The 72089-nt window shown below is 35.5% G+C and overlaps 1 protein-coding gene across 1 annotated transcript; it reads right to left on the reverse strand.

Annotated features, from left to right (window-relative positions):
• Nucleotides 1–15337: 15337 nt before the first annotated feature.
• LOC149575920 (proteasome subunit beta type-2-B-like) lies at nt 15338–41355 on the reverse strand. The gene is made up of 4 exons (XM_089815967.1): nt 41103–41355; nt 40862–40985; nt 15933–16050; nt 15338–15766 (listed from the first exon to the last, which is right to left on the reverse strand). Exons 1-4 carry the CDS (start codon nt 41258–41260, stop codon nt 15519–15521), a joined length of 648 nt encoding a protein of 215 aa, XP_089672093.1. The 5' UTR covers nt 41261–41355; the 3' UTR covers nt 15338–15518.
• Nucleotides 41356–72089: the final 30734 nt, after the last annotated feature.

Consider the following 72089-nt stretch of genomic DNA (forward strand, 5'->3'; position numbering starts at 1 on the left):
AATGTTAACTTTGATAACTTAGTCAGTATCAATAACATGAAAAGAGTCAGAGGTTTTCCTAAACTGAAAAAATTTGATAATGTGATTTGCAAACAATGTTAATTAAGCAAGATGACAAAATCTAGTTTTAAAAGTAAGACTCACTCCTCTAAAGAAATTTTGGAATTAGTTCATATTGATTTGTGTGGGTTAGTTGATGTGCAAAGCTACAAATGTGACAAGTACATTATCCTATTTGTTGATGATTATTCTAGGATGATGACAGTTATGTTTCTATAAAAAAAAAATGATGCTTTTCAAATATTTAAGTGGTACTTAGCAAGAGTTGAAAAGGAGACTAACAAAAGCTTAAATGTCTAAGATCTGACAAAAGTGGAGAATTTACATCAAATGAGTTTGAGATATTCTATAATGATAGAGGAATCAAAAGACATAATTTTGCACGTAGGACCCCTCCACAAAATGGGATTGTTGAAAAGAGAAATAGATTTGTAATGGACTATGCTAGAACACTAATGATAGAGAAGAATGTTGCTTTAAAATACTAGAGAGAAGTTGTAAGTACAATTGTCTATACCTTGAACAAAGTACAAGTCAAGAAAGGTACACATTCAACACCTTTTGAACTATGGTAAGGATACTCACCCAAAATATTTTAAACTATTTGCAAGCAAGTGCTACATTCTTAAGGACAACAGGAATGGTACATTTGATGCCAAAAGTGAAGAACGTATATTCTTTAGCTATTCCACAAGAAGTAAAGCTTATAACTGTTTAAATACTAACACTAACAAAGTTGTGAAAAGTGCAAATGTGAAGTTCGATGAATATACAGAGGTACATGAAGTTGAACCAATGAAAGAATCTGAAGAGTACAAATCTTTTGTATACTTTTATGAAGGTATGTCTATTGATGAAGGTGATGTAAACCAAGTTGTAAATCAACAAGAAGTATCAATGATTTTCAAGTCACCTACAATGGATGTCGAGATACATTCAGGAGCCGAGTTACATTCAGAAGTCAAGTTGCAAATAGAAGCTGAGGTACATTCTAATTTTGAGGTAAGTGTACATGAAAGGAATGCCAATTTACCTGATAGATAAGTACATAGCGATTCTAAAGTTGACAAACCCATTGAAGAAAGAAGAGCATAACCAAGATTGTCAAAGTATGTCAGAAGACATCACCTTGCTAAACAAATTATTAAAGACAAAGAAGCTAAACCAATGAAAATGAATAGGTCAAAAAATTATACATGTATGTTGAGCATGCATGAGCCTAAGTCAGTGATAGATGCATTAGAGAATGAAGATTGGAGTAAAGCCATGAAAGAAGAGATTGAGAAGAACAAAACATGGACTCTAGTACCCAGGCCAAAGGACAAGAATGTGATTGGAACCAAGTGGGTGTACAGAAACAAGCTAGATGAGAATGGTGAAGTCATAAGGAATAAGGTGTGATTAGTTTATAAGGGGTATGCACAAGAAGAATGAATTGACTATAGAGAAACATTTGCCCCAATTGCAAAATTGGAAGGAGTAAGAACTTTGCTTGCTTACTCTGCATACAAAGGTTTCAAAGATTATCAGATGGATGTGAAGTCAACATTTCTGAATGCTATACTAGAAAAAAAGGTTTACATAGACCAACTTGAAGGATTTGTTGATCCAAACAACAAGAACATGGTATGTAGACTACATAAAATTTTATTTAGTTTAAAGCAAGCCCCAAGAGCATAGTATGAAAAGCTTCACAATTATCTTATGAATATTAGTTTTGAGAAGACTGATGATAACAGCAATCTGTACTTGAAGGAGGTAAAGATATTTTACTAGCTAAAATTTTTGTTGATGATATCATATTTGAAGGTCAAAATGGATTTGATGACAGGCCACACCACCCATACCAACTCACAACCAAAAATGCAACAATATGGAGATAGAGAGAGATGACAAAATGCTTCATAAAAATTCCATCAATACTTGAAATTTATTAGAAGAGATTACATACAAAGAGCTTCTACTTGAAGAGCTTCACTTGAAGAGCGTCTATTTCTCCAACTTCCATTAGAAGAGCTTCCATTTCTCGAACTTCCTTACAAGAGATTACATACAAAGAGCTTTACTACAAGAGCTTACACTTGAAGAGCTTCTATTTCTCCAACTTAATTACAAATGATAATAAGCCTTGCTTAAATAGGCACTTCTAACCCAAGACATTACAAACACAACCAATGTGGGATAAAAGGTAAATACAACTACTTTTAAATAAATATTAAATTTCCACCCAAATACAACTAAGCACCCAATAAATATTAAATACATGATTTAAGGATCTTTCCACAAACTTCTAAGATGCCACCTACACACCTCGATTAATGGAATGACAACTATTTTTATTATTTTCTATTTATGCCACCCATGCACCTTGAAAATAGAAATTCCTCTTTTCTCCTTTTTTTCTATTTTTTATTAATTTCCTTCCATTTTCGTCACTTTCTCTCTCCTCCACAATTTTTTTTTTTTTTTCCTTTTTTTTTTTCTCTTTCTTTTTTTTTTTCTAATAATTTAATTTTCCCATGCAAGATGCTCCTGCATCAGACTCCCTTGGTAGATAGAAAAGTGTGTCCCACACTTTGATGTCAAAAGAAAGATATAGAACCATCTTCATCTTCACCACAAGCTTCCACCTCAACAGGGACAAGAAAATCAACATGCAAATCTTTCACATTTTTTTTGCTGATGCATGATGCTCCTGCATCCAACTCCCATGGTAGGAAAAATTTTGTGAATATGGATTCACAAAATGAAGTAGCCACTATTGACATTTTTTTTCCTCTTCCTCCAACACATAGCTGGAACAAGTATCCGATGCCGATATATTTCCTTCTTTCTTCTTTTCCAACAACTGGCTGGAACAAGTGTTTGCTGCTGAAAATACTCCTTCGCAATGAACTCTATCCAAGTATAACTCTCATCCTCATCCAATTTTGTTGAATTAATCACACCTGTAATAAACCCAGCAACACCATATCAATCTTCCTTTGCATACCACACATGACTAACAAGATCCTCATGCAAACCATCATCAATATCTTTTAAACTCATATCAAAGACAATATCCCATGATTCATAAGAATTTACCTGTTTGACATCTTCATCTTCGCTTGCCTCTTTCATGTCGTCAACAATGCACGTAACTACTCCACTTGCTTGATCTCCAACTAAGGCACTATACTCTTCCTCCATTGTTTTAGTGATGCAGGAGCATCCAGAGGTATAAGGGCAATCCTGTGTCACCCAAAAAAATGTACTTAGACTTAGTTTCTGTTTCATGTCTTTACATTTTTGGATACCCATTTGGCTCAAATAAAGGTTCCAACTCTCATAGTTCAACTATCAGTGCATTTGAAAATCTCGAAAAAATAGGAGCATGCAATTTGGCCATCATTTTGGTGACCTAGAAGGTGTGACTTGTCCAGATGAATGTAATTGAGAGTTAGAGCATTCTAGAAAAAGAATCAGGTCAAAAGGCCCCACGGTTTGAAAGTTATTGCAGTTTTTCGAGTTTTGGAGACCTCCTAAGAATGCTTCAAAGTCAGGTTTGGGGCATTAAATGACCTCGAAAAGGGTCGACAAATGGGGGACGAGCGAGGCTTGTCCATAGGGCTATAAAGCGCTTCGAGAGCTTTCTGAAAATGTAAACGATTCGTCAATCGAAGCTACGGTTCAAAAGTTATGCCTCCCGGAAGTTCGGCTACCGTTTCTGGATTCTTCTAGATTTGCACCGACTTCTAACGTGGCTTCTGGAACCTTCTATTTTGTCGGTGGATGCCTACTAGCACTTTCTAGAATGTACTCCTAGTCCTTAACCCTCCGGGGTCTATTTAAGGAGATTTTTGGCATTGTAAAAGGCAATTCGGATTGGAGCTTGAGAGGAGGTGCTAAAAGGAGAAATATTCTCCAGATTTATGCTGTTGTAAGCCCGTAGGGCATGTTTTGAAGTTTATTTTCTCTGCACTGTTTGTACTAGCTTATTTTCTCAGTTAATATAATTCCCCCTTTCTATTGTGTCTATTCTGTTGTTGGGTTGTGTCCCCATCATTTAGTCTTCCAATCACCTTCATCTACTTTTGGCATACAAATCTAGTTATCTTCATGCTCTTCCTCTTCTCTTTCATCTTCTTCAACTTTTGGTTCGCAAATAATTTTCTCTTCATCCGCTTGCTCTTCCACTAGATCATCTTCCTTTTCCACATCCAAGGAATTATCAACATCCCTTTTCTGGTGATGCGCTCTTTGTTTCTGCAACTCAGCTTCTAATTCATTCACTTGCTTCTGCAAATCAACTATCAATGATTATTGATTTCTTGCTCTAAATTTCTCAAGTCGAGGAATCCTCAGAATCCATCCAATCACAAAAGTCATCTTCTTCTTTCTCTTCTCCATAATCAAGTCTTCAGAAGACAAATCTCGTCCAAAACAAGAACCTCGTGCAAACTGCCTCATAGTCGACGATCTGTCTACACAATCAAGAACTTCTTGATAAACTTCACCCAACTCAAGGTCCTGGTGCAAACTACCTCACGTTCGGCGATCTGTCTGCACACTCAGGAACTCCTGCTCTGATACCACTGATGACGGGCCACCCCACCCGTACCAACTCACAACCAAAAATGCAACAATATGGAGATAAAGAGAGATGACAAAATGCTTCATAAAAATTCCATTAATACTTGAAATTTATTAGAAGAGATTACATACAAAGAGCTTCTACTTGAAGAGCTTCTACTTGAAGAGCTTCACTTGAAGAGCTTCTATTTCTCCAACTTTCATTAGAAGAGCTTCCATTTCTCGAACTTCCTTACAAGAGATTACATACAAAGAGCTTTATTACAAGAGCTTACACTTGAAGAGCTTCTATTTCTCCAACTTGATTACAAATGATAATAAGCCTTGCTTAAATAGGCACTTCTAACCCAAGACATTACAAACACAACCAATGTGGGATAAAAGGTAAATACAACTACTTTTAAATAAATATTAAATTTCCACCCAAATACAACTAAGCACCCAACAAATATTAAATACATGATTTAAGGATCTTTCCACAAACTTCTAAGATGCCACCTACACACCTCGATTAATGGAATGACAACTATTTTTATTATTTTCTATTTATGCCACCCATGCACCTTGAAAAGAGCATCTCATTGTGAGTTGGTACGGGTGGTGTGCCCATCATCAGTGGTATCAGAGCATACCTTTGTTAGTGGTAGCAAAGCATGCCCTACATCAGGATTATCTAAGACATTTGCAAATGAAATGAAGAAAGAATTTGAAATGTCTAATGTTTGGAAAGATCAAGTTCTTTGTTGGTTTGCAAGTATATCAAATGAAATATGGTATTTACATCACTCAGTCTAAGTATGTAAAGGAAATATTGCAAACTTTTAGTATGGAGGATTCAAAACTAGTTAAGACTCCTATGGTGACCGGACATAAACTTTCAAAAACTGATGATTCTACTGAAGTGAATCAAACATTGTATAGGTCTATTATTAGCAAGTTACAATATGTAGTACATAGCAGACTTAACATTGCATTAGATGTTGGGATTGTTGCAAGATTTTTTGTAAACCCTAAGGTGAATCATTTGATGTTTGTTAAGAGAATTATGAGATATCTGAAAGGAACAAAAGATTATGGTCTATACTACAAGGAAAATGATAATTTTTTGTTAAGAGCCAATACAGATGTTGATTGGGCTGGAAACACTGATGAGAAAAAGAGTACAAGCGGTGAAGCATTTTTCTTAGGAAAGAGATTTGTCACTTGGACTAGCAAGAAACAAAATTGTATATCTCAATCTACTCGTGAAGCTGAATATGTGGTTGTTGTAGTAAATTGTACAAATGTGGTATGGATCAAACAGCTACTCAAAAGCATGAAGGAAGAAATTACTAAACCTGTGGTACTTTATTATGATAATACAAGTATTATAAACATATCTAAGAACCATGTGATGCACACAAAGACAAAGCACATTGCAATCAAGTATTAATACTTGAGAGAGTTGGTTCAAGAAAAATAAGTGAGAATGGAATGTGTGAATACAAAAGAACAAATAGCTGATATATTCACAAAAGTTTTACCTAAAAATGCACATGGATATCTTAGAGGTAAACTAGGCGTGATACCCCTATCCAAAGCTACTTAAGAAGCATGAGCATCAATGGAACTGAATGTTGTATCTTACAACTTGATGTATTGCATTTTACTTTAAGAGCTGCCTAAAGTATTGACAAAGTTGAATTAGAAGATTTATAGTCACATGCAAGGTGACAGAGGGAAAACCTGAATTGATTATATCTGCATGAAAAGATGACAAGTCTTTGGCATTGTTGTTAAAGAGGGAGAAAAGTATCTAAAGAGGGAGATATAAGAAAGAAATTTTGGGAGATATAAGTCAGAGAGAGAGAGAGAGAGAGAGAGAGAGAGAGAGAGAGATACATTGAAGGAGATTGACAAAGCTTACATTACTCTATACAAAGGAAGGACATATACTAATAGAGGGAGAAATTTCAAAGATATTAATTTTCTTTTTGGTATTGTTGTTGGTATTGATTTGTCATCAATGCCAAAGAGGGAGGTTGTTGAAAAGAGATTGTTTGAAGTGTAAAACTTGTAATGGAACAATCATTATTTAGTCAATGATGTCAAACCTGCTACTTGCTGGTGAGACAATTATTTTTTGGTATGAATGTTATATTTGGTTGAATGAAGAGGATTTGAAAAGAGGAGATAACAAGAGAACCTAGAGAAAGGTTGAGTTATTTGGTGTATAAAATGAGCACTAAGACCAAGTAAGACATTAATATTATAGTGCATTGTTTATCTACTTAAAGTCTATAATGAAAAATTACTCAAGCAAAGACTAAAAGAAGATCAAGTAAAGAAAAGTGGTTGCCAAGCCTTGCTGAGCAAACAGTGCAAGCCAAACATAAAATAGTAGAAGTCGAGTGAAAATCAAGTGTCGAGAAAAGAAGACAAACAGTGGAAGCCAAGTGTAAGTTAGCATATGTCGAGTAAAGTTGATAGAACAGTATAGATGTCAAGTGATAACAAACAGTGTTAAATCGAAGATTTAAGGAATCTAAGGTGACTTATTTGATTTCTTGAATTATGTGAAGTGTGTTAGAGATAACTATGATGAGCTAGTGGCACAAAATTCAAGGTAAACCAATTTGAGGCAAACTCAAGGAAGATTGTAGAGGATGTTTCTAGAGGAACTAAAATGGAAAAGTGGGTAGATTCATTGAATCTTACCTAACCTCAAAATGGACAATTGTGGTTAAGCAGCAATAGATCTAAATTCTCTATTTATAGAGATAGTTGGCCAAAAGAAAAGGTTGTCATGTGCGAGAACCTAAGGAAGACAAGAAGTCTAGGATGTTGCTTCATCTAGTGGTCGAACAGAAGAGACTACAGTTGGCATACAAAGCAAGAAGGCTTAAAGGGATGAATGCTTAAAGGGTGAACAAACTATTAGAGCTGAGGAGTATGAATACCAAGAAGAATGGAGGACTAAATCAGAGATCTATAATCTACAAGTGAGTTGTAAGTTTTTATCAGATCAAGTCATGTTGTTGCTTTCTAACAACTATGCCAGTGTAGATAAAATCCTTTGGATTAAGGTTGACCTAATAGTCATTTGTAAATCCTTTAACCAGGTAGCATTCTAATGGAATATTCTAAAGTCCTCTAACAAGACTCACTCCTAACAGGGGGATTGAAATCCTTTAATCAGATCACATTTGATAGTGTGTATTGTAACATTTAACAGAGTTGACCTTTCACAGGGTGTCACTTCAGAAAAGTGAAATTGGGTAGCATACTAGTGGTTTTTCCCAAATTGGATTTCCACGTAAAACTTGTGTCAAATTGTGTGAATGTGCTTATGGTATTCCATGTCATGTTTACATTTTTGCAAAGTTATTTTTACCTAGGACAATAACCTACTAAGTTATGATCTAATGGATGCATGCATGTTATGGTTTTATGGATATGAATTTGTTAAGCACTGAAAAGTCATATTTGTACATATAGACCTTGGATAACCAAAATATGCCATCATCACTTTTTGCATCAAGTTTTCCTTTCCTTGCATCTTTTAGTATATAATACTTACTTCCAAAAACTTTGAAATAATTCACATTAGGTGCATAGTCATACCAAAGTTCAAAAGGTGTTTTGTTTGTGTCTTTCTTCACTTGCACTCAGTTTAGAATATAGACTACAGTACTTACAGCTTCTCTCCAATACTTCTATGAAACATTCTTCTCTATCATCAATGTCCTTTCACAAACCATGATTGATCTATTCCTTCTTTCAACTATCCCATTCTATGGCGGGGTCCTTAGTGCACTCATTTGTCTCTTGATTCCTTATTCATTGCAGAATATGTTGAACTCATATAGTATGAATTCACCTCCTCTATCTGATCTCAAGGACTTCAAACTCTTTCTTATTTCTTTCTCAACTCTAGCTAAATACCACTTAAACATTTGAAATGCATCAATTTTTATTTTTTTTTAAATCACAGTTGTCATTCTAGAAAAGTTGTCAAGAAATAGAATGAAATATTTGTCACCATAATAGCTTTGCACTCCAATAGGAACATATAAGTCAATATGAACTAATTCCAAAATATCATCAAAATAATAGGTCTTACTCTTGAAACTAGACTTTGTCATTTTTCCCACTTGACATTATTTGCACATCACATCACCTTATTAGGTTTGCTCAATCTTGGTAATCCTCTTACTCTTTTCATCTTACTAATATTTACCACATTATCAAAGTTCACATGACATAACCTCTTATGTCATAACCATATATCTTCCAATTGTGCAAATAGACAAGTATCTTCAAATAGGTCTAGATAGAAGAAGTTACCTCTTGGTTGATCACCACTTCCAATTAGTTCATTAGTAGCATAATAGATCTTTGCCTTCCTGTTTTAAAATTCAACTTGGTAACCTGAGCTAATCAATTGTGTCACACTAAACAAATTATATTTTAAACCATCAACCCAATATGCATTGTCACATTTGATCTTATCATTCAATATAGCTGATCCTTTACCTTTCACATAACATGGTGCATCATTTCCAAACTTAACACTACTTCCATTATAATGTTCTAACTTTTCAAACTTATTTGTATCACATGATGTGAACAACCACTATCAATTATCCATCTGTCATTTTTGTTCACATGTGAAATCATTGCAATTTTCTCATCTTCATCAAATTCATCTTTCAGTACAACATAAACAACTTCTTCATCATTTTCATCAATGTCACTATCAGAACCATCTTTAGCAATATAATAAAATTTGTTTACTTTTGTCTTTGTAGCCTTTGTTACCTCGGTTGTCTTTGCTTTCTCTTCTTCCTCTGCATTTGTTGTCATTCCTTTCTTCCTTCTAATCTTTGTCAGGACATCCTGCAGCAATATGACCAACATTGTTACATGTAAAACATATGATAGGGAGTTTACCTTTGTATTTGTTTTTTTCCTCGTAGTAGCCTTCTTACCAGTAATGCATCAAGATCATCATCTAATTCACTATCACTATCCACTTGTCTTTTTTCCTTATTTCTCTTAGATCCATCAAGTGTTAGTTGAGACTTGAAAGCACATTCAATACTAGCAGGGGAATAATTATCAAAATTTGACAACTCAAATGCAACGAATCTACCAATTAGACTATCCAAGATCAAATCATTAATAGGGGTACATCTCAATTCTTGAATTACATATACTCCAGCTGCATAGATACAAAGTAAAGTCCTCAACACCTTGTTTATCACAATCTCATCAGATATGATGCCTCCAGCTCCTCTAATAGCATTCACAACATCCTTGATTTGTCCATAATATTGAGCAACAGTTTCACCTTCTTTCATTCCCGTATCATCAAATTTGTCTCTCAAGCTTTCAACTTTTGCTCTTTAACACATTTTAGTCTCCACCATGAATTTGTGCCAACTTGTTCCACATTTGCTTTGTAGTAGTACATTCCTTTACATCATCAAATTCAGCATAACTCAGAGAACATGCTAGATCTATCATCATTTGATTGTGCTCTTGCTTCTCCTTCATTTGTTCAACAGTCATGGGTCTAGGAACTTCAATGTATACGTTCTCCATGTAGTACAATGCAGAATCTCCAACTCTAGAAAGATATAGTTTCATCAGTTGTTGCCATGTTGGGAAGTTCTCCTTGATCAACTTAGGTACCTCTCTCTTCTAAATCTCGATCTTTAGCTCAAGTCCTTCAAACTTTTCGTACAATCACCAAAAGCTCTTATACCAATTGTTAGAATATTTAGAATAACTAAGAGGAGGTGAATCGGTTATCCTCAGGTCCAGATGTACCAATTCAACTTTCACGAACTCCAAACAACTTAAACAATATCATTAAACCACTCGGTCCATATAGCAACTCATCAGCAACTTAACATTATATGCATTACTTAACTCTATGTTTAGTATATGCCGACTAACATTAAAATAAATAATGGTAAATAACATGCATTAAACATATAACAATCACACACAGAACACCGATATTTAACGTATAAACCCAATTTGGAAAAACCCACCAAGTAAAGTACTACCACTTTTCGCTCTTCTAAAGTGAGCTCAGTTAAAAGTCAAACATGTTAAAAGTTACAAAATGCATAGTTAAATGTGACCTTGTTATAGGATTTAATCAACCATGTTAAGAGTGGTCTTGTTAGAGGACTTCGCATCATTCCATTAGAATGTCACCTTAACTAAAAGATTTACAAAATGACTATTAGGTCAAACCTTGATTAAAGGATTTTGACTATCAATATGGTTAGAAAGTAATAGCAAGTTTGATCTGTAAAACACAACTCACTTTGCAAATTCAAATATCCATTCGACTCATATGTTGGTTCATTGATTGGACTTCATTAACATCTCTATCATTGATCTGCTTGGCGACCCTTCAAGCAATCACACTTCACCAATCTCTTCACTTCTTTGCTACTCTGTTCTTCACAAGTTCTCCTTCAAATCGCCAATCAACAATTAATGAACCCTAAAAAACATCTCTTATGCCTCCTTGAATAAGAAGTTTTGATCTTTTGTTGCTTAAACATCACCGTAGATCTTAGAGTTAGGTTAGATTAATTAAATCTATCCATCTTTTTGTCCTCCTACTTCTTTCTTGGTACTTCCAAAAACTTCTCCTTAAATCCTTGCATTTAATCGCATAACAAACTCAATTCGTGCATTAAATACGCCAACTCATCAATCCTTATGATCCACTTGTTTTGACTAATCCAAATATTCAACTGTGTTGGCCTCCAACTCGACTCTTTCACAAACTATAACTTATGCTGACATTCGGTCATCACTATGTAGCTCGGTCACTAATGTTTTGTCTTGCTCGGCTTCCATAGACTTGCTCGGTCATCACTACGCTCGATCGTACTATACTCTACTTCTTAAACTTACTTGACCATAACTATCACTCAACTAATATTGTTTGTTTGGATAACTTTAAAGTTCCTTAATCTTCTATTTCAGATCCTTCATTGACCAACCACATTTTACTCTTTGCTTGTGTTTAACTCAACACTTCTAAACTTCATAAGATGATTATACAATACATCATCTTATCAAAGACTAATTGATCAAGTGCCCATTGTAATTCCATCATACTTATTCCTCATCATTGAACAACTTCACTAGTTCATCCAGTCATCTCTCTTTTCAAATCCTCTTCATCAATCAACTGATATGGCAATCTACACTATTAGTAAATGTCTCTCCAATAAGTTTGACATCAATGACAACATAACAATTGTTCCAATTATGCTTTCCAACATGTTTATGCTTATGTTGACATGGGTCGACGAACTGGCACAATTATCTACAATCATAATCTAACAAACATTATAGACAAAACAATTTTTTTCTATTCCATGAGTTTCCTTTTGAAGAGTTGTAAAGAGAGAAGTGTGAAAAGGGAAGCATAGAAATACCACAAAGCAGTGGTAATGGTTTTTTTTATTATGGGTAGTTTTCTTGCAATGTAAACATTTGTTATATTCTCTTGGAATTGCCTACGCAAAAATATTAGTCTCCAATGCTTTAGAGCTCTAGACTAGATTTATAAGAAAACTTCTAGACTAATTATTAAAATAATCAAGGCCATCCTTGGTTATAATATATGCATAAGAAGATATGATGGGAGCACCAATGGAGGATGGTAATAAGGAAGAAGAGTTTGAGTGGTGCGAAATTTTAAATTTCAAAGATATTATGGGAACAACAATGGAGGATAGTAATAAGGAACAAGGGTTTGAGTGTTGCGAAATTTTAAATTTCAAGTGGGACTTTTGAAACAATCCACCGAGTAAATGTCCAATGAGCGGGGAGAACTCGGAAGCCCTTAAGGTAAGGCATCGTCTACGATGCAACTTATATGCACATTTATTCAAAGAAAATATATGAGACTTCCACTTGCTACAAGTGCATATAAGTTGTCTCGCAGCCACTTGCCTAAGATCCAATTTAGGAGAATTTGAATTAAATGCACTCATATGGTTTTACAAAAGCCAATGTGGCCAAGGGATGAAACATTTACATAGTATTACCAGGGATTTGCAATGATTAGTAGGCCTGATTATAAAATACTTTTCCGAAACAATGAATTTGGTTTTTCTATTAGAGTAGTTTTCAGTGTGTACATTAATTTAACTTTTCTATCATAATTGCTTGGGGGATATAAATTGTTTTTTTCTGAATGCATTGATGACTAGAGCATTAGCTGGTGAGTGGCATGAGGCATCCACAGCCCAAATTGGGTATAATGCTTTGATTCTTTCACAGCAAGATAACCACTCCACTAAGCGCAGTTGAATAAGGCATTTGTTTTAAAAGAAAGTTCTATAAACAATCTCAAATCAAGTAAACATTCTTGAAGTTCCACTGTGGATCAAACCTTTAAACAAATACACTGAACTAATTAGTGACTTACTTTCTTCAGCTTTCAACAAATACACTGAACTAATAAGCGACTTACTTTCTTCAGCTTTCAACAAATACACTGAACTAATAAGTGACTTACTTTCTTCAGCTTTATGTTAATTGATGGAGATAAGGCCTTTGCAGAGGAAATCATTTGAGGGCTTTATCTCCTCTTCTGAAGGTGTGTCTTCATTATTTGTGTGTGTGTTTGTTCCATCAAAGAATTCACTGGATTTAAATGAGACTCTTCTGGTATGTGACATTGATTTGCATTTGCAGGTCACCAGAAAAAAGAATCCATTATTAAATATTGTACCCTCCATTTCAATTGTTATCTACCTGCAACTTCGTGCAAAGATGACAAATCCGAGAGACGTAAACTCCTTGCATTGAGAGCTGAGCACCTCTTTAATCGTCTGTTCTCCTGTATTGAGAACTGAGCATGTCTCTGCCTCAACCAATCAGACTCTTTCAAAAATAATCAAATAACAATCTAATGTTAAAATTTGGTCAGTATGCTGTTTCAAAAATTTAATCATTAGATTAGTGTTTAGCAAGAGATAGCATGAACAATTTGGTTGGTAGAAAATGATAGGATTAATCACTGGTTAATGCTCACCCTCAGCAAATGTTCCATGGCAAACTTTTCCCATGTCACTGATTTTGAAAAATAATCCAATGATGCTTGAACTTCTTTTCGAAGAATGATTGAGGATTTGAGAAGAAAATCAGTTTTGTGGTTTGCTTCACATTCCAAGGCTGCAATCAAGTATTCTAGACACCACTTGCCTCTTCCCTGTACCATGGTTCCTTGTCCTCCCAATTATTAGATGATGGATTACAACTATGCTCTGCTCTTGCTCTCTGCATTGTACATTGTAGGAATCACTTGATTATGGATCAAGAATCCCAATGAGAAATTGAGTGCCTTGTGCTCCGAAAACTTTTACAAGGGATAGAGATGCTAATTATGCTTCAATATGCCTGACCCCATTATCCATAGTATGGGGAACTCAACCACCAGCCTCTGTCCCCATTACTCATACCTCCCATTATCCTGATCTGATATTTTCTTGAATGGAATGAAATCAATAGATACAAAAAGGGTGGGAACCAAACATCAAAATAGAGTGGTTGGGGCAAATGCGTGTGTGTGTGTGTTTGTGTGTGTGTGTGTGTGTGTGTGTGTGTGTGTGTGTGTCAGAGAAAGAGAGAGAGAGAGAATCAAATACAAGGGGCTTCTCAACATTTCCAATATAATAATTGTTCTCCCCATAGTGCTAAATAGCCAATAACCAAACTAGTGATAGGTTAGTATGCTATAGTACCATAACCTATGGAGTTTTATAAATACCCACTACAAAGAGGAAAAATTTATTAAAAAATACTCGCAACTCAAAAATTACTTCTGATTGTAAGAATTAAACAAATAGTTAAATATGACAGTTTGTACACCTATGTGGTGTCACGTACAACTAAACAAAGTGATGCAGCCAGGCCAAAGGGCCTAAAACTATAAGCTTTTTTTGACATATGGGGAACTCAACCACCAGCCTCTGTCCCCATTTCTCATACCTCCCATTATCCTGGTCTGATATTTTTCCCAAGGGAATTAAATCAATAGCTACAAAAAGGGTGAGAACCAGATATTAAAATAGAGTGGTTGGGGGGATGTGTGTGTGTGTGTGTGTGTGTGTGTGAGAGAGAGAGAGAGAGAGAGAGAGAATACAAGGGGTTTCTCAACATTTCCAATATAATAATTTGTTGTCTTCCCACAGTAAATAGCCAATAACCAAACTAGTGATAGGTCAGTATGCTATAGTACCATAACTTATGGAATTATATCATAAATCACTACAAAGGAAGAAAAAATCATAAGAAAATACTCACAACTCAAAAAATTACTTCTGATTGTAAGAACTAAACAAATAGTTAACTATAACAGTTCGTGAACCTATGTGGTGTCCCGTACAACTAAACAAAGTGATGCAGCCAGGCCAAAGGACCCTGTGAGGTTTTCTTGACAATGGAAGTGCAATTTAATAAATAAATGCACTACATTGAAACAAAAATTTGAACAGGCAAACAAAACTAGCAAAATAATTAACATGAATATCCACAACAAAGGACAGTATGAGCAATATGATTAGTTATCAATACTAAAATAAGGAGCAGCTGAGGAAGGAAAAAGCTGTTCCCTCAGCATGCTTTGACAACAGAATATCCAAAAAAGCGCTTCAAAAATGCAGTGAATTCACTGTAATAAAGAAAACCAGTTCAAGAATTTTCATATAATTTCAGTTGACTATAAGTTGAAAATTAATCACATTACTAATTAGATTATCTTGCAGTTACATCCATTGCAAATTTCCCTAATTTGACCAAAGATACTATAAAATAATTCTAGATAACTACTTGTGCTTTGGTCAGAAAACAATCCTTCTCTAGCTATGAACTTCTACAGGTGATGATAATTCTCCTACAGGTGGGGCAGCTACATCCCCAATAGTTTTGCGCCAGCTGTGCTCTCTTGCACCATCCTTGTCAACAATCTTGATGACAAAATTTGGAGGTGCAATAACCAATCTGGACTTGATTTCTGAGATGCATTTCTCAACCAATTCTAGGGAATCCTCCAGTGACATGCCTTTGTGATAATATTTATCCATCATTGAAAGTATAAAGTAAGCTCCTGTACACAATGCCAAATAAGAGCACATTTATATTACCTTCAATATAGAAGCTTATCATACAAGGAGTTACAAGTTCATGCAATGAATGCAACTCTTATACAGTAGGAAGTGAACAGAAGCCAACCAAACTCATAGAGCATAAGTAAAAAATTTCCAGGAACTTACCATATCCAAATGCTGCTTTCTCAACCTTGTGAAGGGTTGCAATGTAGTCAATGAAGTACAGTGAAGGGCCAATATCCTTGTCAAATCCAGCCAAAAGTAAATTCACAGAATATGGGTTCTGCATGCAAGCAACTGTCATCAATGAGAGCCTGCCACTCGAAAACAATTGTTAAGATGCTTTTAGAATATAATACACCTTAGCCTCTACAAACAATGCTCTATAGAACTTTGTATTATACTCTTATACGTTTCTCAATGCCAATTATTTTGCCTCCCATTTAAGTTCTTAATTTGGTTTCTAACAGAAATATAATGAAATTCACTGCTTAACAAGAACATCAACATGTGTCCGGCTTCTGCCCCAGTCTACTAGAGACCTAACAGTTTTCTGCAGACTGTAGATTTTCTTGTAATAAAGTAGGTTAAATTTTGAGGTCACCCCCAACCAAAAATCGTAGTTACCATAAAAGAAAACAAACATTAGGAAACAGAACAATTTAGAGAAGACAGAGTGAACCTATAAAATCTTGTATAGGCATAAACCATTAATATCATATTGAGAACCCAGATATGGACCTTAAAGTTCATGTAGTCCTAATTACTAAAAACAACATTCAACCTTCTAAATTTGATACATAGATCTAACAGCAAAGTTGCTGGGCCACAATTGTTTCTAAAAGGTATGTTAACCATTGTTTGCTTTGAAAATTCACTTGCAGGAAAATGCTAAAATGTCCAGCAGATAAAACCATTAACAATGAATTGTAAAAAGCTAATCAATATTTTTTATGCTATACTTAAGTCCATTAATGGATCTATAATGATTACACACCCCATTTTCTGATTTCTCTACACTCACTTATTGGCTATTATTTCCTCATAATGAAAAGTTGCACATATTTCTCATACCTTAAGGTTTTGTTGCTTGTATCTATTTCAAATCTAAGTTGCCAAATCGTCAGATTCACCCAACGATTCTAGGTACAGCTTGGAAGCCCTATAGAATCAAACACGGTTTGAATGTAACAGCAGTTGTTTATTGTTAATTAAAATACTCACTAGCATCCTTAACTTATCAAACATATGCATCAAATAAAAGTGTTAGCAGTTAGGATCCATAATGATATCAATCTAAATGAGGTCACCAAATAAAATAACATCAGCGAGTTACTTCATTATTGCAAATCAATCAATTAGTTAAGACAGCGATTGAGGGATCTGTTGTGATGCTATTAAATATCGCCCCATTGCAAATAGGATAGTGTGTAGGTGTCTTAATTTTAGTCTCTGGCCTTTTGCCTGGGGAAAGTGTCAAGTTTTGGGGTTTTCCATCACATTCTGAAATGTCACCAAGTCAATATTTCAATCGTCTTGACCAGGAAGGGGGAATAGATCACCCTTACAATGCTACAGAAATGTACATGTTCAGGTTGGTGCCAACATGGTTGGAAGGATATTCTGATGCTGCAGATGTGTTCAGACAGGTTAAAAGCAAGGTTGTAAGGGGAGGGGGGTACTTGGGTAAATAAATTTGTTTTAATATAATTTAATATTTATAGAAAATCTTAAAATATGAGTTGCATATGGTTTTTCAAAACAAGAACAATAAAGTTTGCAGATGTAATGTATTGTTTTCAGTTTCAGATTTGCAATATGTTTGTAATAATAATATATGCTAAATGTTTAGACTCGTAACAAAGAGATAGACTTTAAACATGAACAAGAAGATCATAAATCATATAACAATGACATATTGCAAAAGATAAACTTCTGGCTTGAACAACAATAAACTGTTGATCAGTATTGTATCAATGTTCCAAACTGATTATGTATTGAATTAAGCTTGATAAACAAGAAGCTGATACACAAACAAAAAACAAAAACAAAAATCAGAAAACTTAATCAGGGTCCTTAGCTATGATGCTGGCACTGAGTACCCAGTACTTCGGTACATGTACATGGTATTTGGATACTATGTGGGTACACATCCCTGGTGTGTGGGTATGTGTACACATGCAACATAGGTTAATAGAGAAGAAAGCAACTTTCTGGGTTGATTTTGAACTAATTTCTAATTTTCGAAAGTTTTTTTCTTGCTTTTTTCTATTTTTAGAAAGTATCATTTTTTAGCCGGGAAGGGTAAATATTGGATTTTTCTATTTTTAGAAGTGCCAGTATCAAAGGTCAAGTTCCTCGAGGATGTAGAAAAGGTCCCAATTGAAGTCATGAATTCCAGCTTAAGGTATCCCAAGTCTCAAGTTTTCAAATGTAATTACGTCTTAGGCAAGTCATGAATTCCAACTTAAGGTATCCCAAGTCTCAGGATTTCAAATGTAAATAGTCTTAGGGTTTTGAAGTCAATCATGTCAAAATGCAAATAAAAAAAGTTGTTGGGACATCTAGGAAATCGTCTCGAACACTAAGTAGTTGCAAGCTAATGTTGAAAATCAATTTTGTCCCTATTAGGTTCAGATTACCATTCAAAGCTAAGAATCAAAATTACCAATGGAGAGTCACATCAAATTTGGGATTAAAGTTGGGAATAAAAAAATTACTACAAGGTTTCATTTTTGACAAAGGCTCATAAATCAACTTACCTATCAGGAGTTGCATCAAAAGTATGGATATGTAATGCCCCCATTTTAGCTCACCTCGAGTTGCAGTGAGGAATAGCCTATCAATGATCCTCGTAGGTTAATCAGTTAAATAGAGGATCTCAGTTGGAATGTGCAGGATTGCTCTTAATTTGAGTCAGATTGGCACACTTACTGTTTATAGTAACTTACTATTTCGGGAAAGCCAGGGATACTATTCTTAGCAATGCACCTAAACAGGGTAGTAACATGGAGATGTGAGGACACCGACAGAGCTTTCATATTGAGACTTACTATTTATAGTAAGTCAATTATGACCGGTTGCTCTTTGTAGCAGGGCACCTTGGCATCATGTTCAGGTGAAGGGTACCTGAATTTTGAATGAATCAATGTGGGATTTAATAAGCTATTTATTTGGTTTATAATCATTAATTAAGTTTCACTTAATTAATGATTAAATTAAAAGTTTATATTATACAGTTTGGCAAGTGCATTCAATGATTAAATTATAAGTTTAAATATAAGAGCCAATGGTTGGAGGGAAATATAATCAAACTTTGCAACAGAAGCGCATATGTTAAGTCATACGAGGTGTAATCTTCAAGCTTCAAGATTGATTTAGATTTGGAGAATTATAAATGCCTTCAAAGGAGGAAACTGAACCATCTGATTATGCATTTTTGAATTTGTGATTTGTGTGTTGAAAGAGCAAAGCAAAGGGTTTCAGAATTAGTGAGCTTGAGAATTCTCAGAGCATTGGCACTTGGAATTGGTTCATTTTAACCTGTGAATTGTGCCAGTGATGGCCTCAATCCAGAGGTCATGATAGAGTCTAAGGGAGGTCGAAATACAAGGAAGATTCGGCATTTTTACCACGGAATTGATGCAGAGCTTTTGGGTGGTGTTTATTAGCAGGTTGCAGCATTAAATTAGAGGCTGTGTCAAATTTTTACTGGCTGCCATGACATATTTGTGAGACGACATCATCCATGAAAGCTTGCATTTGAATATAGGCAGCCACTTCTTTTATTAGAGGGCCAGCACTCTCCAATTACAGCCAGCGATAATAAATTGGGAGCCAGTGATACATAAGGGATGGAACATTTGACATAAGGGTGCTATCTATCATTGGAATCAGGGAGGTCTTTTTGGAAACGTTAACCTCAGAGTGCGGCGATCTCTACAAGAAGATTACAACAGTTATTTATTTTCACTTTCAGTCTTCCAGGCTCCATAGTTATTTTCAATAAGGGATGGAACATTTGACATAAGGGTGCTATCTATCCTTGGAATCAGGGGAGTCTTTTTGGAAACATTAATCTCTAAGTGTGGCAATCTCTACAAGAAGATTACAACAGTTATTCATTTTCACTTTCAGTCTCCCAGGCTCCATAGTTATTTTTAATAAAAGTCGATACATAAATTAGCTTGTAAAATATCTGCATTTAATTTGGCAAATAAAGTTAGTGTGCTTGTTTGTGCAATTTCTTTCCATTTCATTCATTGCGATTTCTTCATTTCAAAAATACAAATAAATTGAATATTCTGAAAAACACAAAAATTGCAAAATTGGAAAACAAAAACATTTTAGCAGCTTAAGACAGTTAGAACCACAGAGGGTTCTTGCAGGATAAATGCGGGGATAAAAGTAGGGACAAATTTCTCTCTGTGCAGAATGAATTTTCATCATTGAGAATTGAATCGTTATAACTTGCAAATCAAGAAAATTGCAAACTTTTCTTGCAAATCACATAAAGAGAAATCAGAAGCTTTTTTTAAAAACATGAGCTAAACCCATTAATAAAGGATTCACAAGTCTATAAAGATGAAAGGAAATAAAGCATCCAACTCAAAAATTCAATTCTCTTCAAGACTGAGCAAATTACAAACGACAGACCAGCAAGTTTAAGGGAAATTCATAATTCCAAATCACACAAGGAGGAAGGATAAGAGGCTGATCAAATATCTAAAATAAAGGACACGATCGCTGAATATATTTGATTTGCCATGCGAATTCCTGAGTTTTGGGGATAAAATCCACGTCTGAAATATAATCAGGACTCACTGAAATTTTTAGAAAAAAATCAGGTTTCTAGATCTTATTTTCCAAACTTCATCAAGTGATTGTATTTTCCAGAATTGAGCCTCATTTGATTTCAAATTCCAATTTTAGAATATAGAAATGTCTGATATTCATTAATATAATCACAACTCGAGCAATTTTGGAATAGATTATTCTCCCTTGGCATTTTTAATTACCCTCCAAAGTCACAAATTTGAGTTTAAAATAGGGTCATGTTGGGATCAAAATCTGCAATAGCAGCAAGAAACAAATAAAGAACGTACTCGAAGGTTTCTTTCCAAAGTACCAGATGTCATCAAAACGGAAGGAAGTTCAAAACACAAACTCTAAGCAATTCAATATAGCCAAGACCAAGCAAAGGAGATTACGGAGTTCAGAATCAAATGCCATATTCTTTGGCCGTAAGCATGATGAAGAATAAAATATACCAAGCAGCAAGTTTCCCACCGGCAATTTACTGCAACAAGTTGATGGTCGAATGTGCGAGAAACTATGATCCACAATCAAGGACGATAAAGACACCTAAAGGAGTAATACTTGTATTCCTCAAAGAATAAGCAGTACGAGAAACATTTGGGATTTCTTATCATCAAGGAATGTTTACTCAAACTAAGGAGATATCTCAAGCAATGTTTGCGAAGAAGCTGGATACGTGCATCACTCTCATCAATGATGGATGGGTCATTGAAGCAAGGAAACATCATTCCAAGCCATCAAAGAGGCTCATATGTACAGATTTTAAGGATGGGTGTAGCGATATGATATTTCTATTGAATCAAATTCATGTGAATGCCTCAAGGTGAACTGTTTGAAACATGGATTTTTTACATCATAGAGGAGATTGCAGACGGGTCGATAATCATAAACTGGGCGAAGATGAAAAGTGACAATTTGGAAATACAGTTGAGGAAATTGGAAAGGACAAAGACATCTTATATGAGTTACTATATGGTATACATGTTGGCTAGGAATATAAAGTATAAGGTGTTGATATGCAAAAGAGCAATAGGAAATCAAGAGGTCAACTCAAGGTATATGATTGTAATCCCCAATTGCAACCGCGTGAGAAAAGAGACTATAGAAGTGTAAAATAGCATTCTCAATGTATCTCGCTCGTTTACTACAAGGAGGGTTGAACAAAAGACTATTAAAGGAAGTTATGGCATTGATAGGAAAGTACAGGTCATGGTTTATCCAATTCCGAACCTTCACATATAAAGGATTCAAGAATGCAAATATCATCCTTTTAATCTTCCAAGGTATCCTACTGATGAATTGGTATTACTGGAGGTAGTGAGACAATTTTTTGAGTTAGACTCCATCCAGAAGGAAAAGCATAGACCTGGTGTAAACTTCCCTATCAAAAACAGCCAATACAGAATTGCAATTCTATCAACTTGAAACATACAAATCTAGAACACAATTTGATACTTTTCATAAGATCCCCGTAGCTGAAGGAAAAAGATGCAAGCAAGAAAAGGGTACAAACATATAATTGATCTAGAGGACTATTGGGCAAAACTTATAGATGAATTTGGAGTTGGAAGATGCGGTCAAGGATGTTCCCGGACTTCATGAGAAAGTGCGATCTCTTTTTAATCTCCAATCAACTAAAAGACAATAGAAAATGAATACATCCTCAAAATGAGCAAGAGAAAGATAACCCTATTCCGGCACCGATTTGGTCATAGCCTAAAATAACTAATTCAAACATTTTGAAGAAAAAAGAGATTGATTATTCAAGAGAATGGTTGGACCAGCAGATTAACAAGCTGAGGAAGCAAAGTGTTCCTTTAACATATGAATAATATGGAGGATGATGAATCTTCTTTCGAAGACGATGAAATGATAAAAAGCAATGAAGTGAATAGTGATGGGGAAGTGCAGGTTTCTAGGAAAAGAAAGGACATGGTTAGAGGTACACTGAGCAAGGGATACTAACGGTAAGGAGGTTGCTAGTAAGAAATCAAGGATTACTTAAGAAACAAAAGTCTTAATAGTACGCATTCCACAGTGAGCACCTCATCTATTAAGGAAATAGATATGCATGATACGTCAAATGCAGATAAAGAATTTAGACAAGTATCTAAAACAGAACTTCTACCTCAAGTAGCCCATGATGAACATGCATCAACACAATCAGTACAGTATAAGGACCAGGACCGAAATTTGGCATCTCCAGCCGCACATCAAAGTGGAACATCAATTGTAAGACAGGATTTGAGGGAATCCAATGTCCCCATCGCTGATGAGGAAGTAGATAAAGCTTAGTTGCGGAACGTAAAATGAATCCAATTAGGGCACATGAATCGGAACTACAGATTCGGGATTTTTTTTTTCCCAATTATGATTTGTGGAGCTTTCATGCACATGTGTGTCTGTGTATATGCATTATATATACTAAAAAATAAGAGATATATACATAATTCTAAAACTAAATCATTTCATAGTATGAATCTATGACTCTAGCCTAGATCTATGAATCTAGTATACTTGATAATTGATCTATTTTCACGATTATAAAGAAATCAACACATTCACATTCACAATTTTATGTTTTTGTGCCTTGTATTGCCACGGATCCATACTGAATCCTCGGACTGTGGCCACTGGCAGAGTCAAGGATCCAAGTCCGAATCTGGATCCGGTCTGTCTAGGACGAATCCGGCAACTAAGAGATGAAGAGATCATTTCAGCCTTAAGGGGTATTAATGATGATGGTCAGCTTGACAATGGATTGGAACTATCCACAATTTCCGATTGGATAAAAAGCAGCATTGAAATAAATCAGTCAAGGAAGTCTGACCAATTAAGCACTTAGATGATTTGCTAGCACAGATTGGTAAAGCTGAAGAGCAAAAGAAGGCTAAGAAATTCTCCCAAATCACTGGAGACGGTTCATGATCACATATCCTGCAAATACCAGTTCCAATGGTTGGCAAGTCTAGAGAGGAAATTTCAAATTACTCCAATGGAATATGAAGTCACGACACTTTATCTTCTGTCATCAACGAAGAAGCAGGAACTTCAAGAACTTAATGATACTGCAAAGGCAATTGAAGCAAGTATAGATGGAGCTAAAGAGGACAGGCTAGAATCAGAAAACATGAGTTTGAAGGCGTGACAATGAACCATGTCCCACTAATTCCCATTCCTTAGGAATCATTTGATAGTTATGAAGCAATGAAGAGAACAAATGAGGAAGAAAAGTGATGTATTGCAGGTATTTCAGTGCAAGCAGGAAAGTTTTACGAGAATTTGTCCAGATATACGTCAAAAATGTTTCTTACAAGCAGAATACAGAGTTTAGAGGAAATGTGATAAAATTTCTAGACAATTCAAGACAACTCATCGCCTTAAAGCAGTGAAAAGAGTTTCTATACCAACTTCGATCCAAGATGGGGTGATTGAAGGAGACATATACAAATTCAATTGTTCGTGTTCTTTAGTAATGATGAAATCAGCATTTAACCAAAGAAGGATTGCTTGGAGATGGAAGGATCAATCAAGGAAATACAATTAAAGATCCTGATGTCAATTGAGAAACTATGGGACCAAAAGGCTGCTACTGCAGGTGGTTTTAATTTAGAAGAGCTGAGGGAGAAGTTATAAGTTACTTAATTTCAAACACTAGAGTTTGTCAAGACAAATCAATTGGATGATTTTCTTTCCCTCGTGCTCTTCATGGGCAATCTCAAAATAGAGGAAGTTGATTGGGAAAACATTTTTGATCCATCTGCAGAAGGTTTGGATGTGATAGAACTTCAGCATGATGTCTTGGCAAGTGTCGCAGTGGAGTAGCTCAAGTTGGTGATGACCAAACTCATTAAATATGCCATCAAAATAAGAGACAAGGGAAACCAGATTCTAGACAATAGTCTGTTAGATGGTTGGGTGTCTACTAATTTTTTCTTTGGTCATTGCTCATCATAATAAAAAGAATATTCTGTTTTTTGCATTATGTTTAGCAAAATCTAACTTTAAAATAATCTAGCCCACTGATTTCAATTCAATCTGGACCGTTGTTTGTAATTTGACTCCTATATAAGCCCTTCTCTTTTCATTTTACAAGAGATTTTTGGAGAAATTGTTGCAACGATACCGCTTAAGAAACAAACAAAATTCAACAAGATGCCACTTAAAATTTATAGTTTGAATTTGAAACTTTGAAGTTGAATTCTACTTTGTCTAATGATGTATCATAATCTATATGTGACAAGTCTTCTTATTGGCAAGGCATGATAGATGTCATAACCATTCGTGGTGCGAGGTTTAAAGCCCCAACTGATGTTAAGTAGCCCCCCCTTGTTAAAAATGGTTGAGGCTATGAAAGTTGAGCTAAAGGACCATCGATAGTCTTGGAGCCAAAAGGGTTGCACCATCGTGATAAATAGCTAGATGGATAAGAGGAATAAAACACTCCTAAATTTTCTTGTTTCTTGCGGAGGTGATTGATCATTCTACTTTCTTAAATGCATTGAATAACATAAATTTTGATTTGTTGATTGATCCATGATAACTGATTATTATTTTGCTCTATTTTCAGGATTCACCATGCTCTTGAAGTCTATTGATGCTTCCTCAAATGTGATAAACACCACATACTTATGTGAGGCTATTGAGGAAGTCATACAAGAGGTGGGGGAAGAAAATGTGGTGCAGGTGGTGACAAACAATGCAGCAAGTTATGTTGTTGCAAATAAACTATTGATGGAGCGGCACTTAAAAAAAATTTGCTCTCCATGTGTGGTGCATTGCCTTAGACTCATGTTGGAGGATATTTGTAAAGCTTGAATGGGTGAAATCGTGTGTTGATAAGGCCAAGAATATCTGCAAGTTTATCTACAATCATGCATTGGTCCTTGGCATTATGAAGCAATATATGGGGCAAAAGGAGTTGGCTTGTCCTAGCATCATGAAGTTTGCCTCAAATTTCCTCAAGATGACATCAAAGGAAGCTTTGAGGTGCATTGTTGTTGGTGAGGATTGGACTTCCTCATCCTATGCTACGACCACTGGAGGGATAGATGTGGCAAATTGCATTTTGATGAGCCAGGGTTTTAGACCCCTTGTGAAGAAATCGTGCGACTAAATTTCTTACAATTTACTTATTAGTGATTTAGCTTTAACTTATATGCATATTTTGTTTCATTTGCAATATGCAATTTTGCTTATTATTTATTTAATTTGTGACTTAACTGCATTTGTTTAACATTATGTGTAGATCACAAAACCCCTCATAGTTCTCCTAGGAGTTGTTGATGGGGAGAAGCCCTCTACGAGCTATATTTATGAGGGCATGGATAGTGCCAAGGAGGCCATTAGATCCATATATGCAGGAGTTGAGTATAAGTATGGCCCCATTTAAGAGATCATTGATAAGAGATGGCAAAACTAGCTTCACAGGCCCATCCATGCAACAACTTATTACCTCAATCTGGCATTTCATTACCGTGTTAACTCAAGTCTGATGAGGAGCTTCTTAGTGGCCTATATAAAATGGTACAAAAGATATGCAGTGATGGCACAACCTCAACTACAACGGTTGAGCTGAATAAATATAATAATGAAGGGGTGAATTTTTCAAGCAAGATGTCCATAGACACTCAAACAGAATTATAGCTAGGTAGAAATATATTCTTAAGTTTATGGCTTATAAGTTATGCGTTTTTAGTTTTTATTTTGTCATTTAGCCTTAAAGTTGTAAATGAGACAAAAATAATAATTCCTTACTTCAGATAGATGGTGGCAAATGCCTGCGCCCTCAACCCCAAACCTTCAAAAAATTGCTATCCATATTTTGAGTCAGCTAAGCAATGCTTTTAGATGTGAGTGCGATTGGTTCGTATTCAAGCACATCCACTCAAATAAGCATAATAGATTGTCTATGGAGAGGTTGAACGATCTTTTCCTTGTTCATTACAACTTTTGTCTTAGGACTAGACAGATTTTGGAAATTGACTCCAGTCTGATCAGTCTAGTGGAGATCAATCTAGAATCTAAGTGGTTCATGAGTCTTTTGATCTCATCTTTACTAAGAAGGACCATGAGTCAGTTGAGAAGACTAACATAAAGGCTAAGGTTGTGGCTATGGTAGAGGAGGATAGAGCACGATCCGGCACACACACACGCACAACTGATGTTGATCATTGTGGTACCTCACAAGTGGAGACTACGGCTTCTCAGTCATCCAAGACCTACCTTAGACGCCTTTGTAAGAGGTAGACAAACTACTTTGAGGCTGCAGTCCGAGCTAAGGATGAGCTAGAGCCTATGCCATAGACTTGTTTTTGTTTACAGTTACACATGTTTGGGAACACTTGATGTAATAAATTTCATGAATTTTATATACATTCGACATCATTTATAATTCTATATATCTATGTTTTATGTTTCCTTCAGGAACAATTTACATTTGTACGTATGTGATGGATGTATGTTTATTGTTTATATATGTGATCAAATTAGCTTCTATTTGATGATGTTATAATGCCTTTTTAAGTTTCATTCAATAATGGATGCATGAAACAAGTTTTAAATCATTAAATATCTTCAAATTTCAATGGTTTTTTTCATTTTGCTGAGTCATGAGTTGATTCAACCTTGTCGAGTCTGAGCCAAGTCCAAGTATGGGAACTATGGTAAAATCAAAAATATATAAACATACATATATATTGTTTGTGATCATATATATAAATGTATATTCATAACTTCTTCATCATCTATTTGAAGTTGGAATATGCATAACCTACCCCTTAGTCTCTTGCTATAGCCCCTTTTGAGGACAGATAGGATGTAGGGAATAGCTAGAGTAATCCCACATAAGGTGGAAGAATCATAAGATAGTCTAAGGCGTGTATTTATAAAACCCTAACAGTATAGTCCCAGACAAGTATGAATGTGATATGGAAACCTTGAGGGATTCCAGTTGTAGATTGTAATCCAAGCGCCTTTGACAAGTACTTGTCCTCCTTAGGGTTGAGTTTGGAGAAGAGTAAGACTCAAGGAACAAAATTAGAAGACCAACCAAATTCTCCTTCAAGGCAATCAAAATATGAGCAACAATAATGGGGATACTACGGGGATAATAACTCCAACTATTCTACAAGTAATAATGGCTCTTCTTGGGAACCAAACCCTAGGCACACTACACCTCCTTACCTACCTGGGGAGGAATATATGGAATAAGAAACAAACACTCACCTATGAATAATATTGATGACATTGTAGACACATACTCTAGAATTGACCCCAAACGAGGGATAGCTCTTTCAAAGATTATCGTGATGTCAAAATAAGGGTTGACTCTAGTAACGAAAGAAAGGGCCAACCAAATAAAGTCTTAAAGGAAAGAGTGAGTGAAAAAACCATTCCTGCCTATTAGAGTAAATTATTATTTTCTCTCTTGCTTAAGTTTACTTAGGCAATTTACTAATTTATTTTAGCTTTAGTAGTATCATTGTCAATTATATATGGAAGAAGAAGAAAACACTCCACCTATGAATAATATTGATGAGATTGTAGACACATACTCTAGAATTGACCCCAAATGAGGGATACCTCTTTCAAAGATTACCATGATGCCAACATAAGGGTTGGCTCTAGTAATGAAAGAAAGGGACAACCGAATAAAGTCAAAGAGTGAGGAAAAAAACCATTCCTGCGTGTTAGAGTAAACTATTATTTACTCTCCTGCTGAAGTTTACTTAGGCAATGTACTAATTTATTTTAGCTTTAGTAGTTCCATTGTCGATTATATATTGACTCATTACCCCTTATAAGCAAGGCTATTGTACATTTTAAAGTATCTCGATAAATTCATTTTTTTGATGATTTATTTGTCTCTTGTGAAAGGTTGATTGCTAAGCGTGCTCTTGGGAGGTTAATAACTCCTATACTACCTTAGATGGCTAGGGAAATTTGTTAATGTTTTCCTCAGAAATAAAGATAAACAGCAATAACCAAGATGAACAAGACACAAAGAGACACAACAATTTATCCTAGAAAACCCCTCCAACTTGAGGGGGAAAACCCAGCCACACCAAAAAAGTTCTCTTTTATTAAATAAAAAAGTTCAAGTACAATGCTTTCGACTAAATACAATACTTATCACAAAAAGCAATCATAAATATATTGAATTGAGAGACTCTTCATATCATAACTAAAGCCTCTCCATTTTCCAAATACAAGTCTCTTCATATTTCCAAATGCTTGTCTCTTTACATATGGCATGTCTCTTCATATAATAATATATCAAATATTTAGAATGAGACACCTTGAATGCTACATCGTGCTCACTTATTTATCCAGAAATATCATCATAAATATCTTTTCTAGCAATATCAGGGGTAAAGATATCGATCGCAGCTATGATCTTTAGTATGGCAGGCACAAATAGCTGCAATCAAAAATGTCAATAACAATTTCTCATCACGTATTATCAGAATAAATTTATAAAACATTGTTCTCTCAACATAACACTATTCACCATAGCTACTTCTAGAGAGTGAACCATTAAGGCATAACATTGAAGTCATGGGTTACACACATGACTTCCAACATGCCTACTTGCATAGGGTAGATCCACCATACCTACTTGTAGAGGGTGTAATGAGGGCTTTCACCTTACACACTTCTCCCAGGGGAGAATCCATTCTCGCCATGCCTACTTGCAGAAAGCGGATCCACTATAACTACTCGCAAAGGGTGGAACAAGGGCTTTCACCTCAGACTTCTCCTAGAGAAGAATGCATTTCAACCATGCCCACTCACAGAGGGTGGATCCACCATACCTACTCACAAAAGGTGAAATGGGGACTTTAACCTTGAACTTCTCCTAGAGAACTCATCAATAACGTGTATAAGAAAGGCTGAGATACTCTCTCAACATATACTCCCTCTCAGCAGGAGCAACATTCTCACTGCTTTGATTATCACAATAAGAGAGTTGATTCCAAGTTGACCAAATAGGAAGCTTTAGTGGTCATACTACCACACAAGCTTACCAAGAATTAGGCATTCACCCTCACACAAGCAACCTCTGAATCTAATTTCTGCAGCTGAATAGTCTCCCTCTAAATGTCATTTCTTCCTCTTCAAAGAAACTAATCATAATGAGACCCTGATCAATTCAGCCCCATGACTACAAGCAGTGTTTGCATGTTCATTTCTACAGCCTACGTGACTTTGCATGTAATCTCTCATCATCCCATTGCTTCTCAATTTGTCTTGCAATCAAGAGAGATCAATAACAATTCATAGAATCAACCTATCATGAAGAGAAATATAGAAATTAATGCTAAAAGCATATACTATTCTCCTTGTAGTCCAATTTCCCTCGAAAAAGATCTTTGTAAAATACATGAACCGGACTAGAAACACTTTTATATTTTCCCCTAACCTTCTGCTGCTTGCAATATCATTTACATGCCATACACTGAATTATGATAATGTTCAAAATATCTGAAAGTAAATCTTTTGCCAAAAGAGAACCCAAAGTGAATACCTGAAGGGACCAACAATACCCCAAGAGTCTTGACACAAGTCAAAATGAAGGTTACAAATAATAGCATTCAAGAATGAGAATAAACACCAACAAATAAATATAATTATGAATCGTCAGTATCCTCAACGATGACAATGGTAGACAGAAATAATAAAGAGACGATAGCAAAAGCCAAAAAAGCCATTCTTTGAAGACACGCAAGCCATCCAGTAACTGACAAGAAAACTGAATCCATGCCAATATAAACATGAAGAAGTATGCACTGACAGTCACAAACAATTGCTGCCACGTTGGAAAACATATGCAGAGCTTCAACAGTGACGGTTTCAGGATTGCACAAAGAATAGAAAAACGGCAAAGACAAAACATAATATGCAATTCATTGAATACCAATATAATCTTTGCTTATGTCTAATATAAAACTAATAAATAAATTACTCCTCTAAATATATGTTGCACACATATTACAAGACTAGACAATAACAAAACCAGCTACACACAAAACAGAAAAGAGTGGAACTTCTTCAATAAAATCCACTATATGCTAAAAGTGATATCTTATCTCTATATAAAACAATTGCATACTATGCCTCAAATTAAGCCAAAGAAAACTCATCAAATACCAAAATGGTGAGCGATTCATTTACACATGGCAAACAATGTAGAATTGAAGAGGCACAAATAAAGACGATGACACCTATTCGTGAAAACAAACCAAGTGTAATAAACCACAGGTAATAATGAAATATAATGAAATAATTAAACCACAGGTAATTAAACCACAGGTAATAATGAAATATAACCACTGTCAACAAATGAAATGCCACATAAATGATGACTATGAGAAGAAGACAACAAATGGCGCAAAGGAATGAAATGAGAATAAAACAAAAGGAGCTTGTTAGAAAAACAATTGCCAGAAGAAGAATCAATGCACAAAACTTTGACTTGGAAGATATTTGTCATGAGAGACATACGAGCAGAAGAATCTAAATAATATACAAAGCAGAATCACATCAAAAGGACTATCAAAAGAAATCATCCATAGATAAGTAACTGAAACCAAAAGAGAATCGGATAACACTACAACATCAATGATAAAGATCTATCTAGCAGCTACAAATTCAACACATATATATTGCCTACAAAATACTTATGCAATCTACAGCAGATACACAAACTAGAGAACAAGAGAAACTCTCTTGATTGTTGTTATTAACCTAGCTCTAATACCATGTAAAATGTTTTGCCCAAAAATTAAGATAAACAGCAATTAACAAAGATGAAATTGTAATGTTCCCCTTCTTTTGGGCCCTCAATGGAGTTCTTAGCCTTCCATTCTCCGAAGGCTAAGTGGAGAAATAAGGAGAAATAAATTAAATTAAAGTCAATAAATAAATAAATCTAAAGGTGACTTTATATTAATTTAATTTTCTAGAAGCACAACTAATTACTGTATTGGAAAGTGGGAAGCTTCTAAATAGTGCATTTTCTAGAAGCACAACAGATAATTGTATTGGAAAAGGGTAAGCTTCAAAAGAGTGCAATGAAATAATATTTTATTTCCTTCTAGAAGGGTGAAGGAAAAAAATAAATAGAGGCAAGAGTTTCATTGTTAAGCATCTAATTATTGTCAATTGCATTTGATATAAACTTGGGAGAAGAAATTAAGGATTTCTGATTTCACTTAGCCATTGGAGAGTGCCAATTCTTCAGTGTTGCAACCATTTGAGGTGGTGAAATATCTACTAAATTTGGCATTCAGGAGAGCTTCATTCTGGAATTCTATTTGTGCTTAAATTGGAGAATATATTTACTTCTGGCTGCTACAGTGACGTGAATAGTGTTGTGAATAGTACTCACGTTACAGTACTTGGTTTGATTATGATTGCAATTTCATCTCCTTCATTGGGCGATTTGTATATTAGGTTCTACAATCAATTTGCATCATTTAAATTGGTCATTTGGCATTGTAAAGGTGGCTGTCCTAAGTAGCTGTAGATGCACATTTTATATCAGATTTATAATGTCATTTCTACTCAGTTTGTTTTGGAGTTGCAAAGCCAAGAGCCTTGGAATGTTATGCTAAGCATTGAATTAGAAAATATCTCACTAAAGGAGTGATTAGTTGTAGGTTTATATTTGATGTAATGTGCATATTTATATCTTCCATGATTGACATAATAGTATGCATGCCAAGTGTTTGACAGAATACCAATTCGTTGTAAGTGCACATTTTTCATTTAGAATTCATCTATATGCATTTGAAAAGCCAAAAGAGAAATGCATATGCATCTAGTTATTTTCTTAAATATAATAGTAATCAATTACAGGCTTTTAGATTCCCTTTGATATCATTTCAAGCAAGCATAATCAGTCTGAAACTCAGAAACAGCAAGCATAGAAATTATATTGGAAGTGTTTGACAATTTCCCTTGACCTACAAATTAACAAGTTGAGGTTCGAATTGACAAGGGATATTACAGTGGTATCAAAGCTTGCATGCAAAGTGTTTGACAAAATGTCAAACAACTGAACTAGAGAAGAATTTGATGTTTCACGAAATTATAACCGGTTGGGGTTATTACAATGGTATCAGAGCTTGCTTGCAGAGTGTTTGACCAAATGTCAAACAACTGAATTATAAAAGAATTTGTAGTTTGTTGAAGTTATAACTGGTTGGGGTTATTACAATGGTATCAGAGCGGTTTCCTGCCATCCTGTGGGGTAGGAGATATACATTATTGTTAGATTTGCTGTTGCGTTTGGAGTGACCAGCACTCTAGCATTTTCTAGCTATGGACAGACATAGGAGGACTGGCAGTTCTAGAAGTCAGTGGAGTAATGACAAAGTTAGCGTAAAGATGAACGCTTTGCAAAAGAGTATGGAGAAACTTAAGCTTCATCAACAGAGATTGACGGAGAGCTTGTCAAATCTAGAGACAATTGAAAGGGCAGCGAGGTATATGGTTTCCACCTTTAGAAGACCAGCATCGAAGTTGGCCAACATCGAGGTTGCAGGGAAGGAAGCTTGAGTTTTCCCCGACAGGAGTCCCTAATGCAGAGGTACCTATATATAGTACCGCACCTGCTAGTCCAATCTGCAATGTTGATGATGGACTTAGTGGCACCGAGCTTCAACAAGTTAAGGCTCCTAGAGTTCTTATTACAAATAGTGTAGAGACAGTTGATGCAGTTGTTACCACTGATACTTTCGGCTCTCTCGAGGAAAGGATTATTATTGGAGATTTGTATGTGAGATCTCATGGTGTTGCTACAATACAAGGGGCAGTTGCTTCCTCAGGTGGGATAGAGGTACGTATAGAGTCACTCAGCTATGATGTTGGTCATGTGGGTGTTTCAGCAGAGTCAGCAGATGTGGGTTTATGCTCTAGTATTACTATGTTGAGTCATGTGTGCAAAGTCAGGAATCCATAGTTGAGGCTTTGCCAAGAGATGTCGATGCAAATAGTATGGACACATCTGATGATCCATTTGATGATGCTATGAGATGTATGGGGTATGACACCCCTTGTCAAAAACTGGGTGATGAATCTGAGGAGGTTTTCAATGGGTCCCAAGATCGATGTTTACAGGATCTTATTATTGAGGTGCAAGCTGAGACATGCGAGGAGTTTGATACTACGAGGGCTTCCATTACTTCGGATGAGGAGTTGTTTGAGGTACATAGTAGTCATATCTCTGATGCAGAGTGGTGCAAGGACGATAGCACACGTATCAGTGATCTTGTGGTGGACAATTCTAATTCAATTTCTTATCACAGTGCAGTTCGTGAGATACAGAGCTTGCATAGGAGGCAGGGGTTACAAAAGCATCATGTGACTTATCAGCTAAAGGTGAGTGATAGTGGCATTTCATCTCTTGATCATTATGGTGCTATTCGTCAGATGCTAGCTACATCTGATTAGGGTGCTCCTATGTCAAATGAGCACAGTGATAGTAGTCTTTCCCTAGCAGAGGTTCATGCGCTTCGAAAAGTTGTTAGGATCTTGATGCATAGTTACTCTCACTTAGTTGTTGATAGGGATTACCTTTTGGAGTGGGGGAGCACCTGCTATGAGATGTTGTTAGGGAAAGAGGAGGAGGTAGTTGAGCTCACCAGGGAGGTTGAGGTGACTGTGGACTCTCTTTAGTATACTCAGCTAGCTCTTTTGGAATCACCGTCACAGTTAAATAAGGTTACCATGGAGTCAGAACGGGTATAGTCAAAACCAGCCCCAAACCCTATTCAGTTACATATTGTGGTTGGTGGTGAGTTTGCTTCTATAGTTGAGGATGAGGGACGTGATGATGTAGCAAACACATTCGTCCAAGATATGAGTGTAGTATGTACAGAGGAGGTGAGAGCATCAGTGGAGATGGGCTCTCATGGTGATTTGCTTCCTTCTACTGGAAGTGAATCTATTTCTTCTTTTCATACTGCTCGTAGCATTGGACAGTTGGCATTGTCACATTTTCAGAGGGATCAGCTGTGGATTGTGGGGGAGCAGATTGATGTTTCCACATAAAATTTCTACTATACTGAGTCATTCATGGAGTATTTGCTTGAGAGCTTGGATTTGTGGGAGGTTTCATACAGAATATCTGAGAGTACTCTCATTCGGGGCTCTTGTGCTATACGACGATTAGTGAGGAAGATTGTAGAGACCTTAGCTACAATGCTTCCCAACAGGGATTTTGTGGTTGGGTTTGCTGAGAGGGTTGCCCAAGATCCTGCCCGACCAATAGTTTGGAATTAGAGAGTGGAGCCATCTTCTGATTCCCAGTTTGATGATGATGAGATTGGGAGTTTTTATCGGCATTACACTATGAGGAGTGCTCATCACTTTTCTTTTGACCCACAGGTAGAGGACTTGGTTTTCAGCATTATGGATGGTGACAGAAGGTTTAGTATTCATTATACCTACAGAGGGCATACTTCTCCGCCAAGGGATGGAAATTATGAGATACAGGGTATTGTGAAACAGTTGGATGTGCTAGTGAATGAGATTAATCAAAATCACAAACTGATGATCTAACTAATTTCAAATCCGAGATTTGAGCAAAGCATGATATCACTTTTTCGAAGAGTGAAATGTGATGACACAGTTGCAGCTTCAGATTTGCAAGACATTTCTTATGAGATACTACATGAGTTGGGCACAACTAAGGTGGAAGGTGATGAAAATTCATGTCAGGTTAAGTCAGATGATACAGTTGTTGGCATGAGTTCCCCAGAGCATGTATTTGATGGCAATGCAACAATAGTGGGAGTAGGAGCATGTGAGGATACTATCATATCAGCAGCCACTTCTGTGTCGGTTGAACCATCAAACAAGAAGTTTACCAATATGCATGCAATTGTAGATGTGTGCTCTGATGATAGTACACTTGTTATTGTTGATGATGTGAGTGAAATAGTGACAGTCATGTTATACTATCGATCAACAAAGTGTTGATGTTCACTTCATGGACAGTACTATGTTCGACATGGATGCAACATTGTCTTATGACAATCTGATGTTCGAGGTTGATGTTGATCACTCACCAGAGTGGAGGCGGGCTCAGTTTTCACCATCTACAAAGATTCAGTTTTGTGTTACGGCAGTTGGTAATATTCCTGTGTCCACAGATTTTGACGTGGCTACACCTATTGCTGATACAGTTGGCATGAGTGCATATGGTTCTCCAGTAGCTACGTCTCTTCAAGGGATTGTTGATCAAGATTCCAATCCAGTAAATATTATATGGGTGGGGACCAGGATAAAGATATTTTTTGTGGGATTTTCTTCCGGTGATATTCTAACTCCTACATCATTAGCACAAATTTTGAGTGTTATACTGCATGTTATGTTGTTGGCCCTGATGATGTTAGTGGTATGCCATTGGTTCAATGTTAACAGGGGTGTCACATACTACTTCATTTGGGATCCAGGTGGAGGTTGAGTTCATCGTGTTGTTGGAATGCTTGAGGACAAGCAATTTCAGGGAGTGTGGACTGTAATGTTCTCTATCTTTTGGGCCCTCAATGGAGTTCTTGGCCTTTCATTCTCCAAAGGCTAAGTGGAGAAATAAGGATAAATAAATTAAATTAAAGTCAATAAATAAATAAATCTAAAGGTGACTTTATATTAATTTAATTTTCTAGAAGCACAACTAATTATTGTATTGGAAAGTGGGAAGCTTCTAGAGAGTGTATTTTTTAGAAGCAAAACTAATAATTGTATTGGAAAGGGGGAAGCTTCTAGAGAGTGCAATTAAATAATATTTGATTTCCTTCTAGAAGAGTGAAGGAAAAGAATAAATAGAGGCAAGAGCTTCATTGTTAGGCATCCGATTATTGTCAATTGGATTTGATATAAACTTGGGAGAAGAAACTAAGGGTTTCTAATTTTAGTTAGCCATTGGTGAGCGTCAATTCTTAAGTGTTACAACCATTTGAGGTGGTGAAATATCCACTGAATTTGGCATTCAAGAGAGCTTCATTCTAGAGTTCTATTTGTGCTTAAATTGGAGAATACATTTATTTCTGGCTGCTACAGTGCTATGAACAGTGTCATGAACAATACCCATGCTACAGTACTTGTCTTGATTATGATTGCAATTTCATCTCTTTCATTGAGCAATTTGTATATCACGTTCTACAATCAATTTGCATCATTTAAATTGGTCATTTGGCAATGTAAAGGTGGCTGTCATAAGTAGCTGTAGATGCACATTTTATATCAGATTTATAATGTCATTTCTACTCAGTTTTTTTGGGGGTTGCAAAGCCAAGAGCCTTGGAATATTATGTTAAGCATTGAATTAGAAATATCTCAGTAAAAGAGTGATGAGTTGCAGGTCTATATATTTGATGTAATATGCATATTTATATCTTCCATGATTGACATAATAGTATGCATGCCAAGTATTTGACAAAATACCAATTGATTGTAAGTGCACATTTTTCATTTAGAATCCATCTATATGCATTTGTAAAGCCAAAAGAGAATTGCATATGCATTTAGTTCTTTTCTTAGATATAGTAGTAATCAATTACAAGCTTTTAGATTCCCTTTGATATCATATCAAGCAAGCATAATCAGTCTGAAACTCAGAAACAACAAACATAGAGATCGTATTGGAAGTGTTTGACAATTTTCCTTGACCTACAAATCAACAAGTTGAGGTTCAAATTGACAAGGGATATTACAATGGTATCAGAGCTTGCATGCAAAGTGTTTGACAAAATGTCAAACAACTGAAATAGAGAAGAATTTGGTGTTTCACAAAGTTATAACCGATTGGGGTTATTACAGTAGTATCAGAGCTTGCTTGCAGAGTGTTCGACAAAATGTCAAACAACTGAATTATAAAAGAATTCGTTGTTTGTTGAAGTTATAACCAATTGGGGTTATTACAGAAATACTATGCTTTCAACCAAATACCATCCTTATCACACAAAGCAATCATATATATATTCAATTGGGAGCTTCTTCATATCATAACTAAAAGTCTCTTCATTTTCCAAATAGAAGTCACTTCATATTTCCAAACGCATGTCTATTTGCATGTTGAATGTCTCACTTCATATTTCCAAACACATGTCTATTTGTATGTTGAATGTCTCTTCATATAATAAAATGCCTGATATTTAGAATGAGACACCTTGAATGCCACATTGTGCTCACTTGGTAATACAGAAATATCATTATAAATTTATTCTCTAGCAATATCAAAGATAAAGATCTCTATCACAGCTATAATTTCGACAAAAATCACTACTCATTCATGGGTACAAAAGCTAGTCACAGATCTTCCACTAAGTCTTGTGACAAAAGGAAACATCATTGTGGTACTCCATTTGACAAGAACAGCCCATGAGTGGTGGCACCATGGCCTTATCACCTAGGGCCACCAATAAATAACCAATTATGATGGGTCCAACAAAAGATAGTCAAAGATTTCATCAAGTACATCCACTATGGTATTTCAAAGAAATAACCCAACTTAGGCAATAAGGTACAGTAGAAGAATTTGCAATGAAATTCCAAAAGTTGGTTGTCATGATACCACAAATCACTCAAGAGAGACTCACTTATCTATTTGTTGAAGGATTAAAAGATTAGCCTTAAGGGATTCGTAAGTGCCCTTAAACCAATAAACCTAGATGATGCTATTGAAATAGCTTGAGATCAGACTAATCACCTACAAGTCTCACAATTGCAAATGAACATACAAGAAACTTCCACAAGAAAGATAGGTATCATAAGGACTTCCCCCAAGGATGAACTTAAGAAAAAGAACTTATGCTTCAAATGCCAAAAACCTTGGGCATGAGGGTGCATTTTCCATGAAGAAGAATCTGGAAGGAAAAATTTGTGCTACAAATGCAAAGAAAAATGGGAGCCAGGGCACAAGTGCAGAGGCAAGCTAATAAGGTAGAAGCAAACTCAGAGGAAGGAAACAAAGAGAATATCAGCAAGAAGGCAAGGTATGAAGAAGCCACATGGGAAGGAGAAGAAATCTTCAATCATCCAAACTTAAAATTGATTGTAAACAAGCAATCTTGGGAAGGGCAAACTGTCACGATCCCCAATTTGATATAATGTAATAGTAGCTGCATATTGTTAATTAAAATTTTAAAACTAAAAGAGTCATTAGCATCCTTAACTTAATCAAACATATGTATCGAATAAAAGAGTAAACAGATAACATCAAGTTTCAACAATGATATTGATCTATATGAAGTCAGTGACTGAAATAACATCAGCAAATTACTTCATTATTGCAGATCAATCAATTTGTTAAGATGGCAGTTGAAAGATCTTGTCAGCGGCATTCCACATCACCATTGACTAGTCAAAGACTGAATGGATGCAATGACTAGATTACTATGTGTGTGACAGTTAAGATTTATTAAGAAAAGGTGCAACCACCATATGACAAAGGATGTATATTATCTAAAAATAACTCATCCCTCCAGAATCAAAACTATAAGAAGGATTGGTCATAACTTGATGAAATCGGGAAATCTCTTTAATATATTATTATCTGGTATTCTAAGAAAGAGATCAGAGAAGAATAAACTCAACACTATCATGTAGCAAACATCAGGTACAGCAAGGGTATGCTGCAACCTAACTATGAAGGAAAACTATTTTACAATATATTATACTTGTAAACTATTTAGAATAAGGGCTATTATATGGTTCAATATATATACTGTAGCATTGGAACCCAGTTATATTAGTAAAATCAGAAGGATATATATATATATATAACCTACCCCTTAGTCTCTTGCTATATCCCCTTTTGAGGGTGGATAGGTTGAAGGGAATGGCTGGTGTAATTCCACACAAGGTTGGTGAATCGTGAGATAGGCTAAGACATGTATTTATGAAACCTTGAGGGCATAGTCCCAAGATAGGTACAAATGTGTCCTGAAAACCTTGAGGGAATCCACTTGTAGATTGGTATCCAAGCACCCTATGACAAGTACTCCCTATCCTCCTTAGGGTTGCATTTAGGGAAGTAAGAAAGTGGGCTTGAATCTGTCAACTGTCGGATATGTTATGGATTATTCATTGTTTTCCTAAATTAATTTGATTTAATTACATTGTAAAGTATATGTTAAACATTGGAAATTGACAAGGAATGAAGGATTTTTAGCTCAATTTGGATCTTCTGCACAGGTTCAGTATGAATATGCAAGTCATTCAATTTATTTCTATTTTGAATTTCAATTAGGTGATTAAAGTGAAAGTTTTATATTTAGTTAAATAAGTCAAATAAAGTGCATATAATTACTAATGATTTAGACTTATCTTCTAAGTCATCTCCTGTGTCAGATAAGATTTCTATTTTGGAAACTAAGATATTTTTATCTGAATAGTTTGCAATGATTCCGTAAAGCTATAGTTGACTGTTGTGGAGGTTTCCTTGTAAGCCTTTGACGATATGAAAAGTAGATTTCAATGTCTAAATAATTCTGTACTTGTGTTCATTTCCTCAGTTTGAATTTCAATGTTTTGTGTAATCAATTTAATGTTAATTTAAGCATTAGAATATTAGCTACCATGATTAAGATTTCAATATAATTCGTCCAATTCTTTAGATGATTCCTCCTTTATCATGTTTTCCAGTTGTTCTCCCAAACCATCTACCACGTTTATTGAACACTTTTTATCAGAAAACTTGGATGGAATCTTATCAATGAATTCAGAAAAATCATCCAATGCATTTCGTGCCAAAGGATAAACCTCTTTGAATTTATTTTTACCTCCTTACAAGCTTTTAATCCTGTACTAATAACCGTTCAGTCTTCATGCAAATGATCTTTCCCATCAATAATGAAGCAAGAGTATTGAAATCAAATTCGGCCATCTCCAACATTTCCTCTCTGTGCTCAAGCATGATCTGAAGACTGCTTATTTTGGAGAGTTATAATTTCATTAATATCTTGATTGCGGAAATTTGCATTCATGACAAGCAACGAGGATCGAACAAAATTGGGAAATGTAAATGCCAGTATTGTATAATAATAGCACGACAGGTAAATATGTAAAAATCTTGAACAATCCAAAAAAGTGAGAGGATACTGATCACAAGCCTATGCAATTAATTTGTTGCAAACAGACATGAGCTAAGCGGCAAATTTTTAAATGGATCCAAGAAGCCTGTCTCTTACGTGATATAAGACGGAGGCTATTCCGCAAAAGAAATTTATGCAATAACAACAAAACCAAATATACAAGAATAACACCTTTCTGAGAGCTGTGGCCAGCTCGCCTCTGGTGAAGTTAGCCGCAGCAGCCGTGGTGAGCGGAATGCCATTGCGAAATTGATAAAGATGAACATTCTTCTGAATGTATTCCGTGAATTGGACTCTGTAAAGCACAGTTACAAGTACGATTACTAATTAAACTTTGAAACAAAACCCTAGAAACCAATACACGAAAAGGCTTATAGAAATTTTTTCTTTCTCAAATGCGACGAATGCGTACCTGTCTCCACTCTCGCCGCTGGCGCCCATGAGCTTGTGAGTATCTAGCAACATTATCTTGTCTTCTGAGGTCTTCTGCACAACGATGCTCTGCACGGCAGACGTATCGGCCACAACCAGGGAAAATCCATCCCCAACCAGCCCAAACACACACTCCATCTCGCAAACAATGAAAACCCTCCTCCCTTTTCGCTACCTGCAAATGCTTCTTCGCCAAGTAACCCACAGATTGTACAACAAAACTGTTTTGTGTTCGTCGCCTCCTCGTCCGCTTTCCTATTTATTTAGTTTATCAAACTGCCTGTCAAAAACATTACGTTTTGACTCTCTAGTCCCTCTAACGTTGTGGTATCAACCTTGGAAAAAATTTAATGGAGGTTGTTTTTTCATGTTGGCACGGTAAAAGTACCCCTTGCCTTACTTAAATCTAAGATGATTAGATAAATGTAGAAAATAAATAAAAATAATATAGATTAATATAGATTTCCTTTATGAAAAAGTGTTTATTATAATAAATTATAAATAATCTTTCATTGATGAGATCTTTCAATTGACCAATTTTCTAATTTTGGATATGAAAAGCTCAAAGGGCTAACCCAAACCCATCAAGGATGGGGTGTGTAGTGGGAGATTTTGACTTTGAGAGGGAGCTTATAATGATGTAGAGTTCAAGGTAGCTTGGATGGTCCGCAGGTTAGATCGAGATTTAAATTATAATCATTTTAATTATTTTAAAGAGGGGTAAAAAAATTGAAACTACAAAAATAATACAGAACAAAAAATCAACAAGCCCAAATGCAGGTTAGTCTAAACATGATTAAAACTAATACCCCCTATCTTCCTTAACAATCTCTTTAAAAGTTTAAACATAATTTGGTGGTAGTTACTCACAATCGGTCACCTTCCAACCATCCAATCTCTCATGCCCCCCTTATTCAAATGATCAGCAATCCTATTCCATTCACGAGGGAAATAAAAAATAGAGACTAACTTCAATTACTCTCTCAAACAAAGATGTGTATGCCAACCACAGCCAAACATCAATCAACATCATCCATACTCTATCTGTTCAATATGTCAACCACCACTTGGAAATCAGCCTTGAATAATCTTTCACCATCCAAGAGCAAAGTTTCGTTCTAATATCGAAGAAATACTAGATACTCCACATAATTATTAGTGTGTTGACTCTTATGCGTGGAGAAGAGGAAGATTGCATTGTTTGCACTATCATTGCTAACTCCTCCAACTCTAGCATGCCTCGTATTGCCTCTAGAAGAACCATCAGTATTAACCTACCATCTTAGTGAGCCTTCCTCTTTTCACCCCTGCACCTTGTATTATGTCATTTGAAAAAGCCATCTCTAGGGCCTTTACCAAAAATACTCAAAATTTGGACAACCTGTACACCTCCTGAATCAATTTCTAATGAGGGGTTACACTCAGCCATTAGAATCTCCTAAACCATACTAATAATTCACAACTAGAATTATTGAGCCAACATCCTCCTATCTTGGAATATTTTATAGTTTCTTTTCAACCATGCTTTCTAGATAATAATAAAAGACAAACCAATCTACCAAGCCATGTGGAGATAAGAAGTCTTAGTAGGGGGTCAATCCAAAGTGCTCCAAAACTCAACCAAAGAATCAACATAAATAAAGGTGTACTTCTAAGCCTACCACCACCAATGCCATATTTCCATAGTGAAAGAATAGTGGAAACGAGAGATGATAAATAATCTCCTCATTTTTACAATAGAGAGAACAAAAATAGAGCCCTTCAAAACTTCCTTTCTGAAGATTCTCTCAAGTGAGGACATCTACTTTAAGCCACCAACTACAAGAAAAAGTTACAGTCGAGAAGGAAAATATGCTTTGAACTTGCTTCCACCTGTTAGTGTAGTTTTTTATTTTTTCCTATTTTGCTAGGTTTTTCCTACACTTTTAATAATCTCGCTTAGGTTAATAAAGCATGTCTTATTAGGTGAATGGTTGTGAGGTGTCACCTTCCTACATGTGAGCATCCATTAGCTATCTTGGGAAGATACTTTGCTATCTTTAGTCCGATAGATGGTTGCTCCTCATTGGTTGGTGTTGCCACCTCCTCTCTCTTCCTTGCCTATATAAGCATGCTACCTGGCTTGTATTTGTATCTCTTATTTTTTGCATCCTCTTAATGCTATTTTGCTTCTAGCATTTGCATTACTCTCTTGGAGACTAACTCTATGATGCTATTTTGATTTTGTATCATTTGCATTCATAGTTTAGATATTTACTCTTTGCACTAGTTTTCTGGGTTATTAATCTTTTCAGATTCTAACATGGTATCAGAGCTTTTCTATGTGCAAGAGTAGATTTTAGTTTTCTTATTTGAGAGATTCGGGGGGGGGGGGCAAATAAACTTTATTGTAGTTTTTTGAAAAACAAAGTATGCTCTTCTCTTGCATCTTTGGATGATCCTGAGAATCAGAAAAGGTTTGACAAAAACAGTTTTTCTCTGGGGTTTCAATCTCAAATTTGACAACCAACTTGCATATTTGGAGTTTTCAATCAGTTTTACAGGTTCCAGCATGCCATTGATGGACTTAAGAAGCTGATCCAGCATTTGCATGTCATATTTTGATTGCTGGGGTCGTTTTCTGATTTTTGGAGCCGTTTTTTACTATTAAAGGCATCTGATTTACACTACAGCAACATCTTCTGTTCATTAGCAAGAAAAACGCTTTCTGAGTTTTGTTCGCAGCCCCGAAAAACCATCTGGGTATCTTTTAGATTTTGCATGCAAGTGTTCTTGGGAGATTAGTTTTTAACCTAATCTAACATGGTATCAGAGCAAGCTTGCTGCTCGCTGTTCGTGGTTTGTTGAAGCATTTCAGAAGTTGCATTTTTCAGAGGGTTTCAATTTTTAGAGTTATTTTGTATTGGATTTGGAGGGGTCATTTTTTCGGTGCATTTTGAGCCCAAATGGACCTCACCGTTGGATTCGTAGCACCCAAAAACCCCTGTTTCCATATAAAATTTGTCCAATTTGGACACAGTTGAAATTTGATGCAAAAATTTGTTACCAGATTTGGGCACGCTTTCCGAAGAAAAGATTTATTTTTTTATTAAAAAAATAAATCATAAAATCAAAAGGCTTTATTAAAAAAAGGCTCATGAGTTTTTATTAAAAAAGTGTTTGCTTTTTTCGCAAAAATTCTTCAAAGTTTTTTGTTTTTTGTTTAAAAAAACATTTTCAAAATCTTCCAAAAAAGGACGTTGCATCAGCAAAGTATGACAGAGAAGTGACATCAGCAAGGTACTGAAGCAGGTCTGACAGCCGCAGCTGCTGACGTCATCCATCTTTGGGCTGAAATTTGACGGCTTTCAAATCATCATTTCTATAATTTGTTTTGTTTTAAAAGCTGTTTGTGGTTTTTTGGCCATATCTTTGTCATACGGAGGTATTTTTTGATGAATCTTATATCGTCGGAAAGCTCTTTCCGAGCCCGTCATGATGGTGCTAGTTATTTGGACTTTTGATATAGTTTGGTTGCCTATTTTGGCAGTCAAAGCTAGATGTTCTATTTTGCACTCTGGGAGGCGTATCTTGAGCTTCCGATCTCCGATTTTGGACTTCTTTATATCGTTGGAAAGCTCTTTCTATGCTCTTTCCAGTGATGCTAGTTGTTGTTCTAGATTCTATTCTAGGCACATCCTATTCAGTCTTTTGCATTTTAGCATTCTGGTGGATATCCTGTTTGTTTCAGGTCCGGGGATCGATTTTGTTGCTTCAGTTGCTTCGTTTTGGGCTCTACCTTCTGTTGTTTCAGCCTTATGTCTTTTCTAATCATTGTTGATATTCATTGTAAGCATTTTTATGCAACGCACTGAGATAAAGTGCCACTCTTGCGTTTCAGGATCCTTTTCATCATTGTGATTCGTTGTACTCGCACTATTATATAAAGTGCCATGGGGGGGATAGTTGTTTGCTGCTTATAGGCCCTCTTTCTCTAATTCCTCATGCAGTGTCGATGACACGTGCCTTTATTTGTGTTTGTACCTCACTCTCAATGTGTTTGGCTCCTGTGTTGTAGGAGATTTTTGGTCCATCTTTTCAGCTTCCTGTCACCTCACCTGCCTTAAGGGGAGGTTATATTGTTGTTCTATGCTTCTTTTTTTGATGGTTCGTGCCTTCTATTTCCATGGAGGTTCTTCAGATCATCATTTTGACAGAGTTTTGCGGTTCTTCATGCTTCAATGATTCTCTTCTGATCTCTTTGTTCCTTCTTCTGGAACATTCTTTGCTATCTCTTTTTGGAGTAGGGTTTTTCCCATGTGGTTTTCTCTATTTCTCCTCTTTATAGAGATTTTGTTGTGATTGGGTACCTGATCTAGCCTTGTTGTCAGGACCCAATTCTCTTTCATAGTTGTGCTAGGTTAGCTTCCTCCCAAGCTTCGCTTAAGGGGGGGTGTTAGAGTAATTATTTGTTCTAACTTATTAATTAAATCACTTTGATTTAATTAATTAAGTTGCCTATTACTCTAGTTTTCTTAAGCTATCTTGTAGGTGCATATAATTAATATTTTATTAATTATATTGTGCAACCCTAGCTTTTTAGGCTTTAGTTTCCCTTTTCGGGTTTCGTGATTCCTTTATAAGGATTCACCTCTTTGAATTTTATTCATTCACTTATTGGATTATATGAGATATTGCTCTTTGCATGTCCATAAGATGGATCTGGCTTTTTGGCCTCCTTGATTTTTCCTTGCCTCTGTTCTTTGCTTCATCCATGTGACAGGTTTATGCATGCAAGTGTTCTTGGGAGATTAGTCACCAAAAGTCATCTTATCCAGCTCTTGATAACTTGAAGCCACTATAAATTTACCCTATGGATAAGGGCTCCAATAAATAATAGAAGCCCATGTGAGAGAGTTACACATTCTGATATCCAAGATCTTGGCAAGCTCTTCTGAATCCTCAACAAAATTACTAGGGGGCACTCATGGTTCTTTCCATATAACTATCTCTCCATGCCTCAATTTTCAAAAAACTTTAAAGTCACCCAACACCAATCCACGTCAAAAATATATATAGTAAGAGTCTGTATATGAGGAAATTGGAAAATAATAGGGGGAAACTCGTCCTAGTGTCCCTCCAAAACAAGGCCTCTACACCCCTATTACAAATCCAAAAGAGGTCTTTCTAAACTAATTAAGCCCCTCTCTTCAAAGTATCTTCAAATATAGATCCATTACCTAACAAAATGCATGAGGTGACATCCTTTTCATCCACTCCCCCTTGATATTTAATATTTAGGATTTTGGCCCTTGCCTAATCTTGATTGGTGCACAATCTCCAAAAATGTTTAGCATAGAAAACACTACCATTTAAGCTTGGTTGACACGATCCTAAGCCACCTTCTTCTTCCACTTTGAGGAAAGTAGATAACCTATCCATGGGAATATCTAGAAAGGGCTTCAAAGTCATTAATAAAGCTTATAGGGGTTATCTACAAAAGCTGTCTATAAATGAGAAGGGCTTGAATTGCATATTTAAGGAGGGTAACTTTGCCCACCGTAGAAAGTTATTTATTAGTCTAGTGACTCACCCTATCCCTATCCCATAATTTTTCAAATATTTCATGCCAAAACCCCTTTAAAAACTTCCCCATTTAAAGAGGGATATGAAGATAGACAAAGGGAGGAGCTCCAATTTGAAACCTTAAAATTCTAAAAATCTTGGCTTGAATAGAAGCGCATGCATTAGAAAAGAAAATAAAAGATTTCCTATCATCGATCTTCTAACCTAAGTCATTCATGCTAGTGTCTAGGACTTTCTTAAAATAGGTAGCTTCATTGATTTGGTGGAACCTATTAAGGCAGTGTCTTCCACAAACTAAGGATGTATAGGAGGAAGGTCATATCCATGGTTTTGACCCTAAATAGATCCTTGCCTAACTCAAGTCTTAATAGATCTTCCAAATCCCTTAGCCATTAAAATAAACAAGTTCAAGAATAGGATATCCCTTTTTCTAAAGGCCCTCAGAGAATCAATAACTCATACGGCTCACCATTAATGAGTACCGCAAATGAGGAAGAAGTGAAGTAGCTCATTGCCCATCTGATCCACTAGGTACCAAATCCTTAGGTAGTAAGAAATGTGTACAAGAAGCTTCATTTTACCCTATCAAATGCTTTGGCCATACCCAATTTTACAAACATGGCTTTCTCTTGTATGTGATAAAATGTGACCTTTTGGGCTCAAGCTTAGATAAGCAAACATTAGTGAAACAAAGATTCTAAAATCTAAAATCATTCACAAATACAGCTTGTATAAAAGTGGAAGTAGTCATGAGATAACTACTCTCAAGCATTCAAAAATTAAATGGAATAAATACAACTAAAAGTTCATGCAAGAGTAAATGCAACTACGAAAGTAGAGGAACTATGCAACTATGAAAGTAGAGTAAATGAGACTAGATGCATATATTAACTAATAGATGAATACATTTTGACTATCAAGAGAAGGTTCGTATACAAATATCTAAATTCTCATTAAATTTATGAAATGCCTCTAATGACAAAATTCTAGCATAACTGTAAGAATTTTCTTAAGCGCAAAATTCACCTAGGAACTAGGAACTCAAACACAAGCACAACTATAGACCAAAAATGGATATGATCAATTAATTAGAGTATGTCCTAATACATTTCTCTATTTTGTATGTGATGTTGTACACACTAGGAGTTCTTGTATATAAAGGCCTCTTAGGAAGCACTTAGAATGTCTCTAGAAGGAACAAGGAGATAAGATAAGCATTGACAACTAAGCACACACCTTATCCAATATTCTAGATGAGTGGATAAGAATGAGAAGGTTATAGACACCATGTGCTTAATTAGTGTGTTAACTCCAGTGTTGTAGACACCATGTGCATAAAATAAGTGTGGACTCCTGTGTTGTCAACATGACAACTCACAAGAGTGCACATACTCCTAGGTGACTAATAAATAATAAAATAATGCATTAACCTAAGTAAACTTAAGTAAGTGTAAATAGTAAATACTTATTTACACCAACACCCCCCCTTAAGTGCAACTTAGGGGAATGCCCTTAAGCTTATGACTACTAGGATGAATGCAAGATGGATCCCAGCTACTAGGCCATGTTAGGTACCCATGTACAAAATGAAGATGCAATCTCTCATAAAGTGGGGAAAGAGGGAAAACCTCATGGGAAAAACCCTCCCCCAAAAAGAGAGATGAAAGAGGATGCATGGATGGATGGAATAATCAAGACCCCCCTCCCCCCCATTATGACATACATCTAGTATATACATAAGAGAAAGATGGGAGAAGGACAAAACCCCCTAAGAGGAAAAAGTCCCCTAAAAAGGAGAAGAAGGAGACGAGGTAGTCCCCCCAAAGTAGTGTGCCAATTAGTGAGTAATGATGCAATGCAGAAGCTGATCCATGACCGTAGAATGATGTTCCTCCCCTTTGGAAGAAACAAATGCAATGGTAATTGTGAGATACATCCCTTGGATGGAGAGGGAATGTCTATGATGACTGGTGTCACTAAAACCTGTTCAAATGCCCCTGTGTTAATGCTAAAGATGGCTTCCTCCAAAACTACTAAAGAGAAGTATAGATTGAACAAGGAATGTGATAGAACCTGTCACAAGAAACCAACGGTCTTCTCAAATGTCAAAGAGACCTCCTGTAGATGTTGTACATAAGTATCCACAATCACGCCAACTTGGAATGATTGATCATGTAGAGAATGGACTTGAGGGTTAGAGTGGGCCCTCGCAACAACTATAGAAGAATCCTCAGCAAAGAGAAGTGATAGATCATCATAAAAGTCTCCCATATCCGTTGTGTGTGACTCCAAGAACAAAACTGAAATGGCTCGCAAGAAGTCATCACCTAGAAGACCATGAGTACCCTGCAGCGTTGAAGTACATGAATTTGTCACTACGGAAAAAGATGAAATATCTGCCTCAAAAAGAAGACAGATGTCATCAATAATGTCTCCCACATCTTCAATGTGAGACTCCATAAAAAGGCCTACAAGGGCGAGAAGGAAGTCTTTGCATGAAGGTAATGTAGGAAGACATAAAGGTTCCTACTACATTGAATCTGAAGCATCTGAGGCTAGAACAGGATCAGTAGGAGCAACATGAGCTAGAGGTGTGATCTCATCTGGAGTTGAAGAAACCATAGCTACAGTGACTAGATGTAGAATGTCCTCTAGAGATGGAGGATCACAAGGATCTCCATATGCTTCCCAAATAGATAGCCAAATATCATAAGGAAAATGTACCAATCTAAGAGGAGCAAAATATTCCTTACTCATACTTTTAGATAGAAAGTGATGAAGGTTGACAACATATGTCCAATTAAAATGTGGTGGCAATATATAAAGATAAGGAAGCAATTTTGGATGTTCTCTTAGATGATCAACTATCAAAGTACTTCATTTGTGATAGTTCCTTGATGTCAACTATGGTCTAATACCAAACTAACAAATCTAGCAAGACTCCATGAGATCAATCAATGAACCCCTAGAGAATCAAAGAACCCCCCTAATGAATGATTTAGGCACTTGGTAGCCACTTGCCAATTTAGGGCCTATTTTTGAAAGTAGTATTTTTGTCTACAGAACCTATAATATGATTACTGATCTGGAAAGTAGACAAAAAATATGCACTTTCAAAAAAAATAGAACCTAATTTGGAGTCTAGATGAGCCCATACTAAACATGTTAAGTGGAAAAAATTAGGATTTTAGAGCTGCAGAAAAATTCAAAAATAGAGATCTCAAACCACTTGCACCAATGTGTAGATCATGAAATCCTACCCCAAAACAAAAAAATTGCTCGCAAAATGGAGTCCGTACGAGGGAGATATCGTTGTTTGAAAATCATTGTTGCTGTTAATTTTTCTGAATCACCGTCACATCTCCAAAAATCAAATGGCTCTAGATTTTGCCTCAGATGTTCGATTTGGATGAAACAAAATCCAATCTAGGGGTTTTTGGACCTTCTGAATGTGATGCAAATATTTGATTTGCACCACCAAGCTTCAATCTTCACCTGTAAAAAATATCTTCTATGGCCCTATGGCCAATTTTTTTTTGGAAAATAATGCAAATTCGAAAAAAATAGCAGAGATGTAGATGAAAAAAATGCAGATTTGAAAATTAAATGTACGAATCTAAAATGATCATACCAATTCTGCAAATCGGTCCTTCGAGTGCTGGTTTGCGAATAAAATTCTGCCTTACGATCGACTTTGGCCAAGGTAGCCAAATTTATAGCCAATTTTCACCGAATCAACATTCCAGACACAATGGCGAGGTCAAATCTAGCTCTAGACGCTCCTAATTTCTATAGTACTCCGAATTTAGGTCGCGGTGCTGAAGCAAGATGATGGTCTCGAATGGCTTTGTGAAGAGGAATTCTCCAAGAGCTCTGATACCATATACAATTTTGGTATAGCTCTGATACCATGTAAGAATTTTCCTAAGGGAAAAATTCACCTAGAAACTAAGAACTCAAACACAAGCACAACTGTAGACCAAAAATGGATATGATCAATTAATCAGAGTATGTCTTAATACATTTATCTATTTTGTATGTGATGTTGTACACACTAGGAGTGCCTGTATATAAAGGCCTCTCAGGAAGCACCTAGAATGTCTTTAGAAGGAGCCGAGAGATAAGATAAGCATTGACAACTAAGCACACACCTTATCCAACATTCTAGATGAGTGGATAAGAATGAGAAGGTTATAGACACCATGTGCTTAATTAGTGTGTTAACTCCTATGTTGTAAACACCATGTGCATGAAAGAGGTGCAAACTCCTATGTTGTCAACATGACAACTCACAAGTGTGCACATACTCCTAGGTGACTAATAAATAATAAAATAATGCATTAACCTAAGTAAACTCAAGTAAGTGTAAATAGTAAATACTTATTTACACTAACACTCCCCCCCCCTTAAGTGCAACTTAGGGGAATGCCCTTAAGCTTATGACTACTAGGATGAATGCAAGATGGATCGCAACTACTAGGCCATGTTAGGTACCCATGTACAAAATGAAGATGCAATCTCTCATAAAGCGGGGAAAGAGGGAAAACCTCATGGGAAAAACCCTCCCCCAAAAAGAGAGATGAAAGAGGATGCATGGATGGATGGAGTAATCAAGACCCCCTCATTATGACATACATCCAGTATATACATAAGAGAAATATGGAAGTCTCCTACTTGATTCTAAGAGGCCATGGAAGTTTAGCCATGGGAACTCAAGTAGGATACATATTTACAACATTGGCTTTAAACTAGGTAGTGAACTAGTGAAACACAAGAAATTTCCAAAATGTTAACCAATCATACTAAGAACCTAAACTAATACTTCATAGAGTAAAAAGAAAACACAAATTGAAGTCTCAATCCATTAGTTCAGTCTTTTCAATCCATTAAGTGACTGGACGAAGGCTCTGTTGTGAAAACACGATCAATTATTGCTCTTTCAATCCTCAGTTCACACAATACCATTCCCAACTATCAAATTAGCATTTTTCTAACCTTATATATACTACTCCCACATGTTTTGACCCTTAGGTCGAGCTCAGAAAACCATTAAGGAGATTCCCCAATTTTTAGGAAATGTTGTCATGACAACTTTGCAAAATTGCAAAGTTGTCATGAGCAACTTTTTACAACTTTTGCTCACTTGACAATTCCCTATCCTAACTTACATAACTCAAACCAAATCACATCATATGATCCCAAAAATACCTTAAAACATCAAATGTGTCATTGGCACTCCATTTTGGAGATTTGATCAACCTTTGACCCATGTTGACTTTTTTAGGATTTAGCATTAGGTTTAAATAAACAGACCACAAGAAAAACTTATAAGAACACCTATTCACAAACACACATCACCTCTCTTGGGACTCTATCCATGGTCCTTATTACCTTGGTGGTTGGCTAGAACCACCTACAAGCCAAAAATGAACTAGAATCTAACCAAGACTCTATGGTGCTCCAACACTATTCTCCCCCTACAAAAAAAAGCTAAGGAATCTATGGTGTTAAGAACTCCAAACTAATGCCATGCTTCTTGAAGTAACTTTCTGCTATCTATGTAGCTTTTGACTCTGGTTGGTATCTCCATTTCACTAGGTGCTCCATGTATGTCTTTTGCCTAGTCTTCTTCTTCACTCTTAAACCTATAATCTTGTCAAAATGTGGTTTGATCTAATCTGATACCTTGAGTTCTTCCACGTCCTTACTCACTTCAATATTGTATTGTTCATCATTCACCTTTGATCCTTTATATTTGAGCAAGTCCTTCACATTGAATATAGGAGAGATGGACATCTCCTTAGGTAATTCCACCTTGTAGGCATTTGGACCATATTCAACCAACACCTTGCATGGTCCAATCCTTTTCATCTGTAGCTTACTTGGTATGTCTTTCTATAGTTTAGACTTGTTTAAGAAAACCATCACCAAGTCCCCTACCTCAAATTATATGTCTCTTCTCCCTTCATCTCTCTTACCTTTCAGCCTTTGATTGGCCTCCATTAGGGTCTTCTTTACTTGATCATGTACCTCTCTCATTGATTAAGAAAAGTCATTAGCATGACCACTGGTCCCTTCATACCCCTTCAAGTCTCTAAGCTCAAGGACTCCTCTTGGATGTAAACCGTACACCACTTCAAATGGGCTCCTATTAGTAGTTTTGTTTGCACTATAATTATAGGCAAATTTTGCCTGAGGGATGAGTTTTTCCCTTCCCTATCCATACTCCTTCGTCAAACATCTCAATAGGTTACCAAGTACCCTATTAATTACCTCTATCTGCCCATTAATTTAAGGATGATATGCAAATCTATGGAACAAGTTAGTTCATAGCCTCCTCTAAAGGGTCTTCTAGAAGTGTCCCATAAACTTCACATCTCTATGTGTAACTATGCTTACTAGCAACCCATGTAAACTTACTATCTCTTTGAAGAAAAGGCGGGCAATATGATTGGCATCATGTGTTATTTTGCATGGGATAAAGTGACTTATCTTATTGAATCTATCCACTACCACAAACACATTGTCCAAACGAGTTGGTGTCCTAGGTAACCCTACTACAAAGTCCATGCTGATGCACTCCCAAGGCCTATTTGGTATGGGAATTGGTTAGTAAAGATCTACATTTGATGATGTTCCCTTTGCCTTCTAACACACTCCACACTGCTTCACATGTTTCCTTACATCTTTTTGCATCTTAGGCCAATAGTAGTACCTCTCTACTAAGTCTAGAGTCTTGTTCAACCCAAAGTGCCCACTCAACCTCCCATTGTGTTTTTCTTGAATGAGATTCTCCCTCATACAACCTCTTGGAACACACAACTACTTGCCCTTAAACAATAAACCATTTTTTAATGTGTATTCAACATATTCACTATGAAAATGATTATCAAATTGAGTGCATACCTTGTGGATCTCTAAGAATTATGCATCTCCTTTATAGAGGTCTTTGAACTCCTCAACCCCAGTGCTCTGCAGTTGTATTTCTTAAACAGCGAGCAACCTCCTACTAAGTGCATCTACAACCTTATTATTGACTCCCTTCTCGTACTTAATGGTGAAAGTGTAGGTCTATAGTAATTCCATCCACTTGATATGCTTCAAACTTAGCTTATCTTGAGTGTTGATGTAACTCAAGGCTTGATTATCAGTGAAAACCACAAACTCCTTAAGCAATAGGTAGTACCTCTACTTTTTAAGGGCTTGTACCAAATCATATAGTTCTAAGTCATAGGATGAATACCTAGACTTGGCCTCATTTAACCTCTCACTAAAGAATGCCACTAGCCTACCCTCTTGGCTTAGAACTGGACCCACTGCAATGTTACTTGTATCATATTCCACTATGAATGGCTTATCAAAACTTGGCAACACCAATATAGGTTGGGTAGCTACTTCCTTCTTCAATCTCTCAAAACCTTCATTGGCTTCCTTGGTCCACACAAACTTTTTCTTGAGTCCTCCTTTTATGGTGTCAAGGATTGGTGTACAAATTTCACTGAATCTTCTTATAAACTTCTTATAAAACTGAGCCAACCCATGAAATTTTTTGACTTCAATTCTCGTCTTAGGAGTAGGCCAACTTAGTATGGCTTCAACCTTTCTCTTGTCCATCTTCAAGTTACCTTTTGATACTACAAATCCTAGGTAGACTAGTTCTTGTTTCATAAACTCACTCTTTTCAAGGTTTACGCTGAGCTTCTCCTCTTGAAGTTTCTTCAACACAAGTTCTAGATGCTTCATGTGTTCCTCCTTTGTTTTACTAAATACGAGGATATCATCTAAGTATACTACCACAAAGACTCCTATATAGTCCTTTAGAACCTCATTCATCACCCTCATAAATTTACTAGGTGCATTTGTAAGCCCAAATGGCATTACTAGTCACTCATATAACCCCTCTATGGTCTTAAAGGTTGACTTCCACTCATCACCCTCTTTCATTCTAATATGGTAGTACCCACTTTTTAAATCAATCTTGGAGAAGTATTTATCACCTCCTAAGCAATCCATTAAATCTTCTATTCTAGGAATAGGAAACCTATATCTAATAGTTATCCTATTTATTTTCCTAGAAATAGTACATATTCTCCACTTACCTCCCTTCTTATGAGCCAACACCACTAGGACAACACATGGGCTTATGCTCTTCTTGATCAACCCTTGGTCCAATAGCTCTTGGACTTTCCTTGCTATCTCCTTGTTTTGTTTTGGTGTCATTTTGTATGTTTCCTTGTTAGGCAATGATGCCCCTGACACAAAGTCTATCTGATTGATTGATTGCTCTCTTTTGTGGTAATGTAGCTAGTGTACCTTCACAAACAATGTCTTTGAGCTTATCTAACAATTGCTTTACCTCTTCTTGAATAGGTGGCTATTTAGATGACTCATCCTCCGTTGGTTTTACCAATATAGCATAGCCAACTCCTTCTTTCTTCATATCTTCTAGGAACTCCTTCCCACTCATCAAAAGTGCATTAGACTCTACCTTCTCTACCACATCTTCTTCTATCAAAGATTGAATCTTATAAGTAACCCCATTCTTCTTGAATGAGTACTTGATCTCCTTGCCATGGTTTATTGCCTCCCTGTCATATTGCCATGGTATGCCAAGCAATAGATGACATGCATCCATTGGTAACACATCACAGAGTATTTTATCTTGATACTTACCTATGGTAAACTCAACCCATACTATCTCATTAACCAATATGTTTTGCCCATGTATCTTGGTAAGGTTCAACTTCTGGACTACCTCCTCTAAGATGACATTATTAGTAGATCTTGAATCAATTATGACCCTGCACACTTTGCCTAATATCTTGCACTTGACTCTAAAAAATGATCTCCTTTGCTTGTGTTCATCTTTAGTAGGTTCTTTGATCAATATCCTCCTAAGCATCAGATTCTCACCTTTCTTTGAATCCAAACTCACCTCTTGCACATATGCTATCTTTTTCTCCCCCTATGAAGATGATTGTTTATTAGGGCACCTATAAGCAAGGTGATCCAATTGCCCACAATTGTAACACTTCGTGGAAGCAAAGTGAGAACTCCTTCCAAATCCACCTGATCTTCCTCTTCCACTACTGGGAAAACTTCTTCCTTTATGGTCTTAAAGGACGAATTCCACTCATCACCCTCTTTCATTCTAATATGATAGTATCCACTTTTTAAATCAATCTTGGAGAAGCATTTGGCACTTCCTAAACAATCCATTAAATCTTCTATTCTAGGAATAAGAAACCTATATCTAATAGTTATCCTATTTATTGCCCTAGAATCAGTACACATTCTCCACTTACCTCCCTTCTTAGAAGCCAACACCACTCGGATAGCACATGGGCTTATGCTCTTCCTGATCAACCCTTGGTCCAATAGTTCTTGGGCTTGCCTTTCTATCTTCTTGTTTTATTCTGGTGTTATCTTGTATGTTGCCTTGTTAGGCAATGATGCCCCTGGCAAAAAGTCTATCTGATGGTTGATTGCTCTCTTTGGTGGCATAATAAAGCAAATAAATCTTATATTGCATGTAACATGCAAATAAACATAATATTCAAGAGATAATGGACTTATCTCATTATTTGGGAGCAATCACTTATCAATATCCTTCTTGATATAAGATGCTCTAATGAAGGTCATGTCACCCTGGCAAGGCTTTGAATCAAGAGGGAAAGCTAGAGATGTCTCTATCTCTCTCAGTATTTTAGCTTTTATTTCTCTATTTAGTTCCATCCAATTCCAAAGTTTTTATGTGCACCTCATCCTTCATAATATGGTTCTCGATATCAAGAAGCTATCAAGAAGTCGATGCTGAATAAAAGTAGGTATATGTATAAATATTTTTCTCATCTTTTTTGAGTATTAGTCTCCTTCTAAGTTTCTTTGCAATGCATGATTTAAGTCAATTTCTTTCTTTACTCATTGAAGCTTCCATTGCAATAGAAATATGCTTATAAAATTTTGTATTCATGTTGGTTGAACTCTGTAGTGATTCCTCCACCAATGTTGTATGCATACCCAGTTCTTTAAAATGATTAAAATGAATTGCCCTTCTAGATTGTTACATAAATTGATGGATTAAACCATAGTGACTACCATTGATTCACATGTTCATTAGAGTTAAATGATTTCCCATAGATTAAATTATCAGATAATTAAACATTACAGTCTCATGGTTATGTTTGTCTAATTCTTATAGCAATTCCATTGTATGTAAGAAGTGAACTTATTACATCATCTAGTTTATAGTAATCTACATCAAGCATCGTATTATGTTTGTGTCTTCTATCCATTGTGCTTCCCATGCTTAGATTTGAGAACATTGAGTATCATCCTGAAGAAAAGCTGGCAATTTAAATGTTTGGGTAACTCTAACCTGATTGTTTCATTCATTTAATCTTTTGACTATTACTTAGTTGATGGCACTATGTAACCTGATTGAATTTTATTGTAGGAACCATTACTACCAAGCCAAAATCTAGTCACTTAATGACTTTGCAAAACAATCCCCGATATTGATAATTTACATATTGAGGTAGAAGTCAAACTATTTATATAATCTTATATATGAGATTATACGAGTCAATCAAGTGATAATAATAGATAAGAACAAGGCTAAGGATACACAAACACTGCTAGAATAGATGTCTTTATCAAATTTTCTTTGACCGTTGGATGAAAGCAATATAGATATAGAGTCACATTCTCGATGTTGCAGATAGTAGTAATCGATGTACAAAGGAAGGTGACATGATCAACTTGTGTTATGAACTAAGGGCCCATTTGGCAAGGGGAATATGCTTGGACTAGGCATCTGTCTACTCTTGAAATCTTTGAATTCTTCATTTGGGTGCAATAGCTAGGAGTTGGGAATAGGGATAAAATAGGAATACATACTCCATTTATGCCCCAAAATATGGGTATCTCAATTCCACCTAAATAGTTGGAATTGGAATACTTATTCCTATTTTGCGTTTTTAATTTGTTAAAAAATAAAAAAATTTGGGTCCGTGAAAATTGTGCTGCTCATTTTCCTCAAACTCAAGCTTCTGTGGATTCAACTTCTGAGCAGGTGGGAGTAACAAGTGTATGACACAAATGAACAAGTTTTTAATTAGGTATATTGCTACTTGTTATATATGTTTGTATAATTTATACGACAAATTTATACCAAGTCTATGTATCGAATAGCACAAATAATCATAAGAAATAAGAAATGGGCTTCAAATTCATAATCTACATTTTCGATTTTATTTATTTGGGGTGTGACATTTATATTAAAATAAATTTCCCTAAGAGTGCTTGAACAGTTTTAGAATTGACAGATGAAATTTGGATTGAGAGAAGGTTGAAATCTGACCATCCCTCATTCCAGCTGGATTGAGAGTAGGTTGGATTCAAGAATCTCTCTCATTCCAGCTGAAAGCTCCACTTCCACCCTTCCACTTAATTTATATTTTGAACTCGAACAACTTTGTCATTTGGAAATGAAAATTTGAGAGTGAAATTTAAAGGGAATGAGATCAGATTGTTGAAGTGTATTACTCCAGCTCATATAAGCTCCTCCAATGTTAAAGCAATGATACTTGCAACTATTGGGTGTATGAAATTCAATAAAAAAAAATAACGGTTATTGTGGTTGAAGAATACTGAAGTTCACATCTATGTCCTATGATTTTCAAGAATGTGATGATGAGTTTTTTTTGTTTGGATGAATTTTTGTATGAATCAAATGTTGAAAATAATATTATTCCTATTCTAGTTTTACACAACCAAACATGGAATAAACATATTCCCCCTCAAAATCCTGGTGAACCAAACAGAGAATAGGAATATGTATTCTCATTTTGTATTCTCAGATTATAAAATCTAGAATACATATTCCTATTCTTATAGCCAAATAGGCCCTAAATACTCTGATTAATACTAGCATATGGAATTCTGTGTAGCTGACATTAGATATGTACAATGATAATACTCATTTCCATGTAATAGATGTTGGGTTTGTATGATGACAACACTTACTCCTACCTTTATCTTCACTAAGTTCAGAATGTGATCTTTGTTGCCAATCACACACGGTGTCACTTCCTTGCTTACTTCGTTGGCCCTTAACTGATTTGAAATCGTTGATATATTGCTTTATCTTCTTTTTGTGTCTTTATCATTTTAGGAAGCCCATATTTTGCCAATATATTTCTCTTACATGACTTGTATCTTGTTTTCATACCTTGTGTTACCATTCATTTGTTATCTATACTTACCCGATGTCAAGGGTGCATTATGCTTTTAATGGCTTCTATTTAACTTCTCCAATCAATTTTTGATGCCATGTTCAATATCTTATAAATATATGTTTCAATTGATACTCATTCCTAATAACACAATTTGATATATGAATATAGTTGTTGTTGTCCCCACCACCAACTTTGATGGTGTCCATGTAGGTACTCCTTGTAGAAGGTCCATGCATGTTTATGAGTGTGGGTGTCACAATATAAATGTTGTATAACTTATCACTACCTTTGGTATGCCCTAATACTAGCAAGACTATATATTCACTTTGTTTTGCTTTCTCAAAAACTAACACACAAAGCATTTAAAATCCATCGCAATACAAATTGACAGACAGTGGAAGTGTAGAAACCCACGACAACTCTAATAAACCTTGTAAAAGGTTAATGGACAAAATAAACTAAAATGGAAAAATACTCAATGTGTTGCAGGACTAATATATTTCATTAATCATTTTGTCCATATCAATAACATTACAAGATGCCTATATTTATAAAGGTCTTTGATTGTTTCTAGAAACATCTAAATTAGCCGACATGGAACAAATAGACTTTTCTAGAACTATCTAACTACAAATAACTTCTAGAACATTACAAACCTAAATATTAATTTGATTTAACCTTATTCGGTAATTTGAGAATTTCTAGAATGCTCTATTATGCTTTTACATTTCATTTGAGGGGGAAATTACACATTCCAACAGGAAGCCTCTATTATGCAAAGTGTCAATAAATATTTTCTTATTGTAATCCAATTAATTCATGTATTATGACCAATGATATTGATAGAGGATGCTCATCAATTATAATTTTTGCCGCATTTTCCTTCTCACTTTACCTTACACACCAAAATATTCCAACTTGCCATTACAATGTTGTTTATCAACCTTGTTAAATAGATATATATAATCCAACTTTATCACATATAGTCATTGTCAATTTGGGTCATTGACCTATGAATAATTGAAGCTACCGGTGGTACTTTGTTGTTCCTGATCTTTGTAGCTAGGTTCTTGATCTATTCACAACAAAAGAAGAATTGGCAATAACATACAAGAAAAGAGCGTGAAGATGCTTATTAGTTCCTCTCTTTCTGCATAACCCTAAATGGAATTCTTTATTCCGTGGTCTCCGTCAACACCTTAGTTTATGTGGTAGTGGGTTGTCAGGTTATGTGCATATCCTATCATTTTTTTGTGGGTTTATTGTCCTTTATCTGTTGGTTGTTTGTGATGTCACTACCAGAACATAAGAAGGAAAGATGGTTAGGATTCATTTGCCACCTATTTGTGATGACACAAGAATGTGATAAGACTAGAGTGAGAGGACAAGGAAATCAAGATGAGTTGTCTTAGTCTCATGTATGCAATGAGGCCACCATTGCAGGACATGCTCATGGAGACACCATGGAAGGCACATTCATAGGCTCCTCTCAAAACTCAACCTCAGCCTGGAACTTACACTTGGCACAAGTAATCCTTGTAACCTAAGGCATCTCTTTTTATTCCATCACCTTTGCTTACATCTGTCACTCCTTCATTGGTCTTGAACCAAACCATATGATTTTGCAGATCTCACTAAGTCTTAACTTGGGAGCTATCTACAATATATATGGAAGCCAAAGAATTACATCTTGGATCCCAACCTGGCTCTGATACCATGTTTTTGGATTAAGGTAAAAATAGGTTTTGAGGGGACCCGAAAACCCTTTACATCAAAGAAATAAAAGATATTCAAAGAAAGCTCAAACATCCCAACGGGATCCAAACAAAGGTTTTACAGGGACTGGATGTACCCCAAGTAAGACCCCAAAACCAGAAACAAGCTAGCACAGAAAAAAAATTTATGTCTCGCAACACCAACAAAAAAAAGTCAAAAAGAAAACCAAATACTGCTAGATTTGGGCCCGAATTGTGACAGTCTACCATTGCAATTACGATGATAACCCATCACCCAATCGACATCAAGAGGAACCATCGCAATTATGATGGCCACAAGTGTCATAAATTAAGCTAGCATACTAGAAAATCGTTCATTTTCACAGTCATAATTGCGACAAAAATATGTCAAAGACCCCGTCGCAATTGCGATGTTTGTACAACAAAAATGCTATGGGCCCTACAACAAGCTGTCAGAAATGTTCATTGCAATTAAGACAAGCATGTGGAAGGAATGAAAAGTTTCCATTGCAATTGTGATGGTGTGCTGTATTAAAAATAAAAAAATTGGCACTAAATGTAGAGTAGCTATGATGCAATCATAGGTTAATATTGTCATGCAATCATAGGTTAATATTGAGCTTCACTTGGTTTCAAGAATAGTTTAATATTCTCTACTAATTAGGGCTAACCACATGAAGGTGGAACCTCATTTGGCCTCAACCACCCTGCTCGAACATCTAAATTTCCAGTTAACATCTAAAATGTTTAAGAAAGGAACAATGTTTAAAGTACAAAAAAAGGTTCTAGACCTACAAAAGTGACATCATTTTTCCATCTTCTAGTGCATGTCATTTTTCCATTGCATCCAAAATAAGATTCAGCCACTTTGATGTAATACACTCTGATACCACTATAATGGGCACCATGGAAAACTAGGCTCTGATACCACTATAATGGGCACCTTGGAAATGCCCAAAAACTGAACCAACTGTTGAAAAAGATTATAATGTTTTTGCATTGATTTTGAAACCATATAACATGAACAAGAAGGAATTTATGCAAACTGAAGATTGAACCACTACTGAAATAATATTAGTTCTCAAACGAATAAAATTAAATACATAGAAAACTCACTAATTACTCCAGCATCATCAGATCAAATACATAACAAACTCTTCAACTCACTAATTACACTCAATCTGCTTGTAGCCGAAAATGCATCCAAGTTGCCTCTTAATGAGTTGATAGCAATGAAATCCAAAGGCCAAACCCCAATGGAATGGCATCTAGAATGTCACAAGAGAGGATAGACATCGTCTAATGCCAAGGACAAATCTGTAACTCACACATCCAAGTTCTTATCAAATGCAATTCACCATAATCGGATGCTAAACAATGAAGCTTCCACCTCTATTTATACTTTTCCTTCACCCTTCTAGAAGGAAATAAAATATTAATTAATTGCATTTACTCAAAGCTCCCCCCTTCCATTAATTAATGCACTCTCTAGAAACTCCTCCCTTGCAATACAATAATTAATTGTGCTTTTGGAAAATTAAATTACCAGAGGCTTCCCCATTTCCAATAATATATGCACTATCTAGAAGCTTCTCCTTATTTCTCCTCTTAGCCTTTGGAGAACATGAAGGCTAAGGACTCTACTGAGTTGATAAAAAGATGAGAACATTACATCTGAATTGAGAATGCATGTGCAACTGCATTTTGTATGCATGGACAATAGAAGAAGCTAAAAAAACCCAACACACTTACATTTTTTAATATGCAAACCTTTAACAAAAATGCAAACTTGTTGGGACTTTTTAGCTCCACCTGATGTCATATGCATATGAATTGAGATTTGATAATGAACTATAGCATCCTTCTACATCGCCTGAAACCAATGGAATCACACAGTTAGTTGTCATACAATCATAGGTTAATGTTGAGCTTCACTTGGTTTCGAGAATAGTTTAATATTCTCAACTAAGCAGGGCCAAGCACGTAAAGGTGGAAGCTCATTTTGCCTCACACCCCCCCTAACATCTAAATTCCCCATTAACATCTAAAATATTTAAGAAATGATCAATCTTTAAAGTACAAAAAAAGGTTCAAGACTTGCGAAAGTGACATCATTTTCCTATCTTCTGATGCATGTCATTTTAACATCGTATCCAAAATAAGATTCTACCACTTTGAATCGAGAATGCACGTCCAACTACATTCAAATGCATGGATAACAGGTAGAGCTGATAAAACACAACACAATTACATTTATTTAATAGGTCTATTAACTTTTTAAAATTATAGACCATCATGAACAATGTTCGTGATGGTCTATAACTTAAAATATTTAATTAAAGACCTCTAAAAAAATGCAAACCTGTTGTGCTTTTTAGCTCTGCCTGATGTTGTATGCATATGAATTGACATTGCATATTGAACTATGGTGTCCTTTTGCATTGCCAAAATTAAGAGATTCACACAATTACTTGTCATACAATCATAGGATAATGTTAAGCTTCACTTGGTTTCAAGAATAATTTAATATTCTCTACTAATCAAGGCTAACCACATGAAGGTGGAAGCTCATTTGTGTTCCCCTCCCTCCCAAACATCTCAATTCCTCGTTAACATCTAAATCTTTAAGAAATGATCAATCTTTAAAGTACCTGGAATGTCCTCATTGCCTCCTACTACTCTCAGGGGAAGTCCATCTTCATTGCTCGTGAGGGATTCATCACATGAGTACATCTAGGAATGTCCTTATCACCTCCTGCATAAAATGAATCCAATATCAAAAAATGGCCCCTAAGAAATAATAGTTCAAGTGAAATAAACACATGAAAAATGAGAGTGAAAAATAGGAATCTACTTATCAATAGGCATTGCCATCGCATCTGTGGCCATGCTACCTATTGAGTGAGTTCTATTATTTTTTGTTGTGCCAAGATCTCTCTATTTATATACATACATACATACATATACACATATACATATGTATATACATACATACATACATACATACATATACAAAGATCACAAGGGCACGGTAATGAAATACAATAATCACAAGGGCACATACACACATACATGCATACATGTATGGATGTATGTACATATACAAAGAGATCTTTTTTAAGGTGGTAAGTGACTTACCTCAAGATCCTCCACAAAAATAATGAAGACTAGGAAAAATGGGCAGAGTTAGCAAGAAATTTTACAAAAACATATCAGAGCAGATATTTTTAGAAAGAAACAAGCCATAGCCCAGTTAAATGGGTCTAGTTGTTGATTAGCTAGGTTTATATATACATATATTTAATTGGGTTATGGCTTCAGCAAGGGAATGAGCCTCGTGATTATGGCATTTACACAGAAGCAAAACTTGCTTCTTCAACTCCTTACACCCAACTATTCACTAAAGTTATTCTTCCAGTAGTGAGAATAGCTGCTACAAATTTCTAGGAGCCAAGGGACCTTGAACCTATGCTATATTTTATGGAGATATGGGATAAGTTACTACCGGCTTCAGTACTTCATAATATTCTAGATCATATAGTGGTGCACAAATTAACATCAACAGTAGATACTTGGGATCCTCATAGGGAAAGTGTGCCAATACATACATGGTTACATTCTTGGCTTCCATTATTGGGCCAGCGTATGGAGCCTTTATATCCAATGATTCATTATAAATTGGGGAATGTGCTTCATGCCTAGCATTCAAGTGACGCATCTGCAATGCAATTTTATCACCTTGGAAAATTTTATTTGATCCTGCTAGCTAGGAACAATTGATTGTTCATTTTATTGTACCTTATTTGATGATAGTTCTATAGGTATTTGTAATCAACCCAGCTAATCAACAACTAGACCAATTTAACTAGGCTATAGCTTGGGAATGTGTTATTCCCATTTATCATATGGTTGCAATGTTGGAGGCAACATTTTTTTTGTGTGCAGGATATGGAGGAAGAGCAGTGGTGTTCGCAAACATGAAAATTTAATAATGCAAAGTACCTTAAGGAACTTGTGTATGCTCTTGGCAAACATGTCATCAAAAATGTTCATCATGACCTTTTTTGCTTCTACATGTTTTTTGATGGAGCCTTCATACACCTAGTGCTCACAAATGTCTACTTAAGAATGTATGTGAATTTGAATGCACTACTATGTGGTGAAATATGTAGAAAATCATATAATCCTTATCACACCAGGTCTTTTGCTTGGTGTGCGCATTCATTAAGTTAAGCACCCAAGTTTGCATTTCAAATCATGATTTATCTATTTTGGGCTTAAGAATTGGTACAACAGCCTAGAAAGAGTACCCAAGAAGAGATGGATCTCAAATTCACTCATTAATAAAATATAGCATTCATTCATTATCACATAAAGTAAAAAATGATTATGAGAATCCATAAAATAATCTCATAATGTCCAAAGCAAACATCTAACATTAGTTCATCCTTAAACATTCATTAACAATAGTACATAAACGCATAACATTCAATAACATATGAAATAAGGTATTTAAACATGCCTCAACCGATTAGATTTAATTTTGGATCACCTACTTGATTAGTTTGGAATTTTGTTATCACAAAAAATCATAAATGTAAGAACAGTTGTGCCAAAAAGAGCGTAAAAAGATGATTATCATGCACCAATCATGTTTTATTAGCTCTTTTGGCACAATCATTCTTACAATTTTTTGGCTCAAGCTCCAACTGGTAAGTATGTGTTTTGAAAAATTATTCTTGGATTGTGAGTCAGAAAAAAGAGAAATAACAAACTTGAAAAAGATGTACATCAATGCAATTTTTTTTGAACTTCACTATTATAAACTTACAAAGAGAACCATAGAATTATAAGAAACTATTTTGGTTTGTACTATTTGAAAATTATAGTTACAAGTGATAAAGTTGTATACCTTTGATTCAGATAGTGCAAATAATGGAAATGAAATATTGCAGAATGTGCAAGCTCAACTACCCCCCCATGTGGATGGTATTGCTAAGTAGAGAATAGTTAATCCATCCATCCATACATACATACATACATACATGGTTAATGTAAGGTTAACCTATATATGTCCTAACTCACTCCTTATATAGTTATGTTTTAAAAGCTTGTGACAATAATTAATGGGTCTAAGTAGACCAGTCAAGTTAATGTTGAAACACATAATTTAGCCTTCTATTTTCAAAAGCTAGGTATATTAGGTACATATAATGTCTTAAAATATAAGCCTTGTGAGTTAACATATAATGTATTAAAATAGTTAAGTGCTACCTAACTATGTCCAAGGCGTTTGCACACTAGAGGCATACTCCGCCTACCAGGTTGCCTACATACCCATATCCAAGGGATCAAGACCCTTGAACTACTCACTCTAATGAATATGTAGTTCTAGTTTCTAATTATTTTTATGTAGTTTTATTCCTATATCCACTCGTGAGCTTTACTCACCTAATACTACTCTTCATCATCGTACACCCACTCGGGTGAATCAAGCAGTTTTCTATAATTACAATGTTGTAATACCCTGGTGCAACCTTTTTGTTGTAGTTTACAGTTAATGTAAGGTTAACTTATATACATCCTAACTCACTCCTTATATAGTTATGTTTAAAAGCTTGTGATAATACCCTGGACATGCTACTTGTTGAGTGAGTTTTATTATTTTTCTATTGTGCTAAGATCTCTCTGTTTACATACATACATACATACATACATACATACATACATATATATATATATATATATATGTATACACACATATATACATATACATATATATATATATATATATATATATATATATATATATATATATATATATATATATATATATATATATATATATATATATATATATATATGTATGTATACAAAGATCACAAAGGCATGACAACGAAATGCAGACAAGGACATGGCACTGAAATCCTAGATCTCCACTGATCTCCACAATCCACAAGATCTCTCTCTCTCTCTCTCTATATATATATATACATACATACATACATATATACATATATACATTTACATACACACACGTGCGTGCGTGTGCGCACACATACATACATTGACATATGCAATTTTATCACCATGGAAAACTGTATTTGATCCTGCTAGCTGGGAACAACTGATTGTTTGTTTTATTGTACCTAATCTAATGATAGTTCTACAAGAATTTTTAATCAACCCAACTAATGAGAAACTAGACCAATTTAACTAGGTTATGGCTTGTTTCTTTCTAAAAATATTTGCTATGATATGTTTTTCTAAAATTTCTTGCCCATTTTTCCTAGTCTGCATTATTTTTGTGCAAGATCTTGAGCTAAGTCACTTAGCATAGGTTGAGTGAGTCTTATTGTTTTATTATTTGGATTCTAGAATATGGGCTTTTTTTTATCATTGGCTTTTTTCAAGTCCTGATTTTAATGAAGTACCAAAGTGGTTTTAAGGGTGGAAAGGACTATACAATGAAGAGGAAACTTGGAAACTTGAATGTTGAAATGCTGAAATGAAAGCTATTGAGGATCAAACACCTATGGTAGAGTTACAACACAATGTGAAGTTGAATTTAGTTATAAAAAAGAAAAAAAAACATGACATATATCATTCACCATTTGTTTTGGTTGTGGAAAGCTACGTGCAAAAGAGGGTGGAGAGGTCTAAACAAGGGTGGAGAGCTCTAAATGTTGGTGGAGATTTCATTGTCATGCGCTTGTGATCGCTTCATTTCATTGTCGTGCCCTTATGTTCTCTACATTTTGTTGTCGTGCCCTTGGTGGAGATCAATGGAGATCTAGGATTTCATTGTCATGCCCTTGTGATCTCTACATTTCATTGTTGTGCCCTTGTGATCTCTGTGCCCTTTGCAACACTACAACATTTCAAGTCAAATAGCAATGACAATTTGTGACGGCGGTGTAATTTGTGGTGTTTGGGCCCAAATATAGTAATGCTTGCTCTGCGATTTTCTTCAAGGGGAGAAGAGGTACCTATGTAAATATTCTCTTCTATTCCTTCTAAACATGTATCTCTTTATATTTCCCCCAGCAAGTGATTAGAGAAGCTTCTATTTATGTATAAGTATGCGTATATATACATGGATCTCTTTGTTTATATACATGCATATATACATAAACACACATGTGTGTGTGTGTATACATATATGTATATATATGTGTGTGTGTGTGTGTGTGTATATATATATGTGTGTGTGTGTGTGTGTGTGTGTGTGTGTGTGTGTGTATAATCTCTTGGTGATTGAGTAAAAATCAAATACAATTTTCCAAGGTGATAAAATTGCATATGCAAATATATATATATATATACATATATCTGCATATGCAATTTTATCACCTTGGAAAATTGTATTTGATTTTTACTCAATCACCAAGAGATTATATAATTTGTAAGTACATATTTTTACATGGTTTTGATTGAATTCATTTGAGAAGAGTGAGTCTACTCGTGATGATTGATAATGGCTCCATGTATTGGGTCTTTAGAAGAGAGAGACTTACAAAAGATTAGATGTTGTTTATGGATATGGGATGATTCATTTGTGATGCCAATATATCCTCCTCCATTTTGAATTTCTATATCATCAATTTGCTAGATACAAATCACTAGACTTGGTCTTCTGAAATGGTGGGACTAAGATATAAACCTCAAACAAGGGATGCGTGCTATGGTGGGGTCGGAGGAAGATGGTTGTGTGAATGGCTGATCGGGCAAGTTGCAAAAAATCAGGGTGTTAGTTGCAAGTAGTTTCATAAATTTGATAAGGGAATCAACTTTGAAAGTGAGATGATCAAAATTGGCATGTCCATCCTTATGATAGATGTCTCTATCTCATAATAGAAAATTACCTCAAACAACAAACGACAAATTATTAACTATATGGAAAATCAAAAGAACATTCACCTATAATATTTTGAAGGAAAAAAAAAATAATTTGGTGGAAAAAGCCATGAGCTATCTAGCTCTACACTGTGGCTATTCCACTATCCAGTGGTGGAAACTCTTCACGTTAAATATGAAGATCTTGAAATTAAAAAAGATAACTATCAGAGATCTATATTTGTGTTTTAGTGATAACAAATATGCAATCTAATTTTAAGAAAAATAAAAATAATAGTCTTAAATGTATATGATTAAATAAAATGAACAAGAGTACTAGTTGTAGTTGTACAATTCTAGTATTACTGATTATGTTAAGCAAAATGTTCAATAAAACAAGTAAGAAGTAACATAAATGGATCATCTGCTCAATCCTATTACGACTTAATGTGAATCAATCTGATCATTACCTAGATGATATTATGCATGAGATCTTTACTCAATCACCAAGAGATAATCTAATCTATAAGTACATATTTCTAGTTACTTAGTTTGGTATGAATAAGTTCAATTGAATGCAAGGATAATTGCTTGTGTGAATTCAAGACATGAATTATTAATTTAATTTAGCACAAGTACTATACAAGTGTGTATGTATGCATGTAAAGCAGTTCACATAGTAAATTGATTTACATGCATACATGCACATATGCATACAATCATCATAATTAATTATCCTTGAATCTGACAAAAGCTATTATATATGAACAAGAGATACATGTTTAGAGGGAAAAGAAAAGAACATTTACATAGGTACCTCTTCTCCCTTTGAAGAAAATTGTAGAGCAAGGACATAGAGATCACAAGGGAATGACAAAAAAATAGATCTCTACTGATCTCCACCAACTTTTAGAGCTCTCCACCCTTGTTCGAAGCTTTCCACCCTCTTTCACGTGCAGCTCTCCAGAATCAATCAAAACAAATAGGGAATAATTAATGTCATGTTTTCTTTTGTTTTTTGTTAATAATCCACAATTCACAATCCAGAAGAGATCTCTCTGTACACACGTGCGCACGCGCACACATACATACATACATACATGAAAACAACAATGCACTTTCTTAGAGTTTACAATTGTTCAACAAAATTAATGTTTTACAAGAAAATGCATTTGAAGAATCGTTATCTCAGAAGCAAGAACATGTTGTTGAAACACTACAAAAAGTGCTTGACATGAGAGTTTCGCAAGTGAGGGTGTTGACCAATCTTGAAAACTTGAATGTTGAAATGAAAGCTATCGATGATCAAACACCCATGCAAGAGTTACAACACACTGTGAAGTTGATTTTAGATAAGGTAGACACAAATATTCAGAAGTTTGATAATCAAAATTCAAGGCATGAGAGTGAAGGAGAAGGAGTGGATTTAGAAAGAGAAGGAGAAGGAGTGACTTTAGAAAGAGATTGCACAGTAGAAACAACAACTAGATAACATAGAGTATATTATGGGAGCCACTAGATAGAATATAGGAAAGTGTTGTGGTAGGTACTATGACATTGGAAACAATAGTTAAATTGGTGTAGTTGATGATTAACTGGGTTAATTACTTCATTATTATATGATCCGATGGTAATATTAGTTATTATTTTTACATACATGAAAACATTATTATTATTCATTATTATATATACATACATACATGAAAACAATAATGCAATTTCTAAGAGTTTACAATTGTTCAACAAAATTAATATTTTACAATAAAATGCACCTGAAGAACTGTTGGCTCAAAAGCAAGAACATTGTGTTGAAATAGTACAAAAAGTGCTTGACATGAGAGGTTCACAAGCGAGGGTGTTGACCAATCTTGAAAACTTGAATGCTGAAATGAAAGCTATCAATTATCAAACACCTATGCTAGAGTTACAACACAATGTGAAGTTGATTTTAGATAAGGTAGAGGCAGATATGAAGAAGTTTGATAATCAAAATTTAAGGCACAAGAGTGAAGGAGAAGGAGCAACTTTAGAAAGAGAAGGAGAAGGAGCAACTTGAGAAAGAGACTGCACAACATAAATAACAACTAGACAACATAGAGGATATTATGGGAGCCACTAGATAGAAACTAGGAAAGTGTTGAGGTAGGTACTATGACATTGGAAACACTTGCAAGAGTCTTTGAGAATTTATAGTCCAAATATCAAATGCTTATAAGAGTGTTTCAAGTACTGGCACAATCTCCCTGTGATGATCCCAAGTATCAAATGCTTATAAGAGTGTTTCAAGGTTGGGAACCAATTCAATATCCTTTTCATGTTTAGAGGTAATGTCATTGTGGCAGAGGCTTCTGCAAGGGAATGATCCTCATGATTATGGCATTTACACAGAAGTAGAACTTGCTTCTTCAACTCCTTGCACTCAACTCTTCACTAATGTTATTCTTCAATTCCTTGTATAAGCAATTTTATCACCTTGGAAAGCTATATTTGATCAGCTAGGAATGGTTGATTGTTTATTTTATTGTAACTAATCTAATGATAGTTCAATAGGAATTTTTAATCAACCTAGCTAATCAAATACTAGATCCATTTAATTGGTTATGGATAGTTTCTAAAAATATCTGCTATGATATGTTTTTGTAAAATTTCTTGCTAATTATGCCCATTTTTCTTGGTCTGCATTATTTTTGTTGAGGATCTTGAGGTAAGTCACTTAGCACAGGTTGAGTGAGTTTTATTTTTTAATTATTTGGATTTTGAAATATGTTTGTAGCTAGATCAAATTTTCTATTGTGCTAAGATGTAATAAGCACCTTTAAAAAGGTCTATAAGTATACATGTCTAGAAGGAGATATAAAGAGATAGCTATTTAGAAGGAAAAGAAACCAACATCTACATTCCCTTGAAGAAAATCATAGAGCTAGGGCATGGTAATGAAATTGCAGAGCAAGGGCACAACATGACAACAAAATCACAAAGCAAGGGCACAACATGGCAAAAAAATTGCAGAGCAAGGGCACGACACTGAAATTGTAGAGCAAGGGCATAATAATGAAACACAAAGATGACAAGGCACAACAACCAAATCGCAAATCAAGGGCATGACAACGGAACACAGAGATCACAAGTGTATGACAACCAAATTGCAGAGCAAAGGCACAACAATGAAATGCAGAGATCACATAAATGAAATCGTAGAGCAAGGGCACAACAATGAAATGCAGAGATATATCACAAGAACAAAATCCACCAAGCACAAGGGCATGATGATGTTCAGAGCTCTCCACCCTCATTCAAAGCTCTCCACCTTCTTTCGCAGGCAACTCTCCATAATCAAAACAAATGGGGAATGATTTGTGTCGTATTTTATTTTTTTGTTTGTTTATACTTATGCAGGCATCACAATTACGATGCTTACACTGGTATTGTGATGGCGTCAGGGAAAATTGCAAAAAAAAATGAAAATCACCACAAATTAGACCACCATTGCAAATGGTCATCACAATTTGACCCCAAATGTTGTAGTGAGTAGGAACTCTTAACCAACCATCCAACACGGGAACTAAGAATTCCCTTTTATTCCCTTTTTGT

The sequence above is a fragment of the Cupressus sempervirens genome, chromosome 1 (assembly GCF_028749045.1).
Source record: "Cupressus sempervirens isolate cs-2001-9-10 chromosome 1, ASM2874904v1, whole genome shotgun sequence".
Lineage (NCBI taxonomy): Eukaryota > Viridiplantae > Streptophyta > Pinopsida > Cupressales > Cupressaceae > Cupressus > Cupressus sempervirens.

What these genes read in the sequence shown, in the direction of transcription:
- LOC149575920 (XM_089815967.1), bottom strand. Translation starts at nt 41,260, where the DNA reads ATGGAGTGTGTGTTTGGGCTGGTTGGGGATGGATTTTCCCTGGTTGTG. An exon ending in AGCGGCGAGAGTGGAGACAG is followed by an intron (nt 40,986 to 41,102) that starts GTACGCATTCGT and finishes TGTGCTTTACAG; the next exon opens with AGTCCAATTCACGGAATACA. An exon ending in TGGCCACAGCTCTCAGAAAG is followed by an intron (nt 16,051 to 40,861) that starts GTGTTATTCTTG and finishes GCTTGCATGCAG; the next exon opens with AACCCATATTCTGTGAATTT.